Genomic DNA, 61,204 nt, shown 5'->3' on the forward strand with positions numbered 1-61,204 from the left:
TTTCATATTTATAAATCTCATTTACCTTTGCAGTTATACAGAAAACTGGGTCAGCTATTGCATTTAATTTGAACCATATATCAAACGAATAAGAATAAAAATATTTAAGGAAATGGAAAGTCAATGACATGATTGTTTTACAGAAAAACATTGACTTCTGTACTATAATGATAGTTCAAATTATTCGATTGTTTACTCATGACTTGTTATTGTAGTTTGAATAGTTAATTAAAATATATTTGGGGCCCTCGTTTTGACATCAATATATGCGCTAACAATTATTGATTGCTGCAATTTACTTCCCTATTGATATTATTGGCTGCGTCCGTGATATAGTTGGTAGTGTTACCAACTGCTGATCATGAGGTCTTGCGTTCAATTTCCGAGTCGAACAAAGTGCGTTTGTCTTTTCTAATAATTGATTTTAGAATAAGTAGCTCGCAGTTTAGTTATGTGCCCGGAATAGGCTTGCTCCTTATTACATTGAACCAACATTGTTAATGACTAAACGTGAATGTAGTACATTCCTGTACATCGCCTGTTCCCGAAGATGAATGAAGAAGATGATGATGAAGAAGAAGTAAGCAGAGATGTGTAAAATACATCCATATTTCGCTTTTAACATTATTAGTTCCATATGGCGATCCTAATGCTTTTTTTATAATATATTTGTTTATCTTTGCTGGAAAATAAACACGAACTTATTTTTTTATTGCCAAATATTTGAAAGTGATTCAAATGCATTTGAATTTTACCCTTAATTGGATTTACAAAAAGCATTTGTAATTTCAAATTAGTACGGTACTTCCGTTGACGTAGACTATAATTAATAATGTCTTTTAATTACCGGTATTAGTAAATTATATTAATATTATATTTGTATTGAATGTTTTCCAGAAAACAGCCATGACGTTATACATTCTTCCATATATTATCAAGTATAATTTATTATATAATAATACAATTACTATGCATTTTGATAACTAATATTAATCATAAGGTGCAGCGCAGACGGCACACTTTTTGTGCGATCGAGTCTGTGTACTAATGTGGTAAAGTCTATTAAAAACTTAAACTTACCGTATTTTGTTTTTTATTTAGACTCATACATGTCCAAACAGGAGCGGAATAAACAATACAGCACACTTCATCCCACATTTTTCTTTTTAAATGTCTATCATGATATTCTGCAGACTCGATCGCACACAAAAAGTGTGCCGTCTGCGCTGCCCTTTAAGTTAGTGCTTCGGTCGGTGTAACAAAAAAAATATAAATGGTTTTTCGAAAGAATGTTACTGAAGTAAATAAAGTCATTGACCTCTTCTATAGGGCAAGATAAGTCAACATTCTTGTAGTATAAATATGTTTTATTTTTAAGGCTCTTCACAACACAAAAAATACCTTTAAAATTATCTTTGAATAGGACTTTAAATTTTATAAGAAAATTACTTACTTTTATATACTTGTATTACTTACTTTTATAATAATAAAAAAAAACCTATTTACTTCAATATAATGACATGTTAGCAAAGTCAATTCACTTTTCTTGTCATTTCAATTACAACCTTGTTGTCATTTGATTAAAATATATACTTCATTTGATCCTCAAATAACATTTGTAGTTTAATGCATCAGAAAGCAGATCTCTAAATTCCAATTCGTTCAATAGTATTTATACCTACACGTGGACCACACAAAACCGTCCTAACTTAAGTGAGGGCATCAACAAGTTCGTCTTTGTCTATTTAAAACTAACAATAGGTTTATAAATAATCGTATGTAGAAATATTCATACCCCTTAACATTGAATTGATTACCGCAATCAACGATCGAGATTTATTTTAGTCGTCAATCGCTTACCGCTGTAACAAGACAATAAAAATGACTCGAATTTTCAAATAATGATATTTTTTTATTCTGTGTGGAAATAGAGTGTTGTAAATTCAGTGAGAGATATCAAATATAAAGATATTGAAGACCTACGTCTAGAAGAAGAAGATAGACAAATAGATATTTCTGAAGTTTGAAAAGATGGCGGTTATTTTGAAAAAAGCGTGGGAAGGGTACACCTTTCTTTTTGATGAAATAGTTGGTGAGTAAAGATAATAAAAGACTATTTCCTACATACTGAACTCTCTTTGAAAATGAACTCCCTGAACTTTTGACGAAGAATTTTTTCTTCTAACCATTTTGTTTGTAATTGAGTCTTCTTTTCTGTTTTGTTTATACAAATAGTTCTATAGTTCTGTGATTCCCGAAGTGATGATTTATATTTTTAATTAATTAAACGGTATCTTAGAATTTCTAAGTCATATGTTTTTGGTTTGTTTCCAGATCAAAGAACGAAAGAATGGATGTTTGTAGCCAAGCCTTACCAAGGAATAGCGCTGCTAGCTGTGTACTTAATGTTTGTGTTGAAATGGGGACCTAAATTCATGAAAAATCGTCAGCCATTCAATTTGGATAAGCTTTTGATTGTATATAACGCAGCGCAGGTGGCTGCTTGTATTTATTTGTTTTATAACGTAAGTATGATAAACCAACTTATTCTTTGGAAAACTACTCAAATTTTGTTTATGTTATCTTGCTAATCATAAAAGCTGGTCTTGTGATCTCTACAAGAAGAAAATGAAGTACCCCAGAAATATTTTTACACATTTCGTTCGGAAGCGCTGTCATGACATTATTTGTTAACAAAATGTCTATTATTTTTAATTGAAATGTATTTACCATGGTAGCGTGTCGGTAAAATAAAAATGTACCAAGTATTTGACAAATGGTTGTCCATAGTTGCTCCTATGCTTAAAGTTACCCTTAAAGCAAAAGGCACATAAAATTCAATAGAACAATGTCCTAATTACCCCTAATGCTGTTTCTCAAAAAAGTTTAACTTACAAACTCATGAAGTATTTCTGTTTATACAGTAAATTGATTCTTGAAAAAACCGGCATTGTCAGCCTCTATTTTAAAAGGTAATCAGCACAATTTCCATCATCATCACTATAGTCTTCAATATTGATTTCAAAGTCTGACGTCAAAATTTTGTTATTTTCAGTCAATCACATTAGCCTGGGGATGGAGATACAAATGGATATGTGAACCAGTTGATTTTGAAACACCACATGGTTTAGAAGTTGCCGGAATGGTCTATAATTACTTCTTGCTCAAGATTATTGACCTTTTGGATACTGTAAGTCACTTTTAATTTTTTTTTCTCTTTAAAGACAACTCCTATACTAAGATTTGCTCTTGTGTCGCGGGGACTTTTACAAACATACAGACATACGTCACTAGCTTCTAACTTTAACGGCATCCGAATGATTTTCCAAAAAGTATCCCAGGCTTAAATTATATGGACGGTTAGTTTTTGCGCGAAAGAATACCAGACAGTTTCTTCCATTGAAATATAAGTATTTATTTGCCAGAAAACACAGTAAATACACGTAAACAAACAAACTATCGCGTTTTTTAATATTAGTAGGCACTGTTATTTTGGATATTAATTGAATCTGTCACAAAAAAACACGATCGGACTAGGAGAGGAGTTCTTGCTTCGGCTATGTTTGATATGGTTTAAAAGATAATCTTGTACTTGATGGGGTCGTTTCCATAAAAATAGAACACCATTTCAATACATGTACGTGTAAAAGCTTTTAATAAAGGAATAATCTTAAAAGGTTATTTGTAAATTTCGGTCGTAGATCTATTTTGATCATCAAAATGATTCATTTTATTTCCTGAACCAAAATTTTCCCAAGGAAGTTTCCATTCAATCGAAAAATATTGATTCCAAACAATGACTGATTACGCAACTCTTTGTAAATTTAAATGCCACAAGGTAATTCATCAATTTTAATTTTTTATTTACAAATATTCAATAATTTATTAAACTAATGTAAATGAAATAGTTTCAGCTATTATTTAACAGCTCAGTTTAAAGTTTATCATTGTAAGTTAATTTCGTTCAAACATACGTACAGATACATTCATAAAATAACGGTATTTCTTATTTTCGTTTTAACATAAGCATATATTTTTTAAAAATTTGTTTACAGTTTACTTTTATACAGTTTACAGTCCACTTTGTTTACAGATTCCAGCTTAAAAACCTGTGCCTAGTTACTTATTCCCGATAAATCAATGTTGTAGTCAATTATCACATTCCAAGGAAAAGTTTCTAGCAAAAAAATCGTTGTTCAAAAACATCTTGTGACATTCCAACCAATTTTGTCAATAAAAACAGATATCCGTCTTAAGCTACAACTTCATCTTTGTATCACTGAATATTTTTACAATTGTTTCCGCCGTTTCAGAGGTTACACCCTACAAACCAACTCACCACTTAACCTTTCTTTCGCGTGGTTGATATGGATCAAATGAAATACCGTTAAGGGGCGAATATATTGACCTGGGGTTGAATTAGGTCAGTAGCGGTCAGTAGCGGGTTACTGACCAACCTTAGGACGTCCGTCTTGTTTAGGGGACGTCTTCCTTGGTCTTTGCGGACGGTCAGTTCGGGTCAGATAGCGGTGATCTTTGATGTACCGTATGTTCTGATATATGTCAATTACCCTTCAATGTTTTGTGATAGTTTATTGTTTTTGTCAATAAAATAATAATTTTATTCTAATTATTAGGTATATGAAAACTTTTTAAATGTTAGCCTTTAAATTTTCAGATTACTTCATATAGATTAACTATACCTGACATCTGAACAAAGAAATTGTTTTGTGAAAGAATAGCATTACTAATTGAAATACCAGTTTTATGTCTTTCAAATACTAGATTCATAGTATGTAAACATTATTAGTACTGTAGCTTCAATGTGACAATACGACGATATACCTATACAGGTATTTATATATATACAGGCCCAGAATATAAAACCTTCACAGAATTCTGACAAACGTACTTCTACCTTAGATTACATTATACCTCTACATTATAAAAACAACTGTTATTTATGATAATATATACCACCCAGCGGATAGTTAGTTTGACCTGTACTTTTATATTATAGAACAATACGATGAAACCCAAGAATTAAAAGGCCAAGTAAAAATGCGATGCATCATCACAACAATTGATAATCATGAGCTCTTCAAAATAAATACGTATGTTTCATTTACGTAACGACTTTTATAAATAGATTGTGGACTTAGCAACTAACTTCGTGAAATAATTAAAATAACAAAACCTAAAAATTGTATTACATTAACTAACTTAAAACACGTCGACATACCAGATTCACAATCAAAATGTTGTGTCATTATGTTTTCAATAGAAGCTTTAAAAACCATATGAATGAAGGCAAAACGAAATAAGATTATTTTTGCTAGACTCAACATATGTACGTTACTAAGTAAAACTTTTTTTGGTGTGTTTTTGAAAGACAGCTTCTGTTTTTTTATGCCGTGGGGTTTTTTATAAACTAAAATTTGTGGATTGCACTAATATTTGTTACTAGTGCAAATCGCACCCACGACCCTAGGACGCATTGGTAATGGCATGGTGACTACATTAACCACTGCACCACGGAGGACGATATTGCGTTAGTTTTGTAGTTCCTCAACATATTTTATGTGAGTCATCCTGTTGACAAGAGCTCAGAGCTAAATTGCAGATTATGAGTCCATTTTGAGCTTTTGATTATTTATGTGATGTTTTTTTCCTGTTATCTATACTTCTATACTTATATTATAAAGCTGAAGAGTTTGTTTGTTTGAACGCGCTAGCCTCAGGAACTACTGGTGCGATTTGAAAAATTCTTTCAATCTCAGATAGCCCTTTTATCGAGAAAGGCAACTAACTAAGGCTATATATCATCACGCTACGACCAATAGGAGCAGAGTACCAGTGAAAAATGTTACAAAAACGGGGAAAAATTTAATTCATCCATTCTCTCTAATGTGACGCAAGCAAAGTTGCGCGGGTCAGCTAGTTCTTAATATACTGTGACCAAAATAGGCTGATTATGACAAGATTTTAATTTCATATTATTTATTGTTTCCAGGTTTTCTTTGTGTTAAGAAAGAAGTTCAACCAAGTGTCTTTCCTGCACATTTATCATCATACTGGAATGGTCATGTTGATATGGGGAGCCGTCACTTATATGCCAGGTAAAAAACTAAATTTAATTGCTTCTTTGGTTTCCCAAGCTTTATGACTCTACTTCCTGAAATATGTAAATCTAGACACTTTTAAATTTTATATAATTATGTCTTTATTTCAATGAGGAAACTATCAAAAATCTCAATATCAATCTTAAAAATCCATGTAAAGTGTTAGCTAGAAATATAAAACAGCGGTTAGCATGAACAAAGCGTGCTTTAAATAAACGAACGATTAACATCGGTCAGAGGTCAGTGAAATAGACGATTGACCCTATTACATGGAACTGCTAATAATTAACTTAAAACCATTTGAGTTTTTCATTCGGTTTTAAAATAGCCTTTGATTTTTAAATCGTTCTACTGTTTTCCTGAAACCAAAATTTTTCTGAGCGGTTTTTCTGATTTCTGTAGTAGTTTGAGGTGTAGTGCCTTGTATAATATTATAATCAAGGATCATCTATATGAATTGTGAAAGGTGTTTCGATTGACTTCTGCTTACATTTTCTTCTTTAGCAAGGGTAATGATGTACATATGTGACAATTTTTTTACCTATATTATTATGTTCTACATGTGATACTAAAGGTAATAAATGAATATGAAGTAAAATTAGTACTTAGTAACACAATGTGGTGATCTCAGACAACAAAAAAATACATGTAGTGCCATCTATCGTTATGTGCTACAAAGTGTGAAAGAATCTTGTACTTTGATAGTACATAAAAGCGCTATCAATACAGTTTCAGCGTTTTAACCGTTGCTTGCAACTTGTCGACAATCGTTCATAGCCGTTTAATATTCTTTTTACCTGTTATTATTACGTTACATTATTATTTCTTGAAAGAGTATGCAGAAATGAATAAAATAATTAAGCTTAATATTTCCAAATAAAATGTCCCGCCTGGAAACCTTCCTCGGGGTTTTCGGTAGCTCAATTATAAATTTGAACTTATTTGAAATACCTCATGTGAGTGCCCGAAACTTTTTCAGCATAATACGCTGAAAACTGAAAACTAAGATGAGTCTATCATTATAGTTTCATCCTCCAATATCTGCCTTACGTTTATAATTCTCTAGCAATAAATATTTTCTTCTAATTTTCAGGTGGCCACGGAACATTAATCGGAGTGATCAACTCGTTCGTCCACATCGTGATGTACAGCTACTATCTGCTCACAGTTGCAGTGCCAAGCATCAAGAACGCTGTGTGGATCAAGAAACATGTGACGCAACTGCAAATCGTAAGTATATTAAATGGTTTCTAATGGTTGCTAGACACGCTACGGTCTACCGGGAGTCTATATGTGTTGGCTGGTTTATGTGCAGATCAACTACATAATGTAGTTCGCAAAACTGCATAGGTCTATTTCTATATTATATACTCCGGTCGATACAGATTGTAGCTCCTTGGTAGACCTTAGCGTATGAGGCTACCGTAAGAGACTAGTACCGCTTAGTACATTATTATTACATACATAGCACTTTGTCTAACCTGGGAACTCAATCCAGGACCTTTTGATCAGCAGTCAGATACACAACCGGCCGTGCTACAGAGGCAGTTTTTACTATTTTATTCGACTTTTAATTAATAAATAGAACTATAACAAAAGATAATTCCTTTCCGCTCATTCTCACAGCATATTCTATTGTACTAGTTAAGTAAACATCACGTCTGTATCTCCAAGAAAATTAAGTCCGAAATATTTTATTCACGTTTGCCCAATTACGTAGAACAGGCGAAAAAATAGACTAAGAATTGAAGCCCAGACTACTAATTGAAGTGTCTCTGTTTGGAAAAGCCAACCTAAATCTGATTTCATTCATGTATCAAACAAAAATTACATTGTAGTTTTTTTATTTTCATGCAGACACCACAAGTTGCTTGCTCTAACGGTGAATGAAAAAATCGTGATGAAATCATGCATGCCTAAAAATGGTGTAACACATTCTTGATTAAGTAAAGTCCCCAACCTGCACTAGGCCAGCGTAGGGGACTAAAGGTCTAACCTCTCTCTCCATCGTTTGGGAAAAAACTCTTGGTCAACCTCTTGGAACAGTCAGGGGTTTAAAAAAAATCTGTTATTTCTTATTTAACATTTATACAGTTCTTAGTCTAGAATTTTAAACCACGTCTTTTAACTCATGTGAAAAGGATGCCACTTACTGCTAATCTATTTTGTTTTATTCACTGCCATAAAAATTATCATAATTTTATAATAGTTTTTACTAATTCTTGTATTCTTGTTTTCAGTTACAATTCTTCTGGTGCGTGATGCATATGGCCATAATTGTATTCAAGACCGACTGCGCGTATCCACGATGGGTCAGTGCCGTCTTCCTACCACAAAACATATTTATGCTCGTACTTTTCATTGATTTTTACATCAAAGCATACGTTTTAAAACCCAAAGAAAAGGTAGCAAATAATAATAAACTAAATAATGAAGCAGAAAATAATAATAATTACAGCAATGGCTATGATAAGACTAGTAATGAAAATGGTATCAAATTGAGTAGTGAAGTTATTAAACTAAATGAATTGAATAAAAAGAAGAGCAATTTGTATGGAGTCAATGGTTTCGGTAATGGAAATCATAAAAATAATAATTATGATGAAAATTCCAATATCAAGAATGGTAATGGTAAATTACCAAGTGCAAATGGTAAGAGTAAAATGAACGGCCATGGTAAAAAAGATTAGTAATTAATTTTATATAGGAAAGTAGATTTAAGTAAAGATAATAAATTATTTTTAAGTATTTAGATAAAATACAATAGCATAAGATGTAGTGTAAAATATTATAATTTTAATTAAATACTAGCATATGCTATAGATGTTTTATTTAATTTTTTTTTCAGGCAAAATAGTAACTTTTCGAGGATCTGACGTGCTTTTTTATTCGTCTGTCATGCTTTTATGCTTCAAGTACTGAACCAATCAAAATGTAGTTTCGGCAATGTACGAGCCATCCTCATAACAGACATTTATCTTTTTGAAAATGCTTCATTAATTCTTTTTTTTTTATTAATACTGTTCCATTGTTGGGAAAAGATCTCTCCCGAACTCCTTCATCAGGTACTGTTCTCAACCATCCAGAAAGGTGACTATATCTAGACTATAGAAATTGCCAGCTCTTCTATTGGCCCTACCTTCCGAACTGGCGGTAAATTCTCTTTCTGTATCATTGACTATCATCGTATAAAAGCCAGCATTTGACCAAAATTCATAAATGATTTGATTTTGATTTAAAAAAAAGTTGATTACTTAACCTCATTCGTACTTGCACATCAAAAAGTCCATCCCTTTGAATCAATTACTTAACAAACTTTAAAGAGTGCCAGTCACGATACTCATGTTCTATGCAATTGCTACGATTTTACTGTCCACATGTGATAAAAGGTCAGCGCCAAAGGTGAAGGTGTTTCACGGTGGAATTTCACCCTCAATCGGTTTAAACATTTATTATTCAGACTACACGCTTGTGTTAAAGAATCCAGGAATACTATTTTAATGGGTCTTTAAACGATTTATTTAAAATCTCCTGCACTATAAATAAACCGATTAGGTACCTTTTAATTCATACATACATGAAATCCTCACACCGTTTTCGGAGGCCAGTACGTTACACCGCTACAAACTTACTTCATTTACATCTATACGCCTTTTCATTCTGGATTTTTTTATTTATGTATTAAGAAGATTTGTAGATTACTCTTTATATAAATTTTGAAAATAAATGTCGCTGAAAGCACTAATTGTGACTGCACAGATTAATCTAACCGAGCAAACGCCACGGTTATTAATGAAGCTACTCTGTAAAGATTATCCGCTTAAAAACCTACCAACCACTTTTCCAGTTATGTTTCAAAGGAAATGAAAATTCCAATAAAGTAGTGGACGGCGAGCGGGGTCGTGAGTTCATGTCCTGACCCATTGAACTGTGAGACCCACACTGTGATATACCACGTATCATATAACATTAGCAAAGGAACCATTTCCAACTGCAATCGACTATCGAAACTATGAAATGCTCACCAGTGCCCCTAGTGTTACCTGACGGAACTATTTCTGGGTATATTTAAATGTCAATTTCCCAATATGACAACGATATAAAAGTAAGTTCAGAAATTATACTTATGAGTAGTTTTCTGAAAATCTTATGTGAGAAAACGATCAGCGCCCCTAGCGACTTTTGGGAGAACTGATTTTAGATAAAGTAATTTTATTGTCAAAGGTATTTTATCTAGTAACATAAGAGTTCGCACTACAGGTCCGCAACAATGGCTAATCATTTGTCCGAGTAAGAATTTTCAGTCGATTCCGTAGGTACTTGACTGAAATTCAGACTGTTACGTCACAGCAAATTTTCACAACAGTAATCACTTTAAGAGTCCCAGAACTCGAATCTAGTATGTTCATAGTCTTCAAAACACCGTAGCAATCAATAAAGTTCTAACCTACCTACAAACAACACATCTTCCATTGCTCTAATTCTGTAATACTACAAGCACGCACAATAAATTCAATAATGTCTGCTCGAGACAGTAATAAGTATTCTTCAGGGAATACTAACGTTGTTTCAAAAGTTTATCAATACGTAGAAGCGATCAGAATTCAATTGACGGTAGTGCGATGGTAGCGATTAGTACAATCTGGGGGCACGGAAGTGCCCCCGCAAGTCGAGCAAAAAAAAGCGGCACGGCCGTACCATCTTTTCTCGAAGCAATTCGGGCTATTTTCGACCCCCCTATAATGTCGTTGTGGATAAAACAAGAAGCCTGAATTTTCAGCAACTAATCAGTCATTGTATAAACACAGTATATTTAAAATTTCAGTCAATTTGATCCAGTAGTTTAAGAATGACAACTTGTTAAAATTTTGAATTTTGTCACTCACTGATTCACTGACTCACTGACTCACCGATCATCAAAAGTCTAAGGTACTTCTAGCAGACTTAGAAGCTTAAAATTTAGAATACAAATAGGGTTTAGTGTCTTTATCTTGGGAAAAATTTAATATTTTCTAATTTCGGTCCAGTTTTCTAAATACACCAACTGCAACAATAACTTTGTAATCCCATATAAATGTATAAGATTACAAGGTTACATTTGCAGTTAATGAATCATTATTACTGTAGAAAATAATAAATAAATAATAGGTGTAGATAGGTACATACTATATGAGGCATAACGGGAGGGAATATAGGGTGGTTAAGGGTGTTTAGCCCATGAAACTAAACAACATTCCCATAGGAAAATATGTTGAATTGTAAGAAAAAACGTCTTTCCATACAAATTGGACTTATGTTCGTTCTACAAAAAGAAGTGAGATGCCACCAAAAACATTCTGTATAAACCTCAAGTCTCGCAGCTCAGTCTTTCTGGCGTAAAAAGTAGTGAGATCTATATAATACCAAGTCGATTAATCTATTTCGTCTCTACTTAAAGGACCTTCTGTCTTAAGTTATTACATAAGTTATTATCATGTCAATATTAAAAATATTTAACGTTTAAAACAAATAGATCGACTTGGTCATCGCATAAAAACACAAATTCGCCATTAAAATTTCAGGAGCATTAACTTCTCGTCGTGCTGTGTAGTGTAATACATACAAATCATGCGATGGCCAGGTCGGTCTATTTGTTTTAAACGTAAAATATTTTTAATATTGACATGATAATAACTTATGTAATAACTTAAGACAGAAGGTCCTTTAAGTAGAGACGAAATAGATTAATCGACTTGGTATTATATAGATCTCACTACTTTTTACGCCAGAAAGACTGAGCTGCGAGACTTGAGGTTTATACAGAATGTTTTTGGTGGCATATACTTTTACAGAAAACATGTAAGAGCTAAGCTTCAAACTTGGGCGTAAAAAAGTGAGCATGCAAACGAACGCCGAATCACTATAAACAGTTTGCTACTGAAGTTTTTCTATTCCGTAGTGAAGTAACGAACTGTTTTCGGTTATTCAGGCGCAGCGCTTTTGCGGTAGCGTCTTTGTCTTATTGGTTATTTTACTTTTTGTTACGGAGCCAAAATTGTCCAATTAATCCGATCAACAGGTATTCAAATATATGACATAACATTGACAGTAATCTCTAATCCACCGATGGTGATCTAATATAAAAAGAAATACAAATTGCATGTTTTTTAATACATTATAGTAAACTGTCAAAGGTATTTGTTGCGGATAAATCTTAACAAAATATAAGAAGAAAATGAGTTGGCAAACCAAGCCACAGAGATACCTAATAACAGCACTCGAATATTCAAATACATATCTACATATTCATCAGATTGGATCACTTTTGATGCAACACTTTGAATTCTATTAAAAACGAACAGCGACAACCGAACATAATTCAACAGTATCAAACAAAATTGGCACGAATATTTCCGCTCTAAATAAGCTTGCGCTTTGTACAATATTAACTTATATGGTATCACCCCGTGATGGTTCTCTGCGGTACGTTATATCATGCCTACAAATCGAATATTTTAAAAGTGAACATACCGTATTTCTAAAACTGCCGTTCTTTTAACAACCTGTATATAAATTCAATTTAAGTAATTATAAAATATAGATATTGGTTCCTGTATTTTCAGTCAGTCTGATCGCGGCGCGGCTGTGCTACGGGTTTGGTGCTCGCTTCGGTGAATTTCAAAGATCTTTTTTCATGAGGTTTTAATATTCATATTTTGAGATTTCTCGTTCGTATTTAATTTGAGCCTGAAAAACGATTTGATCGCCTGTACCTGTGTTCAAATATTAAATGGTATGATAATATATTTTTTTTTACTGTTCGTTCATTTTTAATGAAAATTTAGGAAATAATCGATCATTTTATAATTTAACTAGTTTTTAAATGGGCCATTTTGAAATGTAGATTTCAAAAACTTTTTTGATTCACGTTTGAATGAAACACGTAATTTGAATGTAATTAGCGTATTTATTCCCTTCTTTCACAAGACAAGATGGAGTCGTTTGTCATTTGAATCGTATATTGAATTAGCCCAGGTAACAATGAAAACGCAAGTGAAGTAGGACGACACAATATCTTAGGGTAACTACTTATGTCTGCTACCTCGCGTGCTATGCGCTTATTTCATGTGCCGACCGGTCGATACGCCGCAGTGCTGACTAAAGCCTCGACCTAACCGCACGGTCTGGGTTAACTTCAGTTTAGTTTAACTAGAGTTCGTGACGTCTACTGTTCCGAACGTATTTCAGTGGTGAGTTTTTGAATTTGGATTTTTATTATTTATTTTTTTGTTAAAAGGAATGTTACGTGATTTTTCTAGTTGGGATTGTGTTTTGTTTTTTTTAAATGTGTTTGATTTCGAATTGGATTAGCCAGTTAATCTATTTAAGTGTTTTTAAATTGAAAATAGAGTTTTCATAAAAGAAAATCTAGTAATTCATTATTTTATTTGTGTTAAAAAATCTATCAGATATTAGTTTTCAGTTAAATTATATTTACGATTTAATAAAGGTTGTCTGGAAAAGCTCGATAAAAACTTTTCTCGTTAAAGTTATGAATTTCAGTTATTTACGATGTAATTTAGAATTTACAAGAAAATTACTTTTCGTGAAATTCAGGAGGATTGTGAATTATTTTTCTTTCTTTTGTGTGGTGTTATCTCGTTAGTATTATTAGTATATAATGTGTTGGCTAGAACCCTAGCGTGTGGAAAATGAGAACGTTTTGTATGAAAATTATCATGACAATTTTCGCGATCTTTATAATATGAAAATTGTAGTATTATCCTCTTATATGTTTAGTAGAATATTTATATACTTATGTGTTATTTGAGAAAATTGTGTTACACAGTTGTCACGTTATTATATAAAATGCTTTAGTTATTTTTGCGTAGTGACATAATGTTGCCTTTGTATTGTAATTTTCATTTATTTCTTACGCTGTTTTTTTATTGGATTTAAATAGTTTTAGAGACATGTTTTGTCTTTGTAACGATTTTGTGGAAAAATGAAAGAAAATCTTGATTAAAATCTAGTGCGGGTCGCAATAAAATTAACGATTTGAACTCACGACCTTTCGTCTAATCAATGCTTGTAACCAATGACTGATTAGAGCTTTTAGTCAGATTCTTTCAAGAGGTTTTTGACTTTAATAAACTAGCTGTAGCCCGTGACTCTGTCCGCGTATAAATGGATTTTTCTGTCGTAATATTTCTACGATACTTTGAGGGATCAGCATGTTTTGATAATACCCTGTGTTATCTGAATAAAATCTGTTTTGTAATTATTGAACCAAATTTTAACTCTTATCACAGAGAAAAGCAAAGAAAAAACATCTTTCTAACCTTTTTTCTTTATATATAATATATGTTACTTACTTTTAGCGCATATTTATTGTATTAAAATAAAATAGCGACATTTTTGTTGAACCTAAAAAAAGTTAAAAAGTAAAAATCTACATACAAAATATCACGACTGTTATACCCAAAGGTAGAGGCAGAGTTGTATGAAAAATTTATAGGTATACTCTCAATTTCATACATACATAAAATCACATTCTTTTCCAGAAATATCGTTACTTTAAAAATAAAACAAATTGGGATTTCTCTGGTCTCTGCCTCCTATCTCATTCCACCTTCACAACAGTCAACACCTCACCTTTGAATATAACGGGCGTAATATTATGTATGTATAATAACCAACAATACAAAAATACCACCACATAAATATTCTTCCGTGTAAGAAACACCAGGTGTGATATGTTTCAAACTTTTGTTAGAACAATCGATCTTGTAATAATGATATATTATATAAATAGATAATCTATTTCTGTTTAACTACGTCAGTAAGGGAAGGTCTATTACGTGGCTATTTACAGTAGCAACTTTCAGTAGTTTTACTGAAATTACATGTAATTATTGAGATTGTTATGGAAACTTCAAACGTTGGATTGATAAAATATTGACACTTATAAATTGATGTAGTTATTCTTGGATTTACTTAGGTGTTTTGTTTGTAATTGTTTGAAATACAGTAAGACATACACATATAAAAAAATCACGCCTAATCAATCTGTAGGGATGGGTAGAGATCAAAAAAACCGGGGGTAAACAGAGAGTACCTATATTGAGCATCCTTTTTAATTTATTCGAACTTAGGTCTTTAATTATTGTTTAATATAGTTTAAAGACTAATGATACTTATACATGATCCTGAGGATAATGAGAACTTTATACTTTTAAAGGGTAGCTGCGAAAAACTACTGCTAGACGTGGAGAAAAGTATCATTAGCATGCAATATTTTATTACATAGGTACAGATTTGGCAATTGCAAAAGAAATACTTCAATCATCCATACATCAAAACTTTAGCATTTTTTATATAAATAATAATACAAAAGTTAGGTTTCAAAGGCCTTACACATTGGCTGTTTTTTTGAACGACTATACCTCAAAGACAGTAAAGCTGATTATACCGTAGCCTTTTACCACAAGTTCTAGAAATGGAACTGTTTAAATATATCGGTATTAAATTACCATTAGGTGTATCGAAATTGGACACATTATTTCTATATTATCGATGAAGGCCATTTTTGTCATTACTATCTTGTCAAAATAGTTCTACTTGGTTCTTAGGTTTTCTGTTTCAGTCAAGAACACTTTTGACCAATTTTTGCAAATATATACTGATAATTATTTTATTTACTCAATTTAAATAAAATTATTTTTAATAACAATGGACCTTAACCTTACTCTGCTATCTGTTACACTTAAAATATAACCTGTAGCACAGTTTCCTACAGTCGGTTCTATCGAGTATCGAGAGTTTGACATTTGAAATCTACAACAAAAAGAGTTCCTAACGCGCTCGCTAGAGACGCTAATTCTATATTGACACAAAATCCATCGATAGGTAGCTTGTTTTCGATTGTAAATAGTAGTAGAAAATTGCGCTACTTAACTACATATTTTGTATGCAACTAAAGTAAAGACGTTTGTAAAGTAAGTTGTGTCGAAAAATACAATCTTGCGCTGTTATGAAAATATAGTTAAGAAGCTTTTCTTGATTTTAGCAAATTATAGGCAAATATAATATTACTGGTAACATCAAGCTTCAGCGTCGGCAATCGGCTTCCAAAGTTTGGGTTCAAACTTATGACAACAAAGTTTGACATTTAAGTAGCTACGTCGTCTTAGATATTAATTATTGTCGCTTGTTTTAATTATTTACTAAGACACGGTTTAGGTAATTATATCACCAGTGTCAATATTTTCAGAATTTTAAATAGTTTAGTGTTCGATATCTAATTTTCCGTTAACAAAACTGTCCTTTGCTACAATAATCGTGAAATAATTTCATCAGTGATATTTTAATACATACCTACCTAGATATAAATTTATTTTTCGTCAATTAAAAAATATTCTTTTTTGTAAAGAAATTACAAATTAAGTAATTAGAAAATATAATGTTATATCAGAACAGATAAAAGCTTAAGATAGTTAATAAAATAATATTTGTTGTTAATTTAATTACAAAATTCTACAATTCACGAAATTTGTTACTTAGAATATGAGTTTAAAATGTCGGGTCCTAATCGTAACGAAATTGCGTAGTAAGGGTTCGCAATAAGCACTCACAATTGATGAAATCATAAAACACGTACAAAACACAGGCACTTCTCTCTCGCCCTCAATAAAATTCAATACGGCCACTGACCGCTCACAATGTACTAAAACTGAAAGGTTTTCAGATAAAACTGAAAAGTTTTATTTCTGAAAATAAGATTAGACTTAGCTTTTTTAGTGAAACTTATTATTGGACGAAACTTCCATTTAATTTTATTTATTTCTAACTAGCTGACTCGCTTGCTTCACACAAAAAAGAATGGGTCATAATTTTCCCTGTTTTTGTAACACTTATTACTGGTACTCTGCTATTGGTCGTAGCGTGATGATATATAACCTATAGCCATCCAAGATAAATGGGCTATCTAACACTGAAAGAATTGTTCAAATCGGACCTGTAGTTTAGTAGCGAGTTCAAACAAACAAACAAACTCTTCAGCTTTATAATATTAGTATAGATATTTCATACATTATTATGTAACTAATAAATAGTATTCATTAATATTATTTATTTGTTAAAAATAAAACGGAAAAAATGCTATATACGTAAAAAAATCCACTGGGGGTCGCGTCGTACAATTGGTATATATCGCTGTCAATGGGAAACATGACCAAAAGACTAGCCGCATTCTTTTTATTTTTGAATCGGCTTTCCCGATTTTCGTTTTCGAACCAACTTTGTTGGAATTCCAACTTTGACTTTGTAGTATCATGGTATTTTGAAACTTACTAGAATATTTTTGAACAAACGTTTACGTAGGTATTTTGATTATTTTAAAATATTTTGTTAACTTTCAAGTTATATAATTATAACGATAAGAGTTTTATCTGATCTATGTCTATCTAATGGTTTAGCTTTCAGGGAAACAATTTATTTCTGATGATGATTTAATTCTTTAACTATGTTATGACACTTGTATATTATACAACTAAACTAAACACACGGTTTTAATTATTCTGCGCTTTATTCCATGTACAACGCGTCTAAAAGCACTTCTTAGGGTCGCTCCTATAAATGTCGATACGTAAAGAGGATTTACCGTCTGTATACTTAGATATAAATCGTAGCGGGTACAAAGTATCTGTTACATAAATCTGCGGGCCTGATATTGAAACCGTATTATACTGGCTGGCTTACCGACGAATTATTGAAATATATACTTTTACGGCTTCCTTCGTTCAGTTTTACTTATTTGGGTATTGATTTTGAAACTATAGGTCGGATTCAGTGAGATGTTTGCGATTTTTACTTGCGATATTAACTAATCAGATTTGTGTCCTCAAACTTAAGGACACTTTGTCAATAAATATCCTGGAATCAGTGTTGCGTCTATAACCACGGCACAGCCATGTCTAAGTCTCACGATGTCAATGAAACATTATCAGTAGAAAATCCGATAACCACTAGATTCTTAAATTTTTTCAAAAATCTTAATATTAATAAAACTTGCAAATAATTATTTGTGTCAGTCAAAATATTAACTATAGTTTTAAAAGTATATTTCTATAACACTTCAACTAGCACAAATCAATAAAATATTTCCGCAGTAAATTCAAGTTTGATCGAGAGTTTTTCAAAGCGGAAAATGTTTTGCTTTTTAAACAATCCCAAGTGGTGCTTGTTATATAAACTTTTCTTTCAAAGGCAACCTTTCATATTTTAAGGGATAAGTATAATAATTATGTGTTCAAAGTTTGTGTATGGTTATTCACAAGTATGTTAATTCTGCAGTAATTAGCTGCATATTTTTTTACAAGGCGCTTCCTGATTGCAATTAGTATTGTGCTTTTAATTAATAAGCGATATAACAATGATCTTGTTCGATGTAGCAGATTACATTACACAATATACTAGATTAGTTCAGAGGTTAATTGATGAGTTACAGGATTATTGCTAAGGTAATCTAGCTGCAGAATTGTTATAGTATACAGTGTCTTGGCTTACAGTCCGATTGGTAAAACAAAATATAATTTTGATTTTAATCATATTTAGTAACTATTAATTTTGGTTATTGTATGATTTGAATTTAAACATTTGAAATATTTTTAAGAACAATACAGGCTCTTCTATAAAATAGGAAATTCTTTTGCATTGCATTGATTGCTGTTTTTTTTGATAGTTTGTTCGTATTTTTTTTTATGATGCCGTGAGTTTCTTGCCGTTTATTCTCACGAACAACAGCTTTTCCAAAACGGCTTTTTCAAAAACCAAAAAATATTTTGACGATTTCAAATACTTGTTAAAGTTTATGAAATAAAGAATATTTGACTTTGATGCACACATACATAAATATATTATATACATACATAGATAAAATCACGTCTTCTTCTTATAGGGGTAGGCGGAAATAAAGGAAAAGACAAAACAAAAATCAAGAGCTTAGAACAAATAAAGTGAAGGCTTTTTCAGCCTGTAAATAAATTTCAACCGTAATCCCAATCAAAATCAGACAGCTCGTTTATTTCAAAAAGAAAATTAGTAAAATACGTAATACCTCTAGTTCCTACTTTTACAAATCGATTACCATACTAACGAAATAATGTCATTAACCTGCCACAATTACGTTATATAAAACATTTCATAACCCCATCTGCATTGAATGATTGAAATACTAATTAGATGACCCGAAAACACGATTCTATTGTTTATATCGAATAAACTAATGTTGCAGGGAAACGCTTGAATAGGCTCGAATTATTATTGGAAATGCTAAGTCACAGTTGTGACTCAGGAAATTAGAATAACAGTTTGTGGAGTGCAATTGTATGAGTATAGTTTTGTTTGGAATATGACCGTGGCCGTATTTTGCACCGGAAGTTTGGTATCAATAAATACATATATAATATTACGCCTTTTTCTATAGGGACAGGGAAAAATCAAAGATCGCCATGTGCGAACCTTACAATATCCTATTTCCTAAGACAATATTTATACTTTCGGTATTAATTGTCTTACGAAATTCTCTAATCGTAGAGCCTCTTTGTAGAGCTGAATTATAATGTTTTTAAAATACTAATATAGACTTAATTTTTGAATTACTAACTGAACTAGTACATTTTGAAAAACACTTAGCTTCAGCACTCAATAATCTGTATTTTTGAAAGATAAGAACTATCTAGCGGCTTGTAGTATCCTGTTATGTTTTCCAAAATATAAATTATTTCAGTTAAAAAGCAAGATTTTGTGTAGCGACATTATGTTATCAGTGTTCCCAATTTCTCGTCCAATAATTTCGCCTATTAGCAAACTAGTTCCAACGAAAAATTTTCTAACAACTTTCAGACGTAAAATAGTTTAGGAAGCCAATTTCACGAAGTACAAGTTCCGCTCGGTTCAGAATTCGATTAGTGTTGACGTCGACGCAGTGGCGCGACAACTCGGAAACTACGTTAGTCTAGAATAAAAAATACCGATGTTATGATTACGTCACTATTGGTTCATCAAAATTATGGGACATTCTGATGGGAATAGTTTTTAGTACCCTAATATATTACGCTGATATGATAACTTTATTTATTCTAAAAAGTAGTCTCGCTCTAATATAAATCTTTTGTCGCAGTGATTGTTAAAACATAGATCATTGTATCTTGTTCTTGTTGAAATCAAGCTCACAAATAAACGCAAATCTGAACGCAATGGTAACTTACACGTAACACAATTAAAAGCTCAAACCGTGCATTTTAAATGTGTCTGTTAAATCGTATAGGTATACAAACTGCTAAAAAATTTTAGATAAAATTAAGTACGGAGACATCTGAAGATCCAGGCAAAATCAAGTAGTTTTTAGCAGTAATATTGTATTGGTCAACACTTTTATATTTCCTAAATAATAGGTTTCAACATACAAAGCAAAACACCACAGAGTTTTTCAAAGAAACAATATCGCAATATTAAAAACAGAACGAAAGCTTACTCTGAAAACATAATCGTCCTTCAGCAAAAGGTGTTGACTAAAATCAATAACGGGTCGCGAGTTCAAATCATACTGTTATTAAATACTAGCTGACCCGCGCAACTTCGCTTGCAACATAAGAGAGAATGCGTCAAAATTTTCCCCGTTTTTGTAACATTTTTTACTCGTACTCTGCTGATAAATGGGCTATCTAACACTGGAAGAATTTTTCAAATCGAACCAGTAGTTCCTGAGATTAGCGCGTTCAAACAAACAAACAAACTCTTCAGCTTTATAATATTAGTATAGATAGTATAGATTATGTTCAACAGAAACGTTTTGTATGCATAATTGGTATAAACGTATGAGTTACTGGTATTTGTTAGTATGTGTAGTTATATATTTAGAAGCCGTGTGTTATGTAACTTGTTGCATTTGATGAATCAAAAACATGCTTGTTACAATTTACTTTTAAGCGTTACTTATGTTGATTAGTCTAGTGGTTAAAACTATAAGTAGCTACACTTTAGTTTTTACAGTTAATATTTATAATCATGCGTCATCGGTCTGTCCCTTATGTAGACATGGCAGCAAAACCCACGAAGCTTTCATCTCGTGTATTTTACGTAAATCTATGATTAATCAAGACAATGTTTGAGTCACAGGTCAATTATTATTACTTAGTAAAAACGCCTAATAAAGTTTTAAGAGATTTTGCTTACGGGACGAACTTGCCATAAGATGTCCAAGTACAGTGTAAAAACATTTTGAAAACCAGTGAGCTTATGCAAAAAAAAATGTAAGTTTGATAGTTTACATTCAAACGTCAAATATGTCTGCGAATCCGCTAAATAAAATGACGGAAAATGTATCCAAAGACAATTGACAAAATTCCATCTTACAAGTTATCTGTTAAATATTTTAAAGTGGTGGAACCAGGCCCTAATCTTAAGTTACAAAAGAAGCTCTACATAAAAAAAATCATTACTCTAAACACTTAAATAACTAATACATACTCATGCATAAAATCACGTTTTTTTCCATAGGGGTAGGCAGAGACCTAAGAACGCCATCTGGTACGATTATAACAAACTTCCCTTGCCTCATTCACATCCACACATCTAGTGTTAGATAAATAAATAAGATATTATTATCATATTCAAACATACCTTCTATTACGGTATATTACGTATGCCAAAGCGTTGTTTCAGCTAGCCCTAAGTTAATGGTGCCCATTAGTACTGCGAAGGTCGTTCTATGCAAACATTCAAACATTAGTAATGTAATCAAACAAACAATGTTACTGAATACGAACATTTGTCCACAAAAGAAATTGTATTGTTTTTGTCGCATATATTTTGGCAAATATTATAATACTAGATGCGCGCGCGACTTTGTCCGCGTGAAAACCCTCCCGTAGCCTATGTGTTAGCCTGGGTCTTCAGCTACCTGTATACTAAATTTCATCGCAATCGGATCAGTAGTATATAGATCCATACATACTTTCTCACAAACTTTCACATTTATAATAATAGAAGAATATTATTATGGAGCCATCTTTCGTATGTTTTGTTACGCTATCACAATTCAAATGCTAAAACATATTTGATGAAAATTCATACCATTTAGGTAAGTGTTAATTTTGCACTATCTTGTGCTCACGACTTCGGTCGTGTTAAAATATATTCCAGTGAAAAAAACATTCAATGTGATATTCCAATGTTAAATCTGTCGGTGTGTCAAATTTCATCAACATCTATTCAGTAATTATGTGTGGAAGGGGTGGGTGACCGCATAGTGGTATTTGAACTGGGCTGAAAAAGTCGGTCCCGGTTGTTATCTACTACGATAACAGTCTTTAAGCCACGTCAAAGGCCTTCGGGCGGCTTAAACAACTTTGACACTAGGTAGACCGCTAACCATGCGATAAAGAAAGTAAAGAAGTGCTTTTGAAACGAATGCACTTTAATGCTTCTCATTTCAGCGAGTAATTTAACTCAACAGTTCATTGATTGACAGGTGACAGTTTAAATTATAGATATCAAATAGCTAACAACAGAATTATTAGTCTTCAATCCCTTTGAATTAGTAATATGGGGTCGTCGGTATAAGTGCAAGGAGGAATATACAAGTGTATTTTATAAGGAATTTTATAACTACAGAAAATAATATAATTATTTTTAACATAACATATCAAAAGTTATTGATAACTTAATCCGAAGAATAACATTGCCAATTTAAAAAAAAATACCATCCGAATTTAAGACTATCCATCTTATAGTTACAAAGGCTAAAAGTCCTAAAAATATAATTTCAAATGATAGAAAAATCTTAAACGGTCAAACCTATTTATGAAAGGTCCAAAGACTTGAGAAAGTGTCCTTCTTTATATTAGTAGTTAACTTCGGACACGTCTCGAGCAAACTCTGAGCACCATTTGTACAGGTTATAAAACAAAATCCTTCGCCACTTCTGCCTGTTCGAGACAATTTCAATAATTACTGATCTGGTTTTCATGCGGTTTTCACAAATAAACAGCATGCAGGATATATTAAACAGTCAATAAGTGTAAAAACCTGTCATAATTAATTTATGTAACTAAACTGAAATAACATTATGATCGTGGAAATAAATATTGCATAACAATCGAGCTCCGAGTTTGGCATAGCAATATCAACCAGGTCCAGTAATACTTAATATTTCAAAATCACATTCCTTTTTCTTCTTTCTAAAAAACCCGCATCAAAAAAAGCACAATCATTGCAAATAGAAAAACGCATAATTGTAATACATTAATACACAATGAAGAATATAATATAGTTTAGTTGCAATGAGGTCGGCTGAGTCCACACACCTTAGCTGAGTGGCGCAATGCGGAACGTAGACTTGCAGAGACGTACCAATGTTTTATTTAAGCCGTAATTGCATTGAAGCTTGAACTTTGTTAGAGGTTAAGTTGGTCAATGTGTTTTAAGTAGGGTGAATAATCTAAATAAGAAAATAGATGATTATAGGCCCGACACACACAAATACAATATTAAAATGACTGAAAAATGCTTTACAGTGGTGGTATGATTATGTTATTTTAATTAAAGTGAATGCATATTATGCGGCGCCTGCTGTTATTGTAGGTAATGAAAATATGTTGAATCTAGACATCTATAATCTCTGACGTACGGACAACAAAAAGTGTAGAATGATCCTCTTGTTGTTGTTGTTTCCACAAATATATTGCTATAATTATTGTTGTATCTATTGTGTTAGAAACCATTCCTACAAGCCCTTCTTCCGTTATTAACGTTCAAACATATCACACTCACTAAAAACCGTGTAATGAAATAGTACTGTCTATATACAACACTATTTTACTTATAGCAGCCCGAGACATAAAAACATCAGTCAAAACTTTGTACATTGACGAGATTGAAGAACAACTGCTTAATTGTAGCAAGAAAGACCTGTATGTACCTAGATCCCGATCAAGATCAGGCTTGTTTAAACAAAGTTCAACAAACTACAGTGACTCAGGAAAAGAGATTTAACACTTCGAACCAAGGAAACAAACGAGAAGAATGCTCTCAGATAATAGTCTCGTTTATCAGGACCAATCTAGTAATTTAGACGCATAGCTGTGATCTTGGCAGTTAATGGACTATGACATTACACCCCGTGGGTGTCGGCAGAAACAATTGTATCTAATATTATGTGAATTGTGAAGCATTTGGTCGTTGTGGAACTTTGTCTAAGAATAGGGGTTCCAGGATATTCTGGATTTTTCCCAAAAATAGCAAGTTGTCAAAAAAAAACAAAATGATGGGGCTAGCAAATATTGTAATGAATAGTTTTACATAACATTGGTAGCGAAAGAACAAGAGAAATAGGATATGAATCAGAAGTAGAACAAATGAAACAATATACCTCGGTAAGCAAGCATTAAAAAGTCCTTAAGAATTAAGGACTTAATCAAAAGAATAAACATAACTAGATAGAATCCCAAATTTAAAGATGTCTACTTCACAGCTCAAAAGAAAAGGAAACAGAAAGCAAACACCATATGAAATAAAAGGCTCACTAACAGCCCAACAACAAGATTCCCTTTTCTCCAAACATCAATTAAAGCAAGTGACCTGGAAACGAATATGTATTATAATTGTGTAGCGTTTAATGAACAGTTATTAAATTATTCAACAACTTACTTTTATTGTAGCGTATAAAACAAAACAGACAACTTTATTTTATACACGAAACGCCTGCTAATAAATCCAAAGCAAATATTTTACCTGTCATAAATTTTGTAATGAATATTTATCGTTGCGTTTCACGAACAAATTATGAATTTGCTATGTTAATGTTTGGGAATAATAAAGCGATAATAGTGTTATGGTGTCGGGCTAATGTAAATTGTTTAGTGAGATAATGATGAGCAATGCAATTATCATTACGATGAAGATAAACAATTGTAAGTGAAGACTTAAAAACTGTGAATAATCCAGTGACTAGTTACTGAATCTTAAATCTAAACCCAGAAACTGGATAATAAGTATTTTAATCACACTTATTTTTGGCATAATTATGATCGTTCCTGTTGTTAAAACAATTATTTCTACTTTTAGTCGCAAAAAAAGAATTGAACATTTTTTAACCATGTTATTGCAAATTTATGTTTATACATTATCGAATAGGCACAAATATATGCCTTAAATATCGAAAGACAATACCAAATGTACGACCGCTGTGATACTAATAATGATCATGATAGCTTAGCCAAAGTCGTTCATTGTTGCGGTTGACCAGAAATGATAATCCAGCAAATTCAAAATGTCTGTCTATAATAGCTTTTCGGTTCCTGTTACATAAAAGTTGGAGCAAACAATTTTATTAAGCTAGTTTGTAACTAGGTCATGTCTTTCAGGATATTGCCGTTACATAAATTTTAGGAATCAGAATGTTTGTGAAGAAACCTGTAAATTATCTTTATTTTCGCCGATACTTTGTCTTTACTTACATAATCTTACTTCTTTGCGAGAGTCTTATATACTACTATGGTCTTCTTTTTTTTCTATTTTCGATTATTTGCCTGATTTTTACAAATAAATAAAATAAATAAATAAATATCATTGGACAACTCACTCACAGTTATTTGATTCCAAACTAAACAGAGCTTGTACTATGGTAACCAAATAACTGATAAACGTACTTATATACTTCTAAATACATAATTATATAGATAAATTGACATCCAAGCTCAGAACAAATACTCGTGCTCATCACACAAAGATTTGTCCCGGGTGGGATTCGAACCCACCACACGCGGCAAATATCAACTCAATTCAAAATTTTTAACTATTGTTGGACTTAAGCCCTTCTCCCATTACGATACGCCCGCGCGACTCTAGTCTCGGAGACTAGTCGCCACGAAGTATCTCACATAAATTTGTATGGAGACTACCAGTATCGTAATGTGAGAGTCTCCATACAAATGTATGTGAGATACTTCGTGGCGACTAGTCTCCGAGACTAGAGGCGCGCGGGCGTATCGTAATGGGAGAAGGGCTTTACAGCAATACAAAGCATTATTCTTAGTCTGCACTCATAGTATCTTTTATCTTTGTTTTCAACTCTCATGTATCTAGAAACTAGATCAAAGGAAACATTTTCTTCAACTTTATGTCCAACTTTACCTATTTCTGTCAAAGATTTGCATGGTTCTATATACTTTCCTCTATTTTTCGCTAAGACTTCAGCTTTGAGTACGTTCTTATGGTTGACGGACACGCAAATTTCGTATAAACATGTTATAAGATCAAGTGTTCTATTCAAATTATGACCTACATACATAATGTTGGTTCGATTTTAATATGTTTCTAATCAATATCACGTTTGGGTCTTACCATGCTCAAATACTCTGGAACGTGTTTCCAGCTTTAGTTGATAAAAAAGAAACAAAGATATAAAGTCTTTAAGTGCTGTTTTGTCACACTTCCGATTTCGTTAGTTGTCAAAAATATTCGAGCAAACCTAACTAAAAATGATACCAAAGATCAAGATGTTTTTGTAGTTACATTCTAAACAAAATTTACACGTTCAAATAAAATACCTTCAATCCGTGACCAAACGAAATACGTAAATATCTAAAGCGAGACAAAGCTTTAAAATGTATTCGCTCGTATTTTTGAAACTAGGTGAACCAATCCAGAATACATAATCTGGAATGAGGGCAGTGGGTCAAAAAGTTTTCTAGTTAGTAATTCACACTGTGACATGAACCTCAATCATTTTGACGGACATGTGCCATCCAACTAAATGATAAAACCTTAATGTAAAATATTATAGAGCGGACGGCTGATTTTTTACGAATTCTTCAGATTTTCTTCAACCCTGAAATATGTAGAAGTGTGCATATTATATTAATTTGTAAAAAATCCATTCAGCGGCAAAAAGTGTTTAATTTTTTTTAATTAACTAAATTTTCTAGAATTCTGTGTTTTGAGTATCAAAAATTAACAGTTTAATTTCACCTTATAACCTTCAGGTTTCTACAATACACATGAAACTACAGCATCTGAAAACAAATGTGAAAATTATATAGAAAAATGTAACCCAAAGGCATTGCAACAAAAATTCTCTGATCACTTTCAAACGAGTTTTCATTTTCAAAAACAATTTTGCAAAATACTACAAAATAATGTAAAACTTACCTCGTAAAAATGTTAATAAGAAGCAACCGTACTGAAATATTCTGCTAACATTACGTTTCTTTTCTAAAATACTGAATGCATAATGAGGTTTCTAAAGCACGTTGGAATGGTTCCAACCTTCGGGATTCCCCCCAATGAAATCAAAATTTAAAAGGGGGTACCTATAGCTTGACGAGTTAATGGGTAAGTAATTTGTACGTTGTTATGTGAACTCAGCGAGGGTTAGTATTCAATTGGTCGGGACGGGCTAACTGGCGACATATATTGAAGTGGTTTGAGATTTATACCTTGAAGACAAAACAAGAGTTATGTTTTAGACGCAAATGCTGCTTTATATGTACTCTATAAACCCACCATTAAATGGAATGACGGAAATTTGTGTTGTTAGAAAATAATTATTTGATGAGATTATTTTAAAGAAGGTAACATTTAGGACATAATAATCAAAGGAGTAATAGGAAATTGCAAGATTTGCAACAATTTTCATAAAGGAATCAGACACATTTTAAAACATGCTTGCTGCCAACTTTATAAAATTTATAAAATTTCAGATTCTTAATTATCTAACCCATATTTTGTTCATAAAAATACATCTGTTTTATAGACATTGATGCCTGCAAGTAAGTTTAAACTAAATTGCTTTTGATTCAATTATTTTGCATCAATTTCACCGAGCAATTCCAAGCAATTACTCGACGCTCACCTTCACGTGTTGAATAACTTATAACCACTACAAATGCGTCTATATAATAACATAATTATTATGAAAAGTCATGACTTCAAAAGCTCGTTCAATCAAATACCAATCAAACGCCTTAACAAAGCCTAACCTTTAAATAATTTCAGGGCTTGCTACGTTTCCATAAGAAATTGTTATTATTGTGCCTACAATTATAAAACGTGTAGCTATTTATAGGCAGTTGATGGTAGAGTAATGGAATCAATATACGCCTATATTACTTAGATGATGTTTTATCACACTAATTGATTGAAATGTGAAAGTGAAAATGTGGGGAGTGTGTTTATTAACCAGGTTTGTAAAATGTTTGGTATAGATGAACTAATACAATGTTTATTTTTAGGTTCTGGTTATATGACGAAAGTTTTAAGTAGGTAAATGAAGATGTCTCAAAAAGCCAAAAAAGTAAAATTTGTATATCGATCTTTGAAATACATTTTTATTTTTAGCGCCCATTGAAAAGCTTTGGTACTTAAATGTTTAATTGTGAATGATTGCTTTCAAATCTAGATTGGTGCTAACAATCAAGATATCCACCACGCTTTGAACAAAGTCACGGGCAAAAGCTATTACGTTATAGACAAAGGTGGTAAGGGAACGGTCAGGGTGATTCTATAGGTCACTGCGGTCGAGCATTATTAATTGTTCGCTGTCAGGTGATGGACAACTTAAATGTATTGCCTTTCTTCGCGTTTGATATCATTTTCGTTTATTTCAGAATTTCTGTGCTGTTATGTTTTTGAGAATTGTAAGAAGGATTGGTTATCGTATTTCGTTAGCTTATAGCCAAATTATTAAATATGTGCTGTAGTTTTATTTGTAGCATCAACTATTCATATTTTTAAAGAAGTTAATGATGAATGATTACATCTAAAAGCTCTTTCAATTAAAACGTTTCGTATCATGTCTAACTTATTTTGCTTATAGCCTGCGTGGTCTTTGCTTTGGACACAATCCAGTTACTGCTTCTAAGCTTCTCAGGTGGAATTTTCACATTTATTTTCTTAAATTTGCTGTCACTTCATCTTATTTGAGTTCATCCTATCAGCTCTTTCGCAAGCCTAAAGCGCGTGAACGTCAATTGAACAAGCAGTCTAACACAGAAATAATGCCACAAACATTATAATATAATATAGAAGAAAGCCTATCTAAATATCCTCAATCGATGCGTCAAACGCCACTCGTTATAGCCCTTTCATGTCATCGTAGTGTCGGTTCAATCATCACTTCACCAAGTAACTGGTCAACTACCTGTCCACCGTCGACCTACTCCTGATTTCTATATATTAAGTACTTATGCCTAGGCTGTGACTGAGAATAAAATCTGCCGCTTTGAAGTTTATAGCATTGTTTTTTAGTTTATCGTTTTCTTACGGCACTTTGGGTGAAATTTAAGTACAGCATTATGCAGGGTAAACTTTTCCATGAGAAAACGATGTTTGTGAGATGTCAAATGTAAAACAGAATAAGTAATACTTAGTCAAAAGGTGCACTAGATACGCAAATTTATGCATGCGTCAGATGCGTCTCGTATAGTTATAGACCTCTGCAAGTATTAAATAGTAAAATATAACTACTATTCAAATTACTATAGATAAATCGTTAAATTAATAAAACAATTCCATCGTGCCATTTAGCAGGTGGACAAACATACGCGATTCATTTAAAATACAATTTGCAAAACCATATAATCAGAAAGTGTCATATTTTATGGCTGCGAATTCTAAAGCAACCTGTACATTCAGACACTTGCGTGATTGTAAGTCTCTATACACCAACGCTATGCCTGAATACGTACACTAACGAGGACGTTGACACACATAAATGTAGGACGATGAGAAAGACCTAAAGGGAATTAACCTACAATAGTTCACATTGCAACAAAAAACACTTCAGAATTACCTTATAACAACAATGCAAGACAGACGAATAACACCCTTACGGTACAACAAATAAAGATGACATTAAATATTAATGCAAATATCTATGCATCAAATGAAATCGATGTCACGGAAGCACCGTGTCGAGATGCATCAATGATCATGAACACTCTATCGCCCCTGAGAGTTACCGTGTCGTTTGTTGGAAAACGAATACCGGTTCTGAATGAGAACAAAAAGTTTATGGCTTTATATTCGTGACACTGCATGGATAAGACTGGAGTTGACATAAAAACTCTTGTATTGAAGACGGTTTGTTGATTGATGTGTCGTTACAAATATGGACGGGTCGTACATTTTTGACGATTGTTCTTCGCTGTCTAAGAATACCGTTATGATTTTAACTAGAAGTCATGGCCGAATTCGTTCAGTTTATTGACTATACAATATAAACATACTTACGTAAAGTTTTAAGATTTGTGTAGGTGTTAGCGGAAAAAAATACTTAATTTTAGTAATGTTGCTTTTTATATAGAAATGGATTAGGGAACAAATTTAGATCAAGTGTTTGGTACGTTACAATGTTGAACGGTGATTCAACATTTTAATTAATGTTAAATGTATTATCTTATTATCTTGTATTAGTGTACAATAATGTTGTATTCACTGAATTGTTTTTAATAATCGGTTTAAACAGGTGATAACTCATAAAACTAGATATTCTTCGTTACAAAGATACATACTCAACTATGAACGATTACGAAATTACCTTACGTGAACGTGCTACCTTATTTCCAATATTTTCTTTACATTGGCCTTAGTCTAACCAATGAAAATGGAAATTGGTTTAAATTTAATTTCTTACTTATCACAATTCTATTCTTAAATTTCGGTCGAACTATAGCACAATAATATAGAGCATGCCTATCCAAGCCTGCCTACTCGTATCACAATAAAATAGCGAAATGACGAAATTATCACCTTTAATATATTACACAATTTCTTTTCCACGTAGTAAGTCCTTAGATTCCTTAATGTGTTGCGATAACGTAAGGTTTTAACCCGTTACCTTCCTATTGTCAAGGTCTACCGAGCGGTATATCACTGATCCGTATCAGATATCCCCTGTCATTTTCGGTGGAAAGGTGTGAAAAATGTGCAGGTAATGGGGTCTTTTGCGATATGTTAAACTGTACTTTACATAACAAAGATTGCTTGAAAATGATGAGAAACTTTTTATGATTGTAATTCGTTCAGAATTGGAAATGGCGTCGATATGCCACGACCGAAATTGTGTTATGCATTCAAATGGATACTAGTTTTGCCAGTTATCTTACGATTACTGTGTTTATTGATAATTGTAGAACAGAGAATAATAATATATGTATGTTATTATAATATCTATTATACCATAAAAAATCACATTTTGAAACCCAGCATACGTTAGTCATTTTAGCAGCTCCTTACGGAATGCAAAGTGACCAATTTACACTCACACAGTGACGGTGTGGTAGAGTCAACTGGCTTTTTATTCCTCATCCTTTGGTTTATGCCATCGCTGCCAATAACATTTAACAAACCCATTGTAGTATTGGTGCCTTCTTTTATTAGATACTGTTAAAAGGCTATACTGGATTACAGTATAAATTCTATTAGCGGTCTAGCCTAAACTTCACCGAACACTAACGTGATCTATTTCTCTTTCATTCCATTATTTCGATCAAGGATAGAGAAAGGTAATTTAGGTCAAATAGTGTGATGTAACGTGGCTTATCGTGACTAGACTGAAGCCTTAGTAGGCTAGACTAGCTGGTGACCTGCCCTAACACGTCTAAACATGTGTGAATGACATATTGCTAACAATATCAATGTTTTAGAACATATTAAGTTGGAAAATCGCCTTTGAAACTGACTCGAGCTCTTAAAATTTAGAAGTAAAAAAAAAATAATAGAATATTACTATATTGTTACGCATTTTTTTGTGCTACCATACATACATTCATAAAATCACGCAGCGTGTTTCTTTCCATATTCTTCCCATAGAGGTATGCAAAGACCAGAGAATTTGTGTTATAATTTAGTTAATCAGTTTATTTATATACTATAGGTACATCTTTTGCACATAATAATACTTTACCCAGCAGATAGCAAAATTAGGTTTTGTTTACCCGACCACCGTTCATAGTCTGTGTTTTTCCCACTTCCAAAGAAATGACTTATACTGCTCTGTAAATTAGTTTACTTATCGACATTATTTATTGGGATAATTCATCTTCGTGGCGTCAAAATATATTATGAAAGCTAATTTGTTGGTTCCTCGACAGTGATTTGTACAGTGCTATATCTTCCTCATAATTTTAGTTCTACAAATTGTTTGGCTTTCGTTTCATAGAAATTATGTTTATACTGGCTGACCCAATGAAAAATAAATGTTAACCGATTCTCAGATCTACTAAATATGCTCACAAAATTTCATGAGAATTGGTCAAGCCGTTTCGGAGGAATACGGTAACTAACATTGTCACATGGAAATTTTATACATAAGATATATTAATATTATCAAGCTCTAAATAAAAGCCAGTAGCTTCAAAGTGTTATGAAATGTCAGGATTCCCACCCTCTTTTCAATGTGCCACGTTTTCCGTGTGATTGTGCACGTGGCAGGAAACCGCACCACTTTCGTCCCTTTTACTAACCAATATTAATGTTCCACTGATACGTAACATTAAACGGATTGGTCAAACATCGCTAGATATGTTTTATCATGTATATTGTACATAAGAAACGACAAACGAATATACCAAAACGACGAAATGCAGTTTTTTAAATTTGATATATCATTAATATTAAACTTGTGTAGTGCACATGTAACTCATAAATTATTTTCTTTCTCATTATAATATCCACAAGTGTACCTAGGTATTGTAAAACTTTTACAGTCAAAATACACTCTTTATTTGTCTAAATGAGCATTACTGCAGTAAAGATTGGCGTGACTATGAAAATAAGCAAAATTTTTAAACTACACTGAAACTGAAAAAAAAAGACAGACCCCGTTTCTTGTGAAAGTGATTATGTTTGAAAGTACAATTTAGTTTACAAAGCGCTGCAAAATAGATGCATTCACTTTAACATTTGAACAATATTGGTAGCTACAGTATCAGACGTTAGAAAACTTTCATTTTTTTTACTTTAGTGTTAAATTTTCACACATTCACATTTTCAATAGCTGCTGAAAATGTGACTAGAAAATATCCATTTCTTTGCCTTCGGTTTAAAGTTGTCATGTAATATGAACAGTTATTTATGTGAAAGTACTCTTTCAAATCGAATACATCAAATGCAGATGACAAGGCTTTCCACGGTACCTTTGGGAAATGAACATCCTTCATACGATTTCAAAGTGTACTAAGAAAAGCGAACGAGATTTACATAATGGGAATAAATATAAAACCTTTTATATAAGGTAGAACTGATTTCAGTGGAGTTATAAAATTATATTAGCGTCTTTTTATAAATCATTATAGAGTATTATATTTTAATCAAAACCAAAAACATTATTTATATTATAAATATTTAGACCACGGAAGTATCATTCTGTGATTTAGACTATAACCAAGTACCTAGCCTGAATTATAATCTATACGATTATAGGGTCCTAACCAAATATAATAATGTTTGATGGAAACATGCAATTTAGAAAGTATGTATAGAAATAACAAAAGTAAAAAAAAAGCTTCTAACACATAGGTTTCTTGATTGTTATTAATGACCTAATTTGTTACTAGCAACGAGTTTTCGAAAAATGCAACCTTCATGGATGATTAAAAAAATATTTTTTTAAGAACTCGTTAACATTGGCACAATAAAAAATGTCGTAAAAATTAAAAATAAATATTATGTCACACGTCAAAAATCTCATTTGCATTGAGAGGTTTTGCGTTTTGTTTTAATTTTCTTTATATTTATTATTTTCAGAAAACAACGCAAAGATGAGTTACTTGGAGAAAGTCGACAGATACCTGGACTCCCTCAAAGTGGGGAAAAGTAAGATTTTTTTTTCTTTTTTTACATTTTTCATTTTGCTATGATGATGTTCTGTAAAAACTACGCAAAGCTCTGATTGTAAAGGTAAGTACATATGATAATTAATAAAAAAATAGTTTAATTCGTTTTACTTCTCATCGAAAAACAGATATTTAATTATAGTAAAAAAATAGTTTTGCGCACTTTGCAAACACTTAGCACTCGCAGTGATAGCATAATGTCATTATGGCGTAATACGACCAGATTTAATACAAAAAAAAAAAAATTCGGTCTACTAAGTGCTAAACCCACAATTGGCCAGTGTAGTGGTCTCGAGGCGTTACCGGTCCCTCATTACAGGTAAAGACCATTGCCCAGCAGTGTGACATTAATGCGTTAAATTTATATATCTTTAATTGTTAAGAACCACCATACTAAAGCACATATTCACATAATGAATTCCTTCCTATAAATTTTCCAGGTGCCATGGTAGACTCATGGTTCATGATGTCCAGTCCTATGCCGATATTATCCGTGGTGGTGGCGTACCTGATCCTCATTCGTATCGGTCCTAGAATCATGAAGAACCGGCCCCCGCTGCAGATGAACAAACTGATCGCGTACTATAACGCCGCGCAAGTGTTCCTGGCTGTCATGATTTGTTTCAAAGTAAGTAGTCTTCAGAAAATGGTTTAAAAGGTTTTTTACTACTCTTTTTATCAGTGGTGTGTCTTTTAACTGACTTTGCAGCCCTTATGCTCGCAAATTGCAAACAAATATAAAAAAAAAAATTATAAACTCAGTTATTCATTTAGGTCTAATATTAACACTTATAAGTGCCGGCAAGAGAATAAAAAAAAGTTAATAGTAATAGACTAGTTATTGGAGTTAAAGATATGTTTGATAAGAAGTAAAAGCTACGTCGGATTTAAGCGAAATATTTTAGGATGTGGTAAGCACGTTATAACGACTTACGAGAGCGAAATAACCACCCCAATTGCGACTGAAATTGCGGAGGTACTGGGAGTATTTCGTCTAGCATTTATCAAGATTGCATCTAACATAGCGTGTCTCTACTCTCTATGAACAGTTAGATCGATTCTTAAGTTATGCAATGTCATATCGAACCATTGGATTAGTGGCGTGAGACAGTTTCTACATAGAACGACTGAAAATGAAAATGCTTCCCTCTTGCTTAAAGACTTATCTAAACTTGATTAAGACTCGAAAGTATATAATGATATATTTCCCTAAAATATGATAAGTTTCGTGACCCAGGAAAAATAAAATTGAAACTTTGAACTTCATTAGAATATCCACCTAAGACGTGTTCTAAGATCTTTTCCATATATTTGATCGGTTATATAATGTAGATGTACTCGTATGTAGAGCCATTCCAATTAATCAAAGTAGCTAAAAGTTAGTTTCTAAGGCAACACTCTCACATTATAAAATTCTAAATAGGCCGATCGTCTGTCCACTAAACTACTTATACTAATTGGTATTAACCTCAAACTATGTAATCAGTTCGTGTAATCATGATGTGGCGTTTCGTGGCGTGTGAATCAAAATATTAATTAGTTACCTAGTTACTTGATGTTTGTGTGAACGAGTTTTGCTCTGAGTATTTCTTCAGGCAAAATAAGTGGATTTATAAGTTGTAGGTTCCCTTGCGTTGTTATTTCTAGCGATCTTACTATTGTTAGTATTCTAGAAGGTGTTCTATAATTAACAAGCTTGTCTTAAAATAGTATTCTCAGAAACTGCTCTAGTTAACTTAGAACAGTCAAACAAATAAATATTTTACGAGATGAAACGTTCATACAAACATCAAGATTAACACTTACTGAGAAAAACACACTGTTTTAGCGAGCTTAAAAAATAAGCCATTTTAATGTCCTTAAGTTGTCGTGATTTATCAAACGGTTTTTTATCCATTATGTGCATGCACGGAAGTGCAATGAATGAACATTTAAAGTTATCGTGGTGACAGTAGATTAATTTGATGGCTATAAAATAGCATTGAACTACGTAGGTAAACGTTCACTCAGTTCATTGACCTGTTTGTTAAAGTTCATAACAAATCTAGGACTTATACGAGAGTATTAAAAAGAAAGTGGCCTTTCTTTAAATTTGTTTGTCGTAACCAACTGTATGGACCAACATGAGCCATAGTAGCAGTTTCTTTAGATTTAACGTTTTAATATTATTTATGTTAACGTGGTATTTTTCTCGTTGCAGGTGTTCAGGCTGAATCTCTTTAGGGATGGGATTATTTACGCTGGCTGCCGGTTTCCGTCAAACACGCAGAATCCGCTGGTAAGAAATATTTTATATTATAAAATGTTTTTAAATTTAGACGTATTAACTCTACAAATGTGGTCAGAAACAATTACTAAATTAGATGATAAAACTAAAATTTAATTTAATATTTTTTTCTGTTTCCAGCTGCTAGATCTTGGTTGGTGGTACTTCTTTGCAAAGTTTACTGAACTCCTGGACACAGTATTCTTCGTGCTTAGAAAGAAAGATAAACAGGTATTTACAAAAAAAATAATAAAATGCTTAAATTATTTAGTCCCTTTACTGAAAGGACACCACGCTGAAGAAATAATAAAGTAATACAAAAATTAACATTCCACAGGTAGACATACTTATTAGTTTGCCTGATTCGCATCCACTAAAGTGTTTCAATTTAATAATATTTTATTGATGAACCCTGGTCCAGTGTTTGACAAAAGACCCTTTGCTTAATTTCAGGTGACCTTCCTCCACGTCTACCACCACGTTATCATGGCCCTCTACTCCTGGAGCTACCTGAAGTTCGCAGCCGGCGGAGAGGGCGCTGTACTGGCTCTCCTCAACTCCATTGTCCATGTCGTCATGTACTCTTACTATCTGCTCTCAGGCTTAGGACCACGGTTCCAGAAGTATCTGTGGTGGAAGAAGTATGTTACTAAGCTGCAATTGGTAAGTGATTTTGGTCTTTATTTACTAAAGAGACAAGGTTTTTCTTTTTCGATTTGTAGACTTAAGTTTCTATAGTGTGAAGAAAAATCGAACCTTGGGTAACACAAGAAACATTAGATGGTGTACAAAATTAAATTTAAAGCCTTTTTGGGAACCACAGAGGGAAGTTGAAAGCGGGCTTCTGAGCTTTTGATCTGTAATAATATTGAATTTAAATAACTTTTGTTTTCAGATCCAGTTTATCCTGATGCTAACATACTGCGCTTGGACTCACTTCTCACCGCGCTGTCAATACGCGTCTGGCTTCACCTACTTCATCTGCTCCAACATCACAATCTTCCTATTTCTATTCCTCAATTTCTATTCTAAGAGCTACAAAAAGAGAAATGTGGAGAAAGAAATTAAAGAGGAATACGAGAAAGCACATAATGGTGTTAAAACCACCACCACTAACGGCGTCTGCAAGAATGGAGTCAAACAAAAGAAAGAAAACGGGGTGCATGGGAATGATAGCAAAAGTGTTTCCAATATAACAGAACAGATCCCGTATGATAGAAATGCATGTGGTGATTGCGTCAAAGATGGACAGTACTACTTATCAAGACGTACACCAAAAGCAACATACGGCGCAGAGTATGACTTCGACAGTATAATAAAGAAATGATTCATCATCTTCGAAGACTACAGCTAGCGGTTCTATTGAGACTGATGTATGTGATGACATTGGTATTGTTAAAGCCTAAGAATTTGTGGAGTTTGATAGTTAGATAAGTACGCTTAAGTATTCGCTTCACTAGGACTCTTTCAAATCTAAAAGGACCATTTTGGTGCTATCATTTGTTAGAGCCGTTAATTTTCAAGTGGAGTTTAAAATTACAGCATATCGTAGTTCGTATTGCAAAATTAATGAATTTAAAAAAAAATCGTACCAGTGAGAAGACGCTTTAAATTTACAATAAATTGCCAACCGCACAATTGTTAATGTAGAATTTAAGGTTAAGCATTTGCTGTAAATATATCGTGAAGTATAATCGTGCACTTATTCGAAGATGACAGAGTTTTAGTTTAGTATTGAGACCTTTCATACATAGGGATCTGGTGGCTTAAATATTCTGCAGTAGAAGCTTTCGTCAAATATGTACTTAGATTACTCGTAAGCATCTCTTAAGGAAATATTCCGTACACTAAGTACTATTGGGAAGTGGTATATCGATATTCTTTGTAAATAGCTGACATTATTGCCTTGCTCAGCTTTCTTTCAGTTTCATTTTGACGATGAGCAGCCGTCCATGATTAAGAATTACTGGCAATAGCAAGCAGTTTATTTTATGCCTTTACTGATTTAGATTAATATAAATTGATGTCTTCATAGTTCCTTTGTTTAATTTTGTTAGTTTGTTATAATTTAGCTTTGTTATATTCTTCTTTTATTTATTTCTAAACTTCAATGATGGTGTTCTAAGCATTAGTTCCAGGTTCTTCTCTATACATAACATTTCCATCGCATTGTAATTCATTACGAGCTTTTAACTTATCTTCATAAGTGTCAATATGTAATACAGTTTCTCTTACTCCGGCCACATACTAAATTGGGACTATATTTATCTTAAGACTACGTATAATTTTAATGCTATTTGATACTTTGAACAAAGCAGTGCGCTTGTGATGACAGCTTCAAGTAGCGCGGGACCACACAAAACTATTTCAAAAGAAGGGTAGGTATAATTTAAGAAAATGAAATTAGATGTGTATGAAAAGCCTCATATAATTTATCTCTTATGTGTTCCTTAGTAGCTATAATTTATTCAGATGATGAAACACTTATTGTGGAAGAAAAAATAATAAGAGCCAGTTTTTCTGCTTTTGGATTGTTGTCAATTACTTATCCGACGGATAATGTGTCTAGGAAAATATGCCTGATAAGTTAACTGACGCTAAGTCAGAAGAAGTGTTACAAGGGTTCAATGTCAATCTGAATAAATTAATTGGTGATGGGGAATCAAGCCCTAAGTACGTAGTTATTTTGAGGGCCTGCACATGTAGGTACTAACCCTGAAGATTTTAAAAGGATAAAAAGCAGGTCAATTAATTTTGAATTGAAGCGTTTGATGATAACATCAAAAGATATTTGAAACTTAATACTGTTATAGTTTCTTAAAAGAAAAAATGGAAATAATTTTTCAGGTCCTTGAAATATAGATTTGTTAGAAGCCCTTCCTCCTCTTTGTTTGTTAAATGCAGGCTCTTTTATTGTATACGTATGCCAGATTGTTTTGTCCAAGAATCTTTTGTTGTTTTTTTAGGTTAGTTTTTTAGTTTAGTTAATTTAATTATAATTTAGTTTTAATTTGTACTTTTAATGCAATTTAACAATAGTACAAAATAATGTTAATTTTAAGGAACTAATAAAGTTGAAATAATATTTGACTGTTTTATTTTTTTTTCAATTTTTCAACTGGTTTCTTAAAAACTCCTTTCTGAATCCTCCTCAAATATATAATAATATTGTCGTTTAGAAACCACAAACAAAGTGATATATCGTGTCTGTCTGACTATTTTTTCGATGATTAAAATGCTGAACCAAATTTGTCAATTTTTTTATAGTAATGGAGGACCCAAGTAGCTCTACAAACCTGCCGAAGTACAAACTAATCTGACTTAACTAAACTAAAGTGAATACATTTCCAAAGTAATTTTAGTTAATGTAAAATAATTATTAAACTGACGAATGGATTGAAAATTACAATATACTTTTATTATTGTTCAATCTTTAGCTTAAAAATAATATGTACCAGTTCTTACAATTTAATTAGGAACATGTGTTTTAGCGCTCTTAAATGTAACTTTTAAGTAAATCGGTACGCACGCCACAAAACATGCATCCCGTGACCAAGACGTTTTTACTCATGAGCATTATAAGCAACCGTACTGTTTAAGCTTAAAATTCAAAGAATATGAAGAACTATAGGCCGCCCGCGACTTCGTCTACGAGAAAACCCTTCCCGTATAAATCCCGATCCCTCGGGAAATCCGGGATAAATATAATAATATATATTATTCCGGGATGTATATATTAGCCTATGTGTTGTTCTGGGTTTTCAGCTTCCTATATTATTATAACAAATTTCATTGTAATCGGTTCAGTAGTATTTGCGTGAGAGCAACAAACACACACATCTCATTGTCACATTTATAATATTAGTAGAATTTATAATTCATTTTTATTATTTCAATCAGTTTTTTACCGCTCAAAGTCCAAGATCACATCGTTTGTAAAGCAAAAGCAAGATTTGACGTAATTATTATGATGTTATGTATTATACAATTTACCTGCAATTTGTAAACCATGAGATGCATATAAATTTTGCTATTCCGCTTTGAGAAGCGGTCACTTTGAAATCGCTGCTACATTTTTTATATATTTGATAAAGTGTTTTCTTGACTCTTGTACTTTAAGACCTGCCTAGTTCTTAAAGCATATCTTGTTATACAAGGATCTGAAATCGCCATTAATTCATGTATGAGAACTTTGAGCTATAAGTTGCTTTGGATATAATTTCAAAACATGGCAAAACAGACGTTAATAAAATTTGTCAGTATGACTTGAAAAACAGTACATAGCAGGGATGGGGCCGTAAAATATAAATTAAAATTAATATGAAATGGAATACGGGAATGAAAGTAAACACGCATTTTACTTTGGAATGCCTGACTCTTCGGCACTAGTTATGGCCGTGCTCATAGGCTGACTGATATATTTTAATGAAATAATAAATTAAAATTAATAAAATGTCGAATCATATTTACTTCAACGAAAAATAAACGAGTTTTTTAAAGAAACAATACGATATACCAGTACAATAAAATATCGTGGGAATGAATCACTTAATTAAGTACAGAGATTTATTAAAATGATAAGCACATGATAGTTTTAATAAAACATAAGAAAAATACAATTCAGGCGTCATGCTTCTGAGTGTTTGTGGTTTTAACAAACACTCAGAACTGTTTGTTTACTAAAAAATAAATAATTTGTGAGTACATCAGGTACTTCTATAATATAATTTTATTAAATCTTAAAATCTGAAAGAATTTATTAGAAGAATGGCATTGTGCGAGCAAAATTTTGAAAGATCTGAAGCATAAGAGTTACTATAAAAGTTAAGTTCTAGGAAATATGTATTATTTTTTCCTAAGCCTAGTTTAGTAGCTAGTCAAAAGCCTCCAATCTTTCTTTCTAAATAACCCTAACTGCGGCAAGATTCGACCAGTCTTTTTTAAATGCGATTTTTATAATATAAGTATATCGAAAATATATTATTGAAAAAAAATCATTTTGGTGCTATATCTACGCATGTGATACATTTTTGCTGTCTAATTCTTAGAAAATAGAAGCATGCGATCTATTTATATACCTTAATAACTATTGTTTCAAATTCACAAAAACTTTGAATATTTATTTCTTGTTACTCGCTGTTATTGCGACCACACAACACAAGAAAAACGTTAACATTAATCGTAATTTTACTCTTTTATACTCTCATGACATATCATCATTCTATAGCAAATACACACGAGGGTTGGACTACAGCTCTTGTTTATATAAATCAAAAATTGTCGTTAGTATTAATATTGAAGAAATGCACTGTAGTGATCATGATTGTGTGGCTACGAAAAATGAATCGTTTTGGGATTTCAAGGGACGGCGTAAGTATTTTTTTTTTATATATTATTATGTTGAATGGTCGAAGGATAAAACTAAAAGCCAATAAGTTAGAGCTAAGTGCTGAAGATATCTGTTAGTTTATCTAAAGTATAACATAAATAACAAATAAAAGTGTTATACAATTAATAATAACTTGAAAATACGTTAAAGAAAATTAAAGTTACGAAGGTATAACTGATATTATTATGACGAATTGTGCTGCTCTTTTTTCGTATTGTAATAGGTAGATAGATAAATCGATACCAACAACTTAAACTAAATCATTAAAGTAATAGATTCTACTTTTCTAAGTGAAAAAATAAATAATATGAAGAATCAGTATCATCAAACTAAATATGAAGTACGTGTAGCACTCAACACTTACCCTAATACTAGCAAATTTTTCATAGTTGCCACCAATGAATCCCGGACCACATCCTCGTGCATACAGCCCCTATTGTAAGCGCCTACGGTCCAACCCTAATACTAACAGACTCAAGATGACACTAAAAGAATGTAGATAGAATTCCGACTTAAAATCCGTGCAAAATACGAATAAAATGTCATTTAAATATGGCTGGTCTTTTTAATTTGTAATAGTCGTTTATTAAATTCCTTTTCATTTTCGTTAAATGTCATTAGCTGAGATTGACGTCAGTCATCTTCAATGAAATAGCATGCCCTTTCCTTTTGTGTTAGTTATTCCGTGTATCGATCGGACTAGCCAGAGGTAAAATTAAGATTTATTTTAAACATTTTTATTTTTTCAAAAATTTTGGCCAATTTAAAAACACAATCCTTGAAATTGAGATATACTTAAATATATTTCAGATTATATAATGTTAAGGTCCTCTCATATAAGCTAACCTTTGATCATACAAGCGTGCACGCTAGCACTAAGCTGTGAAACAACTAGTAACGAATTTCATGAATAATCAATGTTCTTCTTTGAATGTCACGCGAAGGTTTTTGTCATATTGTTAATTAAGTATTCTATATTTTACTGACAAAGTAATTTAAATACATATTAATGACAAGTTCAATGTTTTTATTTATCGATAGGATTTCATGCAAGTATAATAAATTATGCAACAGATTTGGACAAAGCATTCTACCCTGTCGTGTCCCATAAAAAATCAAAAGAAAGAAAATATTGATCGACCACAATACTGTAATGAGATAAAGAAAGGGCTGATTTAAAGATTTTATTTTGATTTTAAATTAAGCATAACATACTCTTCCATGTAAAATATCAAGATAAATTCACTCAAATGCTTTGCTCAAATCAAATTATCTGTGACAACTTGCATATGTAAGCAAGTTAACATCATATTTTGAGAAATTTTGTATCATTACTGCACAATTGAATGCTATTGACGTCAAGGGACAATTTAAAAATTACGTACAATAACAACTCAATGATTTAAAAAAGCATTATTCTTTATGATCTCAATCACGATTCTATTCTTAGTATAAAAAGTGTAGCTATTTATAAAATTAAACTTCAGTGTTCTTAATTTAGGTAGATAAAGTTATTTTTATTACATAATGAGGCTTCAAATGCTTCAAAGACAAGATAAGTCAAATAATTATTGCATCACGATTGTGAGAACTGAATAAAAAAGACCTGATTTTAAATTATTGTAGTATTACTACTCGTAATTCAAAACCGGTGATTTTGTACTCATGACTAGTATGGCAAGAGCATCAATGTGAATGTCACAAGTCTTTCCTATTATGATGGAAGTGTGTAAGTTGTAAACAAATAAATAATAAGCATATAAGGATCGTAGCGAATGGCGTTCTTTGGTCTCTATCTAGGTACCATGGGCATAGGCATAATATCATGTACGTCATTGTTATCATACTATACCTACATGCTATAATAACAATCCCATATTTTTTTAGTGGACTCCGTCGACAATTGGCCGTTGATGGGATCGCCATTTCCCATGCTAGCCATCACAGGGCTATATCTGCTATATGTGTTAAAGATTGGACCAGCACATATGAAAAATCGTCAGCCATTCAATTTGAAAAATATTATCGTCCTGTACAATGTGATACAAGTGATTGCTTCAGCGTATATGGTGTATTTGGTAAGTAAAAAATGCAGAGAAGCAAAATTAAGGACCAAAACGTTATTTTAGGTTTTATTAATTTATTATCAACTAGCTGACCCGCGCAACTTTGCTTGCGTCCAATAAGAGAGAATGGGTGAAATTTTTCCCCGTTTTTGTAACATTTTTTACTGGTACTCTGCTCCTTATGGTCGTAGCGTGATGATATATAGCCTATGTCCTTTCTCGGGTATCAAAATATCTCCATATCAAATTTCATACAAATTGTTTCAATAGTTTAGGCGTGATTGAGTAACAGACAGACAGACAGACAGAGTTACACTCGCATTTATAATAAGTATGGAGAATGGATATGGTAGTAGCAAAACTGCATGAAGAAGTTTCACCCATGTCAAATATATTATACACGTATATACTTTAAAAGCACTATGGTCGGTTTTAGTTTTCATAACAATTTCAGAATGTATAATAATGTAGATAAATAAAACAAAATATGTATGTAACGACAGTTAATTAATGAATCGTAAGATATATTATTTGGGGCAATGACCGCCTATTATTTCTTTTGTTGTATTGTAATCAATTTACAATAATATCGAGTACAATACATGTAATGATATACAAAATGGATAATATTTTTTCCAGGCTTGCAAACTATCATGGCCTCATGGATGGATATCAAAAACCTGCCTTCTGGAACAAGAAGAAACAAAAGAACAGGTATTATTTTAAACTGCGTGCTCTCTAGCAATAAATGCTTAAAAGTATTTTGTTTGTTGATTGACTGATCTAGGGATTCATCTACTTTTTTTAAGCCGTTACTGTCCCAAAAGCTAGGTTAACCAAAATTCCACCTATGTAAGTCGAAACGTTCCTTGTAATTAAGATTCTATTATTTATTCTTTCAGCTTACAACAATAATGTACTACTACTTCTTAGCGAAAGTGAGTGAAGTCCTCGACACAATATTCTTCGTCCTCCGGAAAAAATATAGCCAGGTATAGACACTATTTTTTATTTTTATAACGTCAGTTTTAGTACTTTTAACGGTATTTTTTTTTAACTACCTATTTACTTCAACGACTCTGGAAAATATTGAGACATGTTTACAGCTGGATAATGCATTTGATCACTTAAAACAGTTGCCTAGCTATCTCCCAGTATAGCAGAAAAACGCACTTTCCTTGCGAGTCGCCTGCTATAACTGCTTAGAACATTACAGTTAGGGATTGCAATCCGGTCTGCCGGATCCGGTGTTTGTATTTGAAATATTTTCGTCAAGTGAGATAATAATTAGTATGCTCTCCTCTAGTAGGTAGGTACTTACAGATAATTACATTAATAACTGAGACTAATTATTTGATTACTTAGAATTATTATATCTTAATTTCATTAGCTCAGAAAAGTCGAATGAATACAAATAATTTATGGTTTGAATAGTATTAATTCGTCCTTATATACAATAGCATACTAATTACTATTTCACTTGACGAAAATATTTCAAATACAAACACCGGATCCGGCGGACCGGATTGCAATCCCTAATTACGTTTTGTTAGTTTAAAAAAATCTTTAAGTAAACTTATCCTAGTCCAACTTCTTAGCAATTCCAAAATAAAGTAGCTGTGACAAACAGACCGATAGGTGTTAAAATTTTGTACATACATCTCCGCTAGCCACGAACCTTGCATACAAGGTTCTCTAATAAGTTTTTGGCCTTTTGGTAACTCATCTTTTACTTCATTTCAGGTCACCTTCCTCCACGTCTACCACCACGCGGTACTGATCATCAACAGCTGGGGCATCTTGAAGTATGAACCGACATACCCTACACTGTTTCTGAGGAACATCAACTCTTTCGTCCACGTGATTATGTATGCTTATTACGCGATGTCTTCCTTCCCGAGTCTCACGAAGTATTTGTGGTGGAAGAAGTATATTACTAGTTTACAGTTGGTGAGTTTTTTTCTGTACCTTTTGGATTTTAATTAAGGATTGTAAAGTATAATTGTGATCCTGAAAAGTTTTTCAAATACTTGGTAAATAGACTTGTGTATGCAGCGTATCAGAAGGTCTGGGTTCAATTCCCGGGTCAAAGTTAGTACCGTCTAGTAAAGTTTTCGATAAAGTAATTTTTAACCAAGAATGAGTTGCAAGACGTTTAATTATAAATATCGAATAATTGATTTACACACTCATGACTTTTGTCCTATAATAAGAAAAACAATATTAAGATATTGTTTTCTAATTTAATATTTCATGCCATATTTTTGTACTGAAACAATTAATTTAATTACTTTCAGGTGCAGTTCTCCCTCATTTTCATACACTTCGCATTAACCTACGCAATCTCCGAATGCACCCCATCTTATCCATTATGTTTAACGATATTCTTCAACAGTTCATTTTTCTTCTATTTATTCGGTCAATTTTATCTTCAAACTTATAAGAAAAAGGACTCAGGGACTAAGAAAATTGATGAAGAAAAAGAAAATAAGAGGAGCAAAAAAACTGATGGAAACGTTAGAGAAAATTCAAAAACTGAAAATGATAATAATGTTATTCATAGAAAAGTTATGATGAATGGAAACTAAGTGAAAATTTTTGTAAGTACAAAATGTGTTAATGTAAAGATTGCTATGAAGGAATAAACAGGTTTTTTTATTTATCCACTTACCTGCTTCAATTTTGAGTATTTGATGTAATACCGAAATTCATCAAAATAAAACGCGGAAGCAAATGGAAACGCCGGAAGGGGGCGCCCTTGAAAAATGTACACAGATCACATCTTAATAGTAGTACTCGTATCGTAACCGGCGGTCTTGTATGACAAGCTGTATGGATGTGAATGAGGCAATGGAAGTTTGTAAAGATCTTTGAGTTCTGCCTACACCTTTGGGGAAAAGGCGTGTCATTAAGTATGTACTTATCTATACAAATATTATAAAGCTGAAGAGTTTGTTTGGTCCAATTAGAAAAAATCTTTCAGTATTACATAGTCCATTTATCGAGGAAAGCTTTATAACATCACGCTACGGCCATTAGGAGCGGAGTAACAATGAAAAATGTTACAAAACGGGGAAAATTGTGACCCATTCTCTCTTCGGTGACGCAAGCGAAGTTGCACGAGTCAGCTAGTGTAAAATAAAGTATCAAAAAATGTTCCTAAACTGTTTTTGCCACTAAAAAGGTTTAATGCAACCGCAAGTAACGAAAAGTTCCATCAAAACAAAATGAGTAAAGCTTTGACTGCTTCTTAGTATCACTGGAAAACCAAACCACAAAGCGCTACTGAGAACTCCTAAAAAATCTTAATATTTAGTTTATAGTAAAGTAAAGTTGTGTTAAAGTACAAAAATATACGATCTTTTGATATTAAATAAAATTAAATCCATTAATGTCCCACTGGTAGGCAAGGGTCTCCTCCCGTAATGAGGGATGGTTTTGAGCCTTGAGTCCACCACGCTGGCCAATTGCAGGTTAGGGACTTTACATATCTTCAAAAACTGATCTAAAGAACTCTCAGGCATGCACCACATGAAACCACTTGCGTGGGAGGTACCGACTTATACTAGGAGGTACTCGCTATCACTGCTATGTCATATTGGTATTATTAGGCGATTTTATAGCTGTGATAAGAGCCTTTGATGCGTATTATTAGTAAAGATAAATGGTTTTAAGAAACGAAAGATGAAAAAGAAATTACAAATGAATGTCAGAATAAGATTTATTGCATTACACTTTCCAAAAACTAGATGGACAATGTGAAATCTAGCACTGATTAATAAAAATAAAAGGAGTAAGGAATATTGTTTAATTAAGAGTCTTCCACGAAAGTGTACAGAGAGCCTAATATGTATATTCAGACGTCATCATCACATTCAAAACATTGAAATAAAATATTAACTTTACAAGTTCTTAGGAATACCACAAACGAAATTTTTATTCGTCATGGCTATTTAAAGAACTGGTTTAACGACTTACTCATAAAATTTGACCAAGAATAATTTATTTAAATTTAAATCATTAGTATGCTTATTGAGATGTAATTAAAGATTAATTGAGTAATATTTAAATTTTACTATATAAGTCATTTTTTTTTGTCTTTTAGACTTTTTTATCTTTATCACTTCAGGTTCCCGAACGAATGCAAAGTCACAAAAACGAGTAGAAAACTCAAGGTCTAAAACTTCCCCTTTTCTGAGGGGAGACCCATTCCCAGCAGTGAGACATTTATGTGTTAAATTAAATCTATACTAATATTATAAAGCTGAAGAGTTTGTTTGTTTGATTGTTTGTTTGTTTGTTTGAACGCGCTAATCTCAGGAACCACTGGTCCGATTTGAAAAATTCTTTCAGTATTAGATAGTTCATTTATAGAGGAAGGTTATAGGTTATATATCATGATGCTACTACCAATAGGAGCAGAGAACCAGTGAAAAATGTTACAAAAACAGGGAAAATTCTGACCCATCCTCTCTTATGTGACGCAAGCGAAGTTGTGCGGGTCAGCTAGTTATTTATAAAGTTACATATGCTGCTGTACTAAATTTGCACGAAACAAATAAAAATATTTACAGTTACAGTAAACTCTGAGTTCCAGATAGAGTATTATATTGATTTACACCTGCAGGAAAATCAAATAAATATCTAATTTAGAACTAGCTGGTGGTACGAAAAAGGTGAATCCATCCTCTTTATACATATACTTGTAATATTTTTCTCAATCCATAAAAAAATGCAGACTCGTTCTTAAAACTACTTTATAAGATTTATTTTGACGACGAAAAAAAATCAAGACTTTTAGACGTCATTTATATCTCTTTCCTGTTCTTCTGTTTTTAAATACTAAATTGACGTCAAAGATTTAAAGAGAACCGTTGTTGTTTACCTATTTTATTACTTTTATAAGTCATTTTGATGCAAAGGTACTGTGTCAAAGTGATGCAATGAATTGGGTTATGACTGGATCCTCTTGTTAACTACATTATAACTGTTTCGCCTTCACGGTTAAACCACTGGTCCAGTTTTGATGAATTCTTGTAAATAGTTGCTAAAAAAGTGGTTGGAATTTCGTACAGTTTATTATGAGGTGTTAAGTATGCCATTTAATAACAGTTCCTGTTTCATCATTCTTCCACGGTTGCAGATTTTACGCTTATGTACTTAATGCACAGATTAACAATCACGATATATGTATGATAAAAAAGATGCCTTAATAAACAACTATGCTCAGATATACCAAAATTTACCACCATAGCCGAATAGGAGCACGTGACTTAGTTTTCATCAGCCACACGAATCAATCTCTGAGGTTAAGCTACGATTGCCGAGGTTTTTCTGTGGCTGCGTGACCATCTTACGTATATCAAGCTCCTCCGCGATTTCGGAAAGCACGTAAAATTGTGGGTCTCAAATGACATTTTTAAAGATATTTGACAGTCGTTAACAGTAGTCAGAAGCTTGAAAGTCTGACAAGCAGTCTTACCTGACGGTATCATGTTATAATCTAAGTAACTGCGTTGTGGAGGTCCGATAGGCAGTCGCATCATACAAAATACTTAAATCCGGTGAGACTGGAAGCCTCAATTAGGAATTTATTTATAGAACAAAGAATAAGTAAAGTATTGTCCAAACTGCCCTTGTTGTCAAAATGAATTGCCTCATCTGTAACATTGACAGTCACACGTTCAAATCCCGGGTAGCCTCCAGACAACAATCTTTTGTTAAAATATTCTTGTTTGGATGAAATTGGGTCTAGGTTAGTTGTACTAAAGTAAATATGCAAATAACTTTAAATTGTTTAAACGATAATGAGAGTATAATGTAATTAATTATGCGTATTGACAATAACACTAAAACAAAGTACTAAGTTTAAGGCTAATGCTCCCGATATGAGACAATATAGAATTTCTGTCATAAAAATTAGACACCCTGAAGATTTTTCTAAATATTTCCGTTATATTAATAATTTTGCAGCCAAACTATAATTTGAACACTTTATTAACAAAAATACATAAGACAACCAAACATTTTTGAGACTAAATACTTAAATATAATTACTGCTGAACTATCTTTATCTGATAGGTAACTATATTAAAAATGTTCTCAATATTAATAACCGCAACGAACATAGTTACTATACCTTTAAGAACTTAAAAGTACTCGTTCTTCACTATGTTTTCCTATGAAATGAATGCATTAAGTTCAATAAGTACATCTAATAATTATACACTTAAAACTTAGGATATTGTCGTACATCCGTATCTTCTTCGTATTATAAAAGGAAAATTTCACACAAAATAAGAAAAACCACAATACCTAAAAACAACTTTATACTAACTAAAATCTAATTTATTGCGGTCAATATTAACACATTTCTACCAAATTATTTATTTTTAGATACAAAGTCACGGTCACTAAAATAAGATAAACTTCTTCCTACGTCATAAATGTCCCGAGTTTTAGTTCTTACAATCTCATGACGTCATTATCATTCATACTAAGAAATAAAAAAGTATAAGAAACAAATAAATATATTCGGCGAAATATTTGGACTATTTGTATGCAAATGAATTTCTAATGGTGTGGTCGCATTTCAAGCGGATAACGACCGCATACTTATTAGATAGATTTTATAAGATGAAATCTATCGAGTAGCGTTACTTTTAAAAAGGCGATGTTTAAGTATGGCGTTTAATAAGAGACAGATTATAGGCGAATAGGGGCTAGGTTTATAAAATTCATCGATTTTTGCTTAAAAGATTTTAAAAATCGTTTTATGATGTATGAGTAAATTTTTATGGAAAATGTGTTTTTACCGACTTCAAATAAAAAGTATTGTATTTACCAATAACGACACTATCTGACGACGAATTTTTAAAGAAGATATCCTACTCATTAACATAAGTTTCATAACATTAAATTGAAATTTACTCAATACAAGAACTCAATGGAATACAGGTGAATGAACCCGGGACATGATTTCCATTATCATACACAACCAGACCACCGGCGGAGATATTAATATTTATTATTATGTTATTTATAAATCAATTATTACGTAAAAATAACTTATTACAAGCATAATTATCCCATCACGATATTAATTCCGGGCTTTTTATTGAACTGTATTTCCAAAACTTACCAGATAAGTGAAATCTCAAACTTTAAAAAAATATCTTTGACGTAATTTTGTAAAGAGACTTGGCATTACAACGTAATTTAAGATTGGTGTTTAATTTTAGTTGATGCAAACATAATTTTAAATATTATGACAACACGTTGACTACCGAAATATTATTAAATACAAATGACCTAGCTGCAAGGTGCTGGAAAGATTGCCTTGCTTGAATACCATTTTGGATCCAAGATTATAATTACTGTGGTGCGGCCACGATTTACGTTTACAAACTACTATGAGAGGAGAAGCAATCAAGAATCCCCGAAGGCTCCGGTTTTGGGTAAGTAGGTAATGTAGGTATCGATGGTTTTGGAAGGCGAAAGTACAACCTCGATCATGTTTAAGAACTTATTTTTAATAAAAAGTCGGCGAAGACGTGTTTTAGTTTAGTGAAAAGATCACTTTTTTGCAAAAAACACAGTTTCATTTATTAACTGAGACACACTATTATTCTGATGTTTCGTATTTCTAATATTTGTATGATACCATTCAAAATGATTGTTAAATTTCACAATGTTTATTTATCTATGTGACTTAAATATTCGTGTGTATACTAACAGATATTTTGACTGTGTAATACTTTACACAGTCAAGTAGTCAGTAATGCATGCTCGAAATCAATGTCCTTGAGTAATTACTTATTGTGTTCCAAACAATTGGAAGGTATCATGAATATTCTTTACAAAGTTTTCCCTATGCTTACTCTATAGTAATAAAATAATTTATTAAATGATTATATTATTATGCTTTCAAACCTTTCTTGTTTGACCTCAATTGTTAAGATTTGTTTAATTATCAATTCAAATTATATTTTGGCGCAGGCTCTGAAAATCTAAAGGGAGACGGAAAAGCAACATAAGATCTTTTTGTATTTTCAAATTGCCTTAACTGATATTTTAATATCCTAAGATCTACATACAAAATTGGTCCTTTCATTATTATAGGTTTTGTAATTTGATATTTATAATTCTGCACTATAGTTTTTTGTTTACAATAATTGTAAACAAAATACTATAAGTATTTCTAAAAGTATTTTCGAAATCAAAATAAAAGTCTAGTCATCTCCATGCCGCATTATTTCATTCTCGACCCGCTCTCGCTTATGAAAACGCTGTCACTCACACCGTACCCGTATTAAATTTTATTTTTAAAGGATCTGAAAAAGTTATCGATCGTCAATCGAAGTCGGAACTTTGTGAGTAGCAGTCGCATCTTGCGATACAAGTCCTGAAACATTTAATATAATGGAGTTAAACAGTTTAGTGGACATTATTGACAAAAATGGAAGTGGTGCAATGGAGACATCTCAGAACGAAAGTAAGTTTTTTCTTAGACTTTTTTTGTGTTAATTGCATTAATTTTGATTCGACTTTTTTCAACATTATTCGCTACCGTAAAACGGGGTGAATAGAATTCGCGGGGTGAATAGAAAAAAAATCAGGAAAGTTTTCAAGCCCAATGTTTGAGTACTCCTCGTTTAAGAATTTTGTTCAAATTTGAAATGATTACACGTCGATATTACTTCTCTGCGGTGTCATAATTGTTTAAATGTTTAAATTGATATTTATACCCAAAAAATTGCTTCAAAGTCAACCGTCCTCGAATGCCTTAATGGTCCATACATTTTTTTCAAAACTTTGGATTTAAAGTGGAATTTCTTTTCTAATGAGTTGTTTGGAGTGTTTATCTCTTTAGGTGTATATTTATCTATAAAGATACAATATTGTTAACTGAAAAAACGTTTTAAAACACAATTTTTCCATTCACCCCTTTGGTCGTTTCGATTCACCCCTATCGCTGGGTGAATAGAAATTGACCATTTTTTTAATGAAATATCGTAAAACTATGCATATTTTTGGACAAATATGGTTTTAACTCTTTCTTTATGGCGCCGGACATGATATAAAACAACCTGACAATAAAAATAACAAGTTATTCGCTACAAATTTTTAGGACAAAGTTGAAAATTGTTTCTATTCACCCCGTTTTACGGTACCATAATTATAATTATATTTTGAAAGCATATTTTTTTAAAGGGAATCCACAATTTTATGATAATTAGGTTTACATTTCGATATTTGCCTGACCCGAGAAAGTTTGGCAGTAAAAAAGTATAGTAGTATAGTTTTCATTACAAAAAGATCTTACGAGAGAAATGTTTACTTATTTAATTAATATTGACGAAAGCATTACTTTAGTACCAATCGTAATGTAATTATGAGCTTTTTAGTTAAGAATCTAGCCAAGATCTAGATTTGAATTGGAGCTTATTTAGCCAGAGTCGTGTTTTTGCTGCTTACTTTAGGAACCCTAGACATCAAAACTAAGATCTATTTGAAAATCGCATTGACGTGTATGACAAAATCCATTAAAACTTTAGTACAGGAAAAATAATAACAATCGGTTTTAAATAAAATTTCATTTCATTCAGTAAATCTCCATTCAGTGAGTCTAATGAAATTATCTAATCGGAACAAAGAAAATCATGAGTAGTTTTAAAAGATGAAACACATAAACCTGCAATGAAAAACGAATGATATTTTTTTTCATTTGACCCTTGTGATGGAAGACGTATTTATATTTCATTTATCTTATATATTTTTTTCGAACATACTTATTATGAAAGGGACTGAAAGCAAACATTAAGCTATCTCCAAAATTGATGAAATGATTCCAAAACCTGTATTGATTTTACAGCATATAACTAAAACATGATATTCATAAACAAAAAAGAACCAATACCGCTTTTACCAAGGACTTAATTTTACTTATGTACAATCGTTTTTTTAAATCGTGAAAAGTGACTATGAGCTTTCTTTACCATCTCATCTTCGTTGAGCATTGTTAATTGACATGAAAATTTGAAATGACTGAACAAAAACCGAGGGCCACTTTCAGAGCGTATAAATAATAATCAGCTTCAGTTAACCTATTTATTAGAAAAAGTAGCAGCAAATCTATTAAATGTCATTTAAAATTCCAACTGAAAAAGCTATTCAAAACTTATTCAAGTAAAACTGGGCCTTAATCTTTTGAAATATTCAAGAACTGCGGTTAAAATACTTCAAAAATCGAAATCTAGCTGCTAGCTGCCCTTTAGGCCCTCGATAGCCACTCAAAGGTCACTCGATAACTACTCAATAGCCACCTAATATAGCTACTCGATATCTATTCAATCTTCTTCTTATCGTATAGTTAGTGGTCAACCTAATATCAAAGTTGTTCAAGCTTTTGACGTTAAGCGTTGAGCTCAACGATTGTTATCTTGATTGATAACAACCGGGACCGACATTTTACGTGCCCCCCGAAGCACAGAGACGCCCAGTTCAAATACCACTATGAGGTCACCCATCTATAAAATGACCGCGCCGAGGTTTGCTTAACACACAGATCGTTTCCCGACCGGTGAGCACAACTGGCTATGGGCACCACAACTATTCAATTACTATTCAATAGTTTTAGAAAATTGTCCCTCTATAGTTATTAGCTTAACACAATCTCTCGATAACCAAAGCGATTAAATATATTATTATGTAAACAGGAAGGAACTCAATGGCACTTTTTGAGTTCAATACCGAGGTTTACTCGTTTATTTTTGGTACAACCAGATAATAATAATTGAAAGTAATCTTTTGTTACTAAAAATAAACATCAGTGAGGGGTTATTACTTAATTATTAAAGGTAAAATGTCACACATTACTTTCGGGTCAATTACTTTACCGATAATTCGAAGATCTTTAAAATAAAGTGAACTCGGTTCTTGCGGTAAAGGACAACCTCTTAATAAAATCTTGCTTGTTTAAAAGTTCTTTGAATACAATTTTTGAAGGCATGTTTCGTCCTAAAATCGCACTTGGCCAGCGTGGTGGATTCACGGCCTAGCCCGATCCTTCCTCTGAGAGGAGTCCCTTGCCCAGCAGTGAGACCAGTTGTGGCCTACAATTTAGTTATGTCTAATTGCTGTAATCAGTATTTTAATTTTTAATGGCTTTGTTCTCACAGTCTGTTGTCTCTTTTTATAGAAAAAAAGCTATACGCTTTTGGGTCTGTTTACAAACAAATAAATTTCATTCATTACTATTGTTTACAAAAAACATTCATTACATTGTTCAGTGATGAATTATCATCCAATAAGGACATGTCTCATTGTCTGACTGCGAAAACAAATCAATGCTGTGTTGCACCATTATTATATAGTGGTTGATCTTGAATTATTTCCAAGGAATATGATTTATTTTACTTCAAAAATGAGCATATTATAGTGATAATCAACCGATTATCCATTATTTTGTTTGCCTTTATTGTCCCACTGATGCAAAGACCTCCTCCATAAAATTATAACAGTAAGCATTAGAGATTTTAAAATATCCTATTGTTTTTTTCTACGCTGCTTGAAAGTTCCGTAAACAGTTGTTAAATGTTATTAAAATTTAAATTGTAATAACTTTAAACAGGGACAATTCAATCTTAACTTTTTTATTAAAAATGTACATTATTATAATCCGAGTATGCATGTTTAATTCAAAATACGTTTTTTTCGAAAGATGCACCAAAGAAGTCAATGAACCCATTTCCATATTTCTTTTGTAACAATTGCAATTTCTGATAAGTAAATAATTAAGTGAAATATATTAAAATACTTATTATACAGTTCATAACCTCCCGAAACAATTAATTGCATTGTTATTTAACGTTAAGTGATGCATAAATGACCCCAAAATATTTCTTTAATCCCGTACAGATGAACAATACATCGTCACTTGTTAAGTGACGATGTATTGTCTGACAACAGTAAGCCTTAAACTCAACTGCCGCAGCTTATGGATGTGTACAAAATTCTAAATTTAGGACATTGCAAACTTATTACGCAGCTGACGATGGTCTGTCATATACTAGATGTTCTTTATTTTGGAAGTATACAGTTGACATTATAGTTTCGATAAATCGTCCATGCCGAGGCTCTTCTCCTTATTTTAGGACTTTAATTTAAAACTTACTTCTACTGAATACATTAGGGTACGCACAAAGTAACCACTACATTAACTAACAATTTAAACTCCATCCGGCACTGAGCCAGCATATTGGACTGATCTCCAAGCATTCCTGCAGTTCCACTCATTCCAGCAGGAGACAATATCCCAAATGTGGGCTAGAAATGCCATTGTCTTTAATATGTTATTTTTTTGTTTCAGTGGAATTCGTAAACAGTTGGTGGTTGATGAGCAGTCCAATGTCTCCTGCGATCATATTAGCAACATACTTAATGTTCGTACTGAAAATAGGACCGGACTACATGAGGGAAAGAAAGCCTTACAAGTTGCAATCTATTATAGCTGTATATAATGTTATACAAGTGTTTTTATCTATATTTCTGGTTTATGCGGTGAGTTTCTCAAAAATATTATAGCAGTAATAAGCAATTGTAGCTAATTTATTATAACATTAATAAAATTTTAACCATTATTGTACACGTTTACTACAATAATGGTTAAAATACTTAATAATATATAATAATAATACTTTTGAATTAAAAATAAAACAGTTAAGAATATATAATAAATGTACTTAAAATATGGCATCATAAAATATTGGCTAATTAAACTATTAATTTTATCGTTAGAAATTCTAACATCATTCATACTAAGTGTTAAGATCTAAAAGAAAATTGCCGCGGCGTAGCTTGAAGCAAAAGTGAGAAGTAGAAAAATTCAGTGAGCAGGTTTCCTTAACAATTTGTTAATTAAATTTCCGAAATGTCAGCTGACCGTAATTTTTTTCTAAAACTATTTAAGTCATTCACATTGCTTGCATCATAAAACAAATACCTACACAATATTTGTCTGCGTTATTAACGAAATAATGATGATTTCTATGAAAATAAATATTCTAATTTTAACACCTTTTTTTACAGTGTGGTAGAATGCTGGCAATGTATGGGGTAATACCGAAAACCTGTGTAATGGACACCGACTACAGTAGATATGGTGTAAGTATAAAATATTAGTATAGTAAATACTACTTAGTTTATTATTAGAAAAATGTTGTATGTTTAGTGCCGGAATTCACGTTGACATCGGCTAAAAATGTTTTACTATAGCGCTATTCTGCACAGCCGGTATTGTCGAGTATCGAAAGTTTGACATTTATTACAATGTACTGCCAAAATACTTTCTACGTCGCCCGCTAGAGGCGCTGAACCGATTGTCATATAACATTTTTCGATAGCTATCCCGTTATCGGTTGTCGATATTAGTAGAGAATCGCGGTACTGCTAATAATATTTTACTCTATTTCTGTCACCATAGTCAATAAATTATTATGATACAATGTAATTCAGAATCTTGCAATATATTTTCGGTAATAAGATGTTTATCATAACAAACAGACCAGAAACATAAAAATTAATATCCAAAACAAAACTCAAGGACAGAACAATGGACCATTCATTCAATTAAAATTGATGAATTGTTTCAAATAACCTTTAATTAGCATAATATGTATTTTTATAAACATTTAAGCAACGTCATTTTTCTTACGTGTACATAAGTGCCTAGGAAAATATAATAGCAAACAGTTACAACACAATCATAAGCAAGCATTTCTATATAATCACAAATGCTATGCAATAACTTTAATACTGCTATGCTAAAATGTTAGCCTTACTTAGAAGTAGTTTATTTTTTTGTACAATATAGAAACCTTTGTTCTATCTAAGATCTTAAATTTCACCTTACCACAGTAGATTTCTTGGTTTAGTCATTACTAAAAGCATAACAGACAGACAGCCTTAAACATTTACAATAGCCGTATGAACAAGCTAATACCCAAGCTATTATTTTTAATCTCACTGGTACCACAGGTCTTTAAACCAAACCTTTCAATCCACAGATCGCATCAGGCATGCACTACTACCTCATGGCGAAAGTATCAGAACTGCTGGATACGGTCTTCTTCGTCTTACGTAAGAAAGATCGTCAGCTAAGTTTCCTCCACATCTACCACCATACTCTCATGATCATTGTTACCTGGACCGCGTTGAAATACGAACCGACCATCCATCTACTGTTTCTGGGAGTCGTCAACTCTTTTATCCATGTGATTATGTATGCTTATTATGGACTGTCGTCGTTCCCTGCGATGTCAAAATATTTGTGGTGGAAGAAGTACATTACCAGCTTGCAATTGGTGAGTTGAATTTTGTATATATTTGTTTTAATTAAGACAGAATGCAGATGGTGGATTAAGACAAGAGTATAATAAAATATCCAAGATCTAGTTAGTGAATGTAATAATAGTGAATAAGTCTATCTCTTTCTTGCTTTCATGACATGGTAGAATGTAAATAGTGTTAAAAATCTTAATCTAATAGTTTTTATGAGATATTTTCTTAAATAAAATCAGATACAAACGTGGCTCTAACAACCACACTACATACCTATAACTATTCTTGACATTATTGTCAATAATATTTTCACACGGCCATCTTTGAACCTTAATCACTTTTACTAAACACTTTCTAATTTTTCCAGGTTCAATTCGTCATGGTAATGATCCAATTTGCCATCGCAGCTGCAACATCTGAATGCTCTCCATCTATTGTACTCTTCACAGCTCTGTCTTTCAACGGTTTTCTGTTCCTTTATCTATTTGGAAAGTTCTACATCAACAACTATAGGAAAAAATCTAAAGCCGCCGCAGTCAAAATTGATAATGGAAAATGTAGTTCCATGGAAACTGTTCAGAATGGAATCAATGGAAATGGAATCTCTAGTACTGGAATTTCTGGAATTCAAAATACTAATAAGTGTATAGTCGATGATTTCACAAGTAAAACAATTAATCCTAACACTTTAAACCGAATTAAAACAGTTAAACGAGCGTAAATTATATTTAAGTATTCTGCCAAAAAGTGTGATAGTAATAAGTATTTTAGTTTAGTTTGTTAGTAAGTATTAAGTTTAGTATATTGTTCGAACATTAGGTTAAGAAAAATGTATTAAGAAGTTTTTTTTTACGAAAATAAATGAAATTTTGAATATCTTCTTTGTTTTCAATTTGCACTGAATACGTTAAAATCAATAATATCTAGGCAAAGATGTATTGTTAGAGTTTTGAGATGGATTCAGAATACCAAAACAAAGAAAAAAGAGAACCTGATGTTAATTAGGAACAGTTGATTCACAATATGTTAAAAGATTGGTCGAATATCGATGACATTATTATCTATCATCATTAGCACCTTTCGAAAATTTTATAGCAATGACACGTTAAAGCGAAATTCTATGATGAATTAAAATTAGATTAGGCCCAAAAAGGTTATAGCTTTATTTCAAACAATCGTTTTTAACAACCGTAATTAGTACCTACCTGAAAAATAATTGCCGTCCATTTCAAAAATACCCTTTCGGAAGTAAACAATTATTAAAAATTTAAAAACCTGCTTTACAACTTGTTGACGTATGTAAAAGACTTTATCATGAATCTTCATTAAAAGTATTGTAATGAGCTCTTATCTGATCTTACACTAATTGCGATTGTATTTTTAAGAGGATAATTAATTTTTCTTGGGGATATTATTCATTTACATTAAAAAATACTAGAAATGTATATTTTTATGGCATTCGATTTTAATCACAACAACACCAAAACTACTTAATTGACGCATACGTCACCAGTAATTATTTATTAGAGGATGACATCAATTTTTTTGTGTTAAGAAAAACATTTATCCTAAGAATTTCCAACGCTCAGGAATCAACTTACAAATCTGCAAAAGTAATAATTTTGAAGGAAGGCTTTGGACAACCTTATCCTACAACTTTTAAAGCTATACGATAAAATTATTAAATCTCTAAATTGATTGTAATATATTACGCAATTACTCATACTTATTTCCCTTTTTAAAAGTCACCTGTAGTCAAAATATTGCATATTGATTAAAATACTTGAATCTATAAACAATATTCAATGTCAGACAAAATTGTTGCCAAAAAACAGCCTTCCCTTCTCTCCTAAGGTCAGCCCTTATTGTACCTTTCAGTAGGAAATTGTAAACAAGCTTGAATCTTCACTTCCTAATATAGCGTGGTTTTAATTTGTATGTATGTAAGGCCGTTGCTCCGTGCCATTGAGCAAGGTCTGCTTTTCAGGCTTAAGGCTACATGAAGGTTTGGGTAAAAATAATTGGGTAATTAGTTGTCTTCTTAAAGAACTACCTAGCTGACTAGGCTTTAAAAAAAAAACAACGTGGGTGTCGATGGAAATAACTTTGAAGTCCAGGGTTTGATACCTAGATCAGGCTAGGTGTATTTGCGACTGGGCAGGAAAATCTTAGAAAATGTTGAATTTGGTTTTGTGTTACGACTGACATTATATTTATGTTTTCTTTAAAGGAATCGTTTTAGGTAGTACATTGAATTAAAAAGTACGGGTTGGTTGATAAATATCTATATAAACTGTTACTTTACTTGAGCAGTCGTGTATGAAAGTATGCATTAAAGAGATGGAAAGGGACTCTAAGTTCTTGATGTTTTTTAAACGTGAACGTACTGCCAACACCGAATTTAACTGAAGTTTTTGAATTTTGTACATAAATCAAGATGGCTTTGCTACACATTACAACATTGATATAATTGAAAATATCACATTTTATGATTTTATCATTTGTACAGACTTAACAGGGCAGAAATTATTAATGGGTTTGATTCCGTGGTCGGGCAAAGTGCTATTGGTCGTTTCTAATTTTCAATAGTAGCTTTATAATCTGCACAGTACATGGCGATAGACGCGCCTCCCATTATGACTATCATCATGGGTATATTTTGGACATCCCTACCACGTTGCACGGGTGTAGGTGTAAATTGCATTTTTTGCACGTAGTCAACCATTTATAGTTTCAGGTTCTTATTTTAGAATTGCCATACCTGTGTCATGTTAGTTAGCACACTTAACGTTGTTAAAACGTTCCATCTCACGGAAATTAATTTTAGGAATTGTAAAAAAAGAGATTGGCAACAAGCATTATTTCTCACTTATTTTTTTAACCTCATGTTAAGTGGTGTTTACACTATATAAGTACGAAATTGTCTAAAACAACGCTCTGACGTCATTATAAATTAGCACTGGTACAATAACACGTGCATTATGCACGTTTATGATGTCTATAACCTTATGCCGTCAGAATGTGGGAAATTTTATTGTTTACATTGTCCAAATATTGTTATTTCGTACTAATGGGTTGCTAATCTAGGCCCGTTTAACACTAAAATGTTAGGGACCGACATTATGTAAAATTTTTGTAACCAC

General features: G+C 32.2%; 4 protein-coding genes across 4 annotated transcripts; all 4 read left to right on the forward strand.

Moving 5' to 3' along the window:
* Window positions 1–1,857: 1,857 nt before the first annotated feature.
* Window positions 1,858–8,938, forward strand: LOC142972768 (very long chain fatty acid elongase 7-like). Its single transcript, XM_076114047.1, has 6 exons — window positions 1,858–2,092; window positions 2,335–2,525; window positions 3,056–3,190; window positions 6,014–6,119; window positions 7,216–7,352; window positions 8,363–8,938. Exons 1-6 carry the CDS (start codon window positions 2,032–2,034, stop codon window positions 8,810–8,812), a joined length of 1,080 nt encoding a protein of 359 aa, XP_075970162.1. The 5' UTR covers window positions 1,858–2,031; the 3' UTR covers window positions 8,813–8,938.
* Window positions 8,939–13,211: 4,273 nt separating this feature from the next.
* Window positions 13,212–39,351, forward strand: LOC142972769 (very long chain fatty acid elongase 7-like). The gene is made up of 7 exons (XM_076114048.1): window positions 13,212–13,351; window positions 33,912–33,980; window positions 34,441–34,628; window positions 36,201–36,278; window positions 36,408–36,497; window positions 36,720–36,929; window positions 37,162–39,351. Exons 2-7 carry the CDS (start codon window positions 33,926–33,928, stop codon window positions 37,591–37,593), a joined length of 1,053 nt encoding a protein of 350 aa, XP_075970163.1. The 5' UTR covers window positions 13,212–13,351; window positions 33,912–33,925; the 3' UTR covers window positions 37,594–39,351.
* Window positions 39,352–41,507: 2,156 nt separating this feature from the next.
* On the forward strand, window positions 41,508–46,316 carry LOC142972770 (very long chain fatty acid elongase 7-like). Its single transcript, XM_076114049.1, has 6 exons — window positions 41,508–41,636; window positions 43,543–43,733; window positions 44,361–44,435; window positions 44,624–44,713; window positions 45,465–45,671; window positions 46,019–46,316. Exons 1-6 carry the CDS (start codon window positions 41,570–41,572, stop codon window positions 46,307–46,309), a joined length of 921 nt encoding a protein of 306 aa, XP_075970164.1. The 5' UTR covers window positions 41,508–41,569; the 3' UTR covers window positions 46,310–46,316.
* Window positions 46,317–52,078: 5,762 nt separating this feature from the next.
* Window positions 52,079–58,931, forward strand: LOC142973316 (very long chain fatty acid elongase 7-like). Its single transcript, XM_076114956.1, has 5 exons — window positions 52,079–52,215; window positions 56,092–56,282; window positions 56,811–56,885; window positions 57,788–58,084; window positions 58,429–58,931. Exons 1-5 carry the CDS (start codon window positions 52,143–52,145, stop codon window positions 58,780–58,782), a joined length of 990 nt encoding a protein of 329 aa, XP_075971071.1. The 5' UTR covers window positions 52,079–52,142; the 3' UTR covers window positions 58,783–58,931.
* The last annotated feature ends 2,273 nt before the right edge of the window (window positions 58,932–61,204 follow it).

Source organism: Anticarsia gemmatalis, chromosome 5 (assembly GCF_050436995.1).
Source record: "Anticarsia gemmatalis isolate Benzon Research Colony breed Stoneville strain chromosome 5, ilAntGemm2 primary, whole genome shotgun sequence".
NCBI lineage: Eukaryota > Metazoa > Arthropoda > Insecta > Lepidoptera > Erebidae > Anticarsia > Anticarsia gemmatalis.

Bases quoted from the DNA above. Each gene is read 5' to 3' on its own strand.
- LOC142972770 (XM_076114049.1), top strand. From the start codon at position 41,570: ATGCACTGTAGTGATCATGATTGTGTGGCTACGAAAAATGAATCGTTT. The intron at 44,436-44,623 runs GTATTATTTTAA...TTATTCTTTCAG, and splicing joins AAGAAGAAACAAAAGAACAG to CTTACAACAATAATGTACTA. The intron at 44,714-45,464 runs GTATAGACACTA...ACTTCATTTCAG, and splicing joins TCCGGAAAAAATATAGCCAG to GTCACCTTCCTCCACGTCTA.
- LOC142972768 (XM_076114047.1), top strand. From the start codon at position 2,032: ATGGCGGTTATTTTGAAAAAAGCGTGGGAAGGGTACACCTTTCTTTTT. The intron at 3,191-6,013 runs GTAAGTCACTTT...TATTGTTTCCAG, and splicing joins TTATTGACCTTTTGGATACT to GTTTTCTTTGTGTTAAGAAA. The intron at 7,353-8,362 runs GTAAGTATATTA...TCTTGTTTTCAG, and splicing joins ATGTGACGCAACTGCAAATC to TTACAATTCTTCTGGTGCGT.
- LOC142972769 (XM_076114048.1), top strand. From the start codon at position 33,926: ATGAGTTACTTGGAGAAAGTCGACAGATACCTGGACTCCCTCAAAGTG. The intron at 33,981-34,440 runs GTAAGATTTTTT...TAAATTTTCCAG, and splicing joins CTCCCTCAAAGTGGGGAAAA to GTGCCATGGTAGACTCATGG. The intron at 36,930-37,161 runs GTAAGTGATTTT...TTTTGTTTTCAG, and splicing joins ATGTTACTAAGCTGCAATTG to ATCCAGTTTATCCTGATGCT.
- LOC142973316 (XM_076114956.1), top strand. From the start codon at position 52,143: ATGGAGTTAAACAGTTTAGTGGACATTATTGACAAAAATGGAAGTGGT. The intron at 56,886-57,787 runs GTAAGTATAAAA...TTCAATCCACAG, and splicing joins CCGACTACAGTAGATATGGT to ATCGCATCAGGCATGCACTA. The intron at 58,085-58,428 runs GTGAGTTGAATT...TAATTTTTCCAG, and splicing joins ACATTACCAGCTTGCAATTG to GTTCAATTCGTCATGGTAAT.